The sequence below is a fragment of the Corylus avellana genome, chromosome ca2, assembly GCF_901000735.1.
Source record: "Corylus avellana chromosome ca2, CavTom2PMs-1.0".
Taxonomy (NCBI): Eukaryota; Viridiplantae; Streptophyta; class Magnoliopsida; order Fagales; family Betulaceae; genus Corylus; species Corylus avellana.
Genome location: NC_081542.1, coordinates 15,180,815 through 15,250,886, shown reverse-complemented (window position 1 = coordinate 15,250,886; position 70,072 = coordinate 15,180,815). Strand labels below are relative to the sequence as shown.

Genomic DNA, 70,072 nt, shown 5'->3' with positions numbered 1-70,072 from the left:
GACATGTAATGATCGTGATGAGTGGACAAAAGCAAAAGCCAAAGCAAAACCAACCGATTCCTAAGTACTTGACTTGTAATTTGTTTACACTTGTTTTAGAAGAATGACATTATATATATATACATATATATGTATTGTGTTTTTATAGTGTAAGAACCATAAATGCTTGGTGTTCTCTTAGTATTCTCTTAATAGTCTTAATTATGATGTGGCTTTTAAAATCACCAATAGAATTCAATAATGATAATTTCAGTAATTTTAAAAGTTACATCACAGTTGGAAGGACATCAAGAAAACATTAGAAGAACGTCTAATTTTTTTTTTTTATATATAATTTGTTGACATATGTTATAATATAATTAAAGCCATATTAGACGCTAACAAAATTTAACATTCTTTAAACGTGTTAATAAATTGTAAAAAATGTGTACATCAATTGTCAGTAGACAGTAGCATTATTTTCAGTTCGAATTACCTCAAACAATGAAACCCACCAAGAGGCTCCCATTTTACCAACATTTATCTGGTTTTAAACATGGTATTAATTGAAGACATAGGTGAAAGAACAAAACTTTCTTGCAATCTAGTATTTAAAAATGTCGTACGACCCTTTTACATATTCAATTTGTGGTATTCTTACGACTCAATTGGTAGAAATTTTTTATCTCAGGTGAAAATATATAGGATTCATGCGATCTTATATTTTTCCATCGTTTTGTTAAATTAATAGACATCAAGAATCCACGGTTAGTCTTTATGTAGTGGAATTTTTACAGGTTTGCCACACGATGATATATTCCTCTGAGGTATATATGATTTAGATCAATTTTATATAGGCTTTTCAATATTTCTTAACACATATAATATACTTAAGGCTTTTCAATATTGCATTTTTAATAAGATTAACAAAATATGAGAAAGTAATTTTCTTCAACCTAGTTTGAAGCAAAACTTGTTATGCATAAATTCGTCCAACTCAATTCATTAAACTAACATACATCCTTAAAATCATGTGATCACACTTTATGAAGTGGAGGTCACTAGTTCGAATCTCATTCTTCTCTCTTGTGCGGACATGTAAAAAAAAAAAAAAAAAATCATGTGATCACGTGTTTTATTTAAAATACATGTACGCGTTAAAAATAGAAAATGCTAAGTGTTCTACTCGTGTCTTTCAAATCTTAGGTAGATATTATTTTATAAAAACAAAGTGAGAAAAATAAGAACCACTTTCTTTTTTGTTTTCTTAGAAAATAATATTTATCTAAGATTAAGAAAACACCATGAGAGCACATAACATTTCATTTAAAAATACTTGTGAAAACTTAAAATTTATGTATAAATCACATGCTCTAAGGACTAACGTTAATTTAACTAACTATTTAAAAAAAAAATAATAATAATAATAATCTAACCTTATTGAGAATAAAACTTTGTCCTCAAAGGTTTGAGAAGACCAAAAACGTTTTGGATGGATGGGAGTTAACAGAATAAATTACGTTAATTTTTTTTTTTTTTTTTTTTTGGTACACTTGAGATTTTGGGATTAAAAACCTCTTAAAGAATCCCGGCTCTCAAACCAAGCTAGATATGTGGTAGTTTGGTTTACCGCATGGAAGCCAAGTCTTAGCTCAACATGTTTAAGTATGTTTTAATTGAGGATTTGTCTAATTAAAAGTTATTAGTATAACCACTAAGTCATTATTATCAATTAGTAATATAAATACAACATTTGGATAAAAAGAAATTCCCTAATTATCATTCTTAAATGGGATTTGGATAAATAAATAAAATTGGGCTTGGACAACCCGACCCGTTTCCATTTTGCATCCAAAAGTTTGCAGTAACCAAAGCCATTATGGTAATTTCAACGCATCAATAACCAGGTAGAAGGCCACCACAAATCACATTGAGAGAGAGCAAAGCGAGAATGGCGTCAGGGTGGGGAATCACAGGGAACAAAGGCCGATGCTACGACTTCTGGGTGGACTTCAGCGAGTGCATGTCTCGCTGCCGCGAGCCAAAGGACTGCACTCTCCTCCGCGAGGACTATCTCGAGTGCCTCCACCACTCCAAAGAGGTCCCCTCTCCCTTTCATTATTTCTATTCCTACCATTAATTTGTCAAATATTATTCATCTTGATTCTCATTTGCGAATTTGGATCAGAATGTAGAGCTCTAGAGTCTTAGATCATTGGGCTGGATTTGCTTGTTGAGTATGAATTTGTTCCTGTTTGATTTGGTATGTGAACCCTAAATGCTAAATCCTGTGCGTTTTATTCAAATTATGTATTGGGTGCCCAGCTAAGGGTTTGTGTGCTTTTAATAAAGATGCAAAACCAATTTTTGTTTGAAATCATTATATGGGTAATTTTGCTAATCATTTGTTGTTGTCGTTTTACTATGATTTTAGCTGAGATTGTCTGTTTAAGCATAGAGTACGTTTAGCATCATAAGCGATTTTGTCACAAATTGTGTGGGTAAGGTGCTTTTTCTGAATGTAATGGGGAGAAACTTGTTTTTATTAGTGGCATTCACATCGTTTCTGAAATTTGAGAAGCGTGTTCTGGAAAGACTGGTGTTGCGTAGACCTTTTCTTTGTGAGATAATGACTTTGTTTGGGGGCTAGGTATTGCACATGCTACTATAGCTGGTCAATTGAAGAAGTGAAAAGCTAACTAAAGTTTGTATGATTTGACGGATTGGGATCTCCAACAATTTGCTATCCAAATTGCTAGCAAATGTTGGGCTACCTAGCCACCTACCCGGGCAGGTGAGTTCTATATGGCTATTTCACAACTAAATTGCTAGTGATTTGGATTGTTAGGGATCTCAATCCTGATTTGACATGCCTTTATCTGGTTGGCTACCCATGATCTGCGCCTGCGATTGTTTTTGGCTATAAATAAAACGAATATCTGACAAACCTTTGTTAGATTTATTTTAACGAGAAAACTATCTTATAGGGGAATGGGAAAGAGAACAATGTTTCTTACATTATGCTGCCACTGATCCAAATCTTTTGTTAGGCATCCTATTAGCTAAAGAGCGAGTTATATTATTTCATCAACCGAATCTAATTGATGTTTCATTATTTGGTTGTTGCTCATCCTCTAGGATTTATATTTTTCATAAATTTGTTCAGTCTTGTCAGAGTGATACCTTAAATTTGACATGTATATGGCTAATAAATGCTTATGTTTTTCTCTATTTTCCTTTTTTTTTGTTTGGGGGGGGGGGGAGAATAAATATTATTTTCTTAGTTGCTTGACATTCTGTAGTTCGATATATGATACGACACGGATATACATGTGAAGCTTAACATATGCCTATGTCAATTGCTCCACATGGAAATCTAAGCTCAGTACTGATGAGGGTCACTTGGAGGTATCCTCGACCATACAGAAATCAATTTTTCTGCTTCTGCTTCTTTTCTTCCTTTCTCTTTCTCCAATACTTTGTTAAATTTTAAATTCCGATGAATTGAATAGTAACTATTTTGGCTTTTCATATACGGATTTGACGTACATGCTGTTATTTTAATAATAACATGTATGTTGTAGTTTAATCAATGGTCAAGATTGAATTTCTCAAAATCTCTCTTCATTTTCTCTCTTCTATTAAAAGCTTCTAAATCCTTCAAACAAACAAAAAAAAAAACTTCTAAAAATAAGTCAACTTTAAAATTCAATCTTGACCGTTGATTAAACTACAGCATACATGCTGTTATTTTAATAACAGCATATAAGCCGGATCCTTCATATACACCATCTCTGGCCCTATCAGCTTAAAACAACATGATTTGCTGTTTGTAGGAATATTCTTATTTTAGCTAGTGATTTCACTTCACTTGCATGCTAGCTTTTATAATGCAAGTACTTTGGCCATTTCACTTCATTTTGAGGAGTATCTCAGGAAAATGAGTGCAATGTCAACATCTGAATGTGAAAAACGATGTCGACTTTCTTCTTTGTCTTTTCTTTTTCTTCGCCAAATATACTATTAAATTATAGGGTTTGTTCGACGAGTAGTATATTATGGCTGGTTAAGGAGTTCTATTGCTTTTTTCCTGATGATTACAGCAAATGCAGTGCGAAAATGTCATACACCGTGAGAAACTACACTTTGCTTCACATGGATTGTTAAGAAAATAATTTGATCCATTGGCCCTCTTCTTGTTAACGCATGTCTCATGGCATCTCATATTTTGTTAATGTTTAATGCTTTGTTGGTTTGCTATATGACCTTAACATCTGGTATGACAAAAGAAAACATGATCTTTACTTTCTCAGAGGAAATGCATGTGAATTGCGATGAAATAACAATTTTATTCATATGGTCACCTGTCATCTCGATCTGTATTGTTTGTATTGAGTCTCATTATGTTTTATTTTGAACTTTACTGCAGTTCCAACGAAGAAATCGGATCTATAAGGAGGAGCAGCGTAAACTGCGAGCAGCTGCACGGAAGGGCAAAGAGGGTGGAGAGGGCATTGATACCCATCATCATTAGTCCATAATTGATCATCTTCTTAGACTTTGAGAATAAAGATTGTTCGGACATGTTGTATTCATAACTTGTTCATGTTATTCTGCTTTTGTTTCTCCTGGAATGTTGTGCACTTCTTTGGCATGTGCAACGATACGAAGATCAACTTGTTTTTCGCTGGATGCATATTGGACACTGATTTTCTTGGTGAATCTGGAATATCCTGTTAAATTGGAGTGAGTAGTAAGTGCACTCACTATGTATGCTCTAAGGGTATTATATATGATTTCAATGATGACACATTTTTTTAAATTTTAAATAATGTGATAACATGTATACCGATAGATATATGAACTTTAAATTTTGACCATAAAATAAATGCTATCAATTTCACTTTAAATGGTGAGAATCCTTGTCTTGCAAGCTTGTGATATATATATATATATATATATATATTATTTTTTATTTTTTATCATTGGTGATTAGGTGAAGTCAATCCTGAATCTTAGCATATATATGAATTGACTCTTAGCATATATATATATATTGGTGGAATATTTCATTGATCATAGAGGTTTTTACTGAGGAAGAACTCGCGCGCATATGAAGTTTGACCATAAGTCCCATCAGACAAAAAGATCAACTAGTGTGGATTAGAAGCGTGAGAGAAATTTTCAGTGAAAGTGCTTGCTACTTTGAAAAAGAAACAAATATGCAGTGTAAAGGGGGAAGTTCAAAAGCTCCAATTCATTGTAGTTTATGGCAGAGGATTTGGAAGTGTAGTGTCATGAGGATTGAGGCTAGTAGAGACGTTTTGGTGGAGGGTGTGTAATAATTTGTTGCCAGCAAAAGAAAACCTTTTCAAACAACAAATAGTGCCTTGTGGGTTGGAGGTGGAGACTATTAGCCATATTTTGTGGAGGTGTTCGTCCTCAAAAGATGTTTGAGCTGACAACAATAGAAAAATCCATAAACATTTCAGTGGTAGAGATGATTTTTCAAGCATATTAATTGGAGAACCAATGGAGAAAGTAGATGATGAAGATTTCCAGTTGGTGGCTACAATTGCAAAAAGATTATGGTTCCATATATATATATATAGTAGTATTCGGGGGCAAATGATAAGGAGTGCAAGAAAATCAGTGAAGGATTTTTAAAAGGCTTCACACCGCTTAAGGGTTCATGATGCACACGGACACCCAGTAGAAAAGCCAAGGTGGATAGTACCTCTAATAGGAAAAATGATCTTCTCCATTTCATTAAGTGTGATAAAAGAAAACTAGGATGCTGCTATAAAGTACAAACAAAACAAAAATGAAGATGGGTGTAGGTGTGATTGTCAGAGACCATAAGGGGGATGTATTAACATATTTGTGTTCTATGAAGCCCTATATCTTAAATTCAACCGTGGCATAAGATTTCGCAGTATGAAAATGTTGTGAAATTTGGTAGAGACTTGAGAGATTAAAACATGTCGAACTAGATGCCCTGGAAATAGTATATACTTTGCAAAAAGAATGCTAAATAGTTTACAATCATAATATGAAATGTATACTATGTGTTCTATGAGACTGACTTAAAGTCTTACTCTTGATGACCTCAATGGTAGTTTAATTAATTTGGATCACGTTTCATGAAGTGAAAGTCATTAATTTGAATTGTCCTGGTTGGTCATATCGTAAATAAATAAATAAGAAGTCTTACTCCTAAATATTTATCCATGGAGAAAACCTTTTATCATGATTATCCTAATAACACCCATTTTACAGCCCCTAATCAATAACCGACACATAAGCAAAAACGTAAAAAGTGCACAAATATAAGTTGGACCAAAATACCCCAGATTTTAGGGTGATAAAATCCCTAAAGGGTTAACCTTCTATCTCTAAGTTTTAATTTTGAATTCAAAAACGGGTTTTGAGGCATTAGAAATGGGTTTTGATGCATTGGAAACGGGTTTTGAAGCATTAAAAACAGGTTTTGGGGCATTAGAAATAGAGGTGTGAATACGGTTTCGGTTAGCGGTTATTGGCAATAACCGTTAACCGTAACCGCCTTAGCGGTTAGTAGAACCGGTGGTTAGTGAAATAAGTAACCGCCCGCTAACCGTTTTTTCAAAATTTGGTTTTTTTTTTTTTTTTTTTAATTACTGTAGCATTTTTTATCCTCATTTGTTTTTTGTATTTTTAGTGTCTTCTTGGGCCCAATTGCTATAAAAAGAGCTCATATTGAAAAATCAAAAATATTTGACCCTAAATTTACATTTGTACTTTAAAACAAAATTCCTTAAATATTAAATCATAACCGGTTAACTTAAATTTTTTTTTTAAAAAAAAAACATATAAAAAAAAAATCAACACAACATATAAAAAAAGAAGTTCAAATAAAACATTAAATGATACAAATAATGGGATCAAAATAAAACAACTCTAAAAAGTTTTGATCCTAAACAAAAAAACCCTAGCCGTCTCTTTTCTCTTTAGCCACCAGAGAGAAAAGCGAAACCCTTCAGCCACATAGTGGAGGAGGGTTGGCCGTTTGGCTGCCTCCCTCCTCCCCTCGTCCTCTTCGCTCCGGTACTAGTTATTTACCTGATGCCCTAACCCCAGTGCCTCCTCTCTTCCCCTTCCTTGCCGCTCCTCTCCCCCTCTGTTTTTCTCCATTTTTGCCCTTTCCCTACCGCTTTTCTTCCCCCGCCTTCATTTTCTGCAGCAGGATCCTTGGCCTTGTTTTGGCTCTTTGTAGATTCGGATTTTGTATGTGGTCGCCACCGACCTGTGTCACCGCTTCACTGCCCGCTATTAGGGTTTTCTTTCATGCGTCCCCACCGCGTCGAGCTCCCACTCCCCTTACGCGGCAATTTCCGCCTTGCACGGGTCCGACTCCCTTCCGGCTACCGTTTTTCCACTTTGTGCTCATTTTCCTTGTTTTTTTTTTTTTTTTTTTCCTATTTTGGTGGTTCTTTGTTGTTTTTTCCCTTTTTTTCTTGTGGTTGTTTTCGGGTCCTGCTTTGCCGGTATTCTCTGCGCTTGTTCGCCACCCACTGTCCACTGTTAGGCCTTTCGGCGAGTCCCCGCTGCGATGAGCTTCTAACGCCCCTTCGGTTTTCGGTTCCTGGCATGTGTGTGATCGGAGTGTGCTGTTTATTTTCTTGTTTTATTTCCCTGTTCTATTGCTTCTTTAAGATGTATTTGTGTTTTGGCGTGTGTTTTTTTTCCCTATATTGTTTTTTTTCCCTGTTTTGTTAGGCTTGTAATAAGGCTATTTCCTCTCTCACTCGATCTATGTCGCCTTCGGGTTAATTAGTTTTGGTCAAGACCTTTGGGTTGTGGATGTGATCATTATCCTGGCCTTCGGGTCGAGGATGAAGAGTTTTGACATGAGAGTCTTTCCGCTCTTAGGGTCGAGGAATAATTGTTATCCATACATTTGGTTGAGTCTGTCTGTCATAGATCTAGTATTAAATCTGATTTTAGTCATGGGTTAGCGGATTGGTCTCGAATCTTGTACTAAACCTGGTAATCTTGTAGTTTTATGCTATGGTTGTTTCAGAGTTTTGCTCTTTGATGTAAGAGCGTTATGTTTGTGGTATTATTGAATGAAATGCTATGTTTTTCTCAAATAAAATAAAATAAATAAATGATACAAATAAAACATTAAAACTTCATCAATTCTCTCATTTGATTATCTAGCAAATCCTGTGGACATAAAAAGAAGAAAAATTATAAACTTAAACATAATAATATTAAGGCACAAACATGTACACATATCAAAACGTGCTTAATATAATTGTATTGTAATTAAAATACTATTAAACAAAAGCCCCATCAATCAAACATTGATCAACGAGTAAATAACCCCAAAAATAAAAACGAAAAAGCAAACCTCAACTAAATTTGTTCCCGATGAGCATTAAAGCATCAAGAAATTCAACAAATTTCCCTGCATTTTTTTTTTTCTCAGGAACCAAACAGAACCCATCAAGTGGTAAAAAGAAAAGCACAATTGCTGAAAGTAAAGCAATTGTTAAGTATGAAACCAAACAAGTATCAAACTGAACAGAACCCATCAAGTGCTAATGCCTAAAAGCTTTTCATTTGGTACAAAACTAAGAAAGTGAAGCACAAAACTTAGACTAATGAGAGATGGTGGAGATTACCAGTGGGTTTACGGCCGAGATCCACCAAATCGACGAGAGACTGAGTGAGAGGTGTGACCGTGAGCTTGAGAGTTGAGACGGTGAGAGAGGCTGTTGAGTGATTTTCATTGAGGTTTAAGGTTGGGAAGAAGAGATGAATATATAGAAGTGCAAAACGACGTAATGTTGCCTTTAATTAATTAATTATTTTTTAAAAAAAAGGTTTAAGGGTAAAACTATCAATGATTCAGTTTTAAAAAAATTGTTACAAATGGTTTAAAAAATTCAAAATTGTTCAAAAAATGGTTAACCTTTTTTTTTTTTTTTAAATGGTTAAATTTCTTTTTCCAAAAAATGGTGAAAACATTGTTCGAAAATACATTAATACTTCAATTGTGGTTATAAGTAACACATTATTGAATCTAATGCCAATTACTTGATTTGATATTATACGAATTACATTATCATTGTACATTAATAATATGATTAACTTGAATAAAGTATTTAAATTATCATTGAATCATATGACTAAGTATTGATCTTATACATTTACATTATTCATATGCGTATATGTATAATTATAATTTATAACATATATAGACTTATAAGTTTATAACATACATTGAAACTAAGTCTCTAAATACTTAATTGTTGTATTAGTATGAATTGGTATGCTTATGAATTATGTCATATTATATATGTATAATTTGTTATTATATAATCAAATGATTTAATAATCAATTGATCATGTGATATAATCATATAAGTTATAGTAATAATATATTAATACTCAAATTATGATTTAATTATCTAAAAAAAAATTGTGATTGAATGATGATTATGTTATATGTATAAATATTATTATAATTATAATTATAAAAATATATTATATAAAAAGGCGGTTAGCGGTTACAGTTAATAAATCCAATAACCTCTAACTATTAGCCGTTAGGCGGTTAACAGTTATACCGGTTAGCGACCGCCCGCATTGACACTCTTAATTAGAAACAGGTTTTGAGGCATTAGAAACAAGGTTTAAGGCATTAGAAATGGATTTTAGAGTATTAGAAACAGGTTTTGAGATATTAGAAATGAGTTTTGAGGTGAGTCACAGCCGACAGGGTTTGAGGCGTTCACCATCGGCTAGACCCATGGGTCTGGCAAGACCCACGGTTTTTTTTTTTTTTTTTTTTCTAATTTAGTGTTATTGTTCTCACTTTTATTTTTATTTTTTATTTTTTCTTAAATTGATGATATATCACATAATAATTAAAGGCTACAAAATGAATGTTATAAGGATGGACATAATAACAGGGGCTCTCTTATCCATGATAAAGATAAAGCACTCATGGATAATTTTAAGTTGTTTCATCTTTGATTATTTTTAATGAAAGCCTAAACCTTATTTTATTTTTTACTTTTTTTTTTTTTTTAAAAAAAAAAACCCGCACAACATATAAGCGGACATTCGGGTAACACGTTATCTTTACCTAACCATAGTTTATTTCCATACCACCTCGTACCTTCCATCCATTCTCAAAGAGTCAAAACCCTAATCGGATCGCACGTCGCCTCTGCACTTCCAAGGTAAAGCTCTCTCATCCGCCATCTTGGAACCCTAGCAACCCCGTTTTTCGGTCACATTCTGCTATCTGGTGGCCGAGAATGGTCAGAAAAATAGAAAAAGAAAAGCCAAATTTTGAATCTTGAATCTCGAACTTTATGTTTACCGATGCTTTGGTTTAGTTTTTGCCCGGCGAGTTTTCTGAGCTGTTTACCGTTATATTAGGTTTACTTTAGTAGGTCTTTTGTACCTTCTGGGTCCGAAATGATGAGGAATCTGAGATTTGTGGTTTTTTGTGCTGTTTTCTTCTCCTGCATTTTTCTAAGCTACCAAACAGAGCTGTTTGGTTATTTATTGCTATTGCTTTTTGCTTGGTTTAGGCGTAATTTTTAGGGCTCATGGTTTTCGATGGAATTATTTGTCTTAGGAAAATGAGTAGCCGTGCGAGCCGAACTCTCTATGTCGGCAATCTTCCCGCGGATATTCGTGAGCGAGAAGTGGAGGATTTGTTTTACAAGGTAACCAGTGTTCGAATTTGCACGCCCTTGCGATTTTCGGATTATTCGGTCGTGTAGATATGTAACTGTAATGTGTGCGTATTTGTTTCATGTTTAACGAACATGAATTTAAAACCCTAAGGTTTATAGGAAAAGCAAGGATTATATAGCGTATTTTCAGTTGAGGTCTTAATTAATGCTTCAATTGGGTCCTGTTTTATGTAGTTTCTTTTCTTTATTATTCTCCTTTTTTATTTTGGGTAATGGATGCGAGTTGCAGATGGTTTTGAATAAGTTGTATGTGATGCTTTGATTAATAAGAATGGTTGATCTTTGTTATCTGCAGTATGGACGCATAGCCCACATTGATCTGAAGGTCCCACCAAGGCCTCCGGGTTATGCATTTGTTGAGGTGAGTTTAGAGCAAAAAAATTTGCTTTTCCTTCCCCCCCCATCTTCTTTTCATTTATTGTGGTTTTTGAGATTTGTTTGTTACAGTTTGAAGATGCTCAAGATGCTGAAGATGCCATTCGGGGTCGTGATGGTTATGATTTTGATGGGCATCGGCTACGGGTTAGTCATTCTTTTACTTGCATATATGTTGCTTGCATTGACTCAATGACAGTAAGCTTATCTCATATGTTCTCTCATCTTCTGTAGGTGGAACTTGCACATGGTGGCCGTGGACATTCATCATCAAGAGATCGTTATAGTACTCATAGCAGTGGTGGTCGGAGTGGACGTGGTGGAGTATCCAGGCGCTCTGAATTCCGTGGTGTGTATTTTATTGAACGCACACCTACTTTGATATGTATTGGAAATATTATGTCTTATGAATTTGTTATTGTTTCACCATGCAGTGCTTGTCACTGGATTGCCTCCTTCTGCTTCATGGCAAGACCTTAAGGTGAGCATTAGTGTTGATCAATTGCTAACTGCTCCTGATTATAACTCTTCCTGTGTGTGCATGTGTGTGAGGGGTGAAAGGATATTGTGGAATAAGAATTTTTGAAAATTATTGTTTTACATAAATCTGGTTGTCTTGTATCAGGATCACATGCGACAAGCTGGGGATGTTTGTTTTTCACAAGTTTTCCGTGATGGTAGTGGTAAGATACAATTAACTTTAATGGCCTTGGCTTGAAGTTTTGTAAAACATGGCGGAGATGTCAGAATTTGAGATGGCTTTTGTTTTCTATTGACCTTCATTATCTCATGTTTTTTTCTATATGGGGAAAGGATCTGAAAGAAAGTTAACATGAAGTTAGAATTTTTAGTTCCAATGGGAGCTGTGCCAAATTCCCTGCTTTTGACTTGTTATTTATAACTAGATTTATGCCAGAGAGTGATGGACATTTGAGATTGTGTTGTATGTCCTTTTATAATTTTTATTTATAAAAATGTTTGGCATTTATTTCGTTGTGATTGTTATGTTGTTTTGGGCTTGTCCTTTCAGGACTGGTTTCGGCCAAGAGCTGAGAAGAAATGCATGAGATTTATCTTTTTGTTTTAAATCTTTGTTTGATTCTTTTGTAGGCACGACGGGGATCGTGGATTACACAAACTACGAAGACATGAAGTATGCAGTAAGTTAAATATCTCCTTTATTGCTGATGAACGATGTGAATGACCTTCCCTGAACTTTGAGTTCAGGCAGCTTTAAGTAGTATCTAGATGTGTCTGAATTTTTATACAATTATTCTCTGCAGGTAAAAAAGCTTGATGACTCTGAGTTTCGGAATGCATTTTCTCGGTCCTATGTCCGTGTATGTAATAACTTAGATGCTTTGAGTATTGCACTTTTCCTCTCTGTGGATGTTGTCTTTGTTTATTATTGCATTTGTTTATAGGTTAGGGAATATGATTCAAAGAGGGATGCCTCTAGAAGCCCTAGTCGCGGTCGATCCTATTCGAAAGGCAGAAGCTATAGCCGCAGCCGTAGTCGTAGCCGAAGTGTCAGTCGGGGCAGGAGCAAGAGGTTTGAGTAGTTATATAAAGTTGTAGATATCTTAGTATGTTTTGGAGTCTTTATTGTTTGTAAAATTTATAATTGCAATAATGCAGCAAGTCTCCCAAGGCCAAATCTTCGCGCCGCTCACCTGCTAAATTGCGGTCAAGGTCTGCTGAGAGATCTCGCTCTCGCTCTGCTTCAAAGTCTCGTTCTATGTCAGGGTATGTATTTTTCTCTCTCCATTAATTGTGTTTTTGATTCCTGATAGTGAAATCATCCTTGATGCTATATATAAGGTCTCATTTTTCCTTGAAAGATGGAGGATATACATGAAACACTGTCATCTTGTTGGCTGCTTTTTTGATCTATCCGAGGTTTTTTGGGTACCCTTCAGGGATGAGAGCTTCTGTGTTAGTTTGCACAGGCTGTCTTTTAGAATTTTTCCGAAGTAGGGAAAGAACTTAGGGGTTACATAATTAAGTCATTGAGTTGCAGGTTATTGACTCTGAAGGTATCTTTTATGGGAGAACCTTTTTCTCTGTTGCACCTGATTCAGCTTTAGATTTAAATCAGTTAATATTTGTAACTGTACAATTCTTGACCCTTCATTATCATTACTGAAGTATGTTATGTGATTTTAATTTAGTTATGTGCTAATGCACATGCCATCTATAAAGTCCTGTTGAGGTATTGTAACTCTGTAAAATTTTAAGGTTTAATATAAAGATGATTAGGGGGAAGAAATACTTGCGCACTTCAGATTAACATGGCATTATGCTGGAAAACTTGATTAATGATTAAAATATTTTCTTGGGTTGTCATACATATTTGTTATTATTTTACCATCAATATCTTCTCTATTTGTGCCGTCAAAGGTTGGGGTGATGGAGAAAACATACCGGATTGTCAAAGTTCTTTTTTTCCTCTTTCCTTTGTTTGTGTGAAAATTGCCTTTTTTCTGTTTTTTAGATATGGATACATGCAGCGAAGTGGGGATTGGATATTAGGATCTTGGTGGGATATGGTTCAGTTGCCTGCAACTCTTTTGGTTGTGGAGGTATGCTGTTTTTTAGATGGGCAGCTTTGGAAACCTTGATGGTGCCTCTGTTCTAATTCTTTTAGCATTGCAAATGTCCATGGGTGCTAGATTGGGAACAAAGGAGATCATGGTTGCAATAGTAAAGCTGGATATCTGGGAACTAAGTGCCATTGGGATTTGGATATCACCATCAATGAGCAGTAGAGACGATTTCATTATCATTTTCTGCTCCAACATTTGCCAAGCTAGTAGGGAGCACTATCTGGCCTTTCTGGATTTTTGTGGTACAGTAGGGAAAAATTCTCTTACCCGTCCACTAGTGTCTCAAAAATACCTTGTGATGCTTTCATTAAGATTTTCTCTTTATGAATTTAGGTCATGTTCATAAGCTTGAATTATATAAATTGCTTGATAATTTTTCTCTGTTGAACTGCTTAATATTTATGGTTTTTCCTTGTATCCTTTTTGGATATGGTAACTCTGACGTGGAAGAGGCATCACGGCTCTTGGATCAAATTTGGTAAAAGGAACGTGTGGATTTTAAAATGAGTTATTTCTGAAACTTTTTGCAGATCTCGATCAAGATCCAGATCTCCATTGCCTTCGGTACGTTCTATATTTGTCTTTTTAACTAATGCTCTTGTGACCCTAAATCTAAAATGGCCACACTAACTGTAACATGCCGCATTCAATGGGTGGGCCAGACCCTCCTGAGAGATGTGTAAAGACAAAATCCTGGGATAGTTGACATACTAAAGTCTCATCTAGTTTCTTAATAAACCTTGTATAATCTGTTCTGGAAGTATCATAAAATCTGGTTCACATCTGGGTTGCCTGCTGCACTTTAACGGACCTGTTCTCCTTTGTGAGTCAAGAGTCTAGTCATATAGATTCTTGATATTGGATTTAGGTAGACCTGCCATTACTTAAAAAAAAAAAAAACACTTAATTCAAGTTCTCTTCAGCGTCCGAAAAGGAAGAGTAAAAGCCCAAAGAGGCGCAGTGCTAGCAGGAGCCCAAGCAGGAGCAGGAGCAGGAGCAAGAGTTTGTCCAGGTCTTCTTCTTGGCACTAATTTCCTTTTTCTAGGCTCATGGTCAGGAACCATATTATTTCTTATTTCAACATGCTGCTCTCATTGTTCCTTGTGACTCTCATATCTTTCGTAGCTTCTATCTGAATCCTGATTGCAAACTTGTTTTGGTAGGTGAGATCTGATTGCAGCTGATAAGTTAATTCCTGAAGCTTTTATGAGGGTGAGGTTTTTCAACTTTTGCCAGTAAAAATTATCACTGCTAAGCAGTAGTGTAGACCTATCATGAACAGACTTGCAGACTGGAGTTTGTAGTTGGATTTAAAATAGTCAACGTGTTTTCTGAATCTTTGCAAATCATTGTTGGATTGAAACTTGGAACATTTACCGTATTTGTATTGCACGTGATTTGCTAAATTCCATATTTCCTTATTTTTAGGGTGGTTGATGTTGATACTTGTGTTCTGTTTCTTTGTAGAACCATTATGGTATTGTGAGAGTAATTATAGAAGTTTCTCTCGTGCTTCTCTAAAATGAGGTGGTTTTTAAAATCGCTATTTGATCAAAATTTAATAGTGATCAATTATAACAATTGTGATTTTAAAAGTCACATCATTCTTGGAGGGACACAAGAGAGACTTTTAACATTATTCGGTGTTTTGGTGGTTATTTTCTTTAAATTGTCTATATTTTTAATTGCGTGGAATTTATTTGCTTCGTAGTGACATTTTTGTCCGAAACATTTCATTGGACCATTTGACATTTTGTTGGTCTGTTCTTTTGGACAGTTGAAGGAAAGATAATGCTCAGGAAATAAAGTATAGAATAATATTTTAAAAAATAAATATCTGTGGAGTTCTTGTCGTCTCTTTTTGTTGAAGGTTTGGAGTTGATCTAACTTTTTTTTCCCCCTAGACTTTGTTTAAGACTTTTTTTGTTTTTAGTATTTTTATTAAAACCTATATGATATATTGAACAGTTTTTTATTTTTTGATCAACATTAAAGTTTGGAGGACTGATGGAAGGGCTCATTGGTCTGCATTGACTGGTGCTATCAGTTCTAGAAATGCTCGAAAGAGGGTTGAAATCCAAAACTAGTGCCTACCCACTGCCTCCTCCACCCCTCCCCAAATTTTTTGGGGGTGGCTAAGGCTGATTTATATGTCGTTAAATGCTGTGAAATCTAATCTAAGGGCACTCAAGAAAAAAAGCTTATCTAATCTTCAGGTACTTGTAATTTTAGCATGGTGTATGTCCTTGTTTTTTAGTTGAGATATGGCCCATTCAGAATTCTGAGAGCCGTTATCACTATTCACTAGTCTATGATTGGTTTTTTTCTTTAATTGGTCTATAGTTGGTGTTATGAGGCAAAGATGGTGATGAATATGAAATCAAGTCCCAAGAGAAAACTTTTTTGACTAATGATGAGCAAAAGGGACCAAATATACAAAGAGAAACAAATTCTATGCGAAGAACTCTTCCAAAAAAATAAAATAAAAAATGACATGGTTCTAATTGCTGATTTAGAGCTAGCAATTGATTATAGATTTTGTGCAAGTAAACTTAATTGTCCATAAAAATATAATTAACAAAACTCTGGACACAAGGTAAACGGGCTCAAAGAATTAAGTCGAGAAAATGAATTCTGACAGAAGATACCAGCCAAAGTTAATCTAAACTTTATTCATCTCCATAATAACAGCCAAAGTTAATCTAAATAAATAAATGGATTCACATGGATGCAATTCCCAAAGATAAAACACATTTAGAAATGCTATATTTCTCAAAAAGTTTGTTTTTAGCCACCGATAACACATTTCTCAAAATAATAAATTTCATGGGACGGTGACACATTATTTTAAAATTAATTTTTGAAAAAAAAAATTTGTAGGAGTCTTTTATTTTAGAAAAATACTAAATGGTCAATATTTTCTTCATATTTAACCCATCTCATCTTACAAATCAACTATTAAATTTGTAAACTTATATAGATCCCATATAAATTAATTGTGAATCCCACAAATCTAATCGCTGATCTATTGAATTTTTCTTGTATTTTAAACTACAAAAACTCCATATGAGCATAATTAAACGCTATCCGCTATGGTCAAAATTTAGCTTAAACAAATCTCTTTCACAAACCAAATTCAAGATGGCCGGAAAGCCCATGTGCCTTGAATCCTTGATCCGTGCAATACATGAGTAGTTCATGCACTCATGCATTGTTCATTTAACACGTACACCCATGAGTAACTCATGCACATTTCATGTTAATAGCATACATGGTTCAACAAATAGCCATTCAAATTTGTCTATAAATAAGTTTATTATTCATGTTAAACTAACTCTCTTCCTCCCCTACATCCACAACTTGTTTATGGTCATCCAAACACCATAGTTTCTATTATAAAACCAGCCCCCTTCTTCCTCACTCCCTTAGGCAAATGAAACTTTTGTATTCAATATTTCTAATGTATTCCATGAATGCTTGGAACAAAACAAACAAATTTTTCTTATTATTTTTTCCGGAGTCTGCGAATTGTGATGGACGCCCCTGATTCTCTCATTCTCAACAGCGAATGAAGCCCTCCATTTGAACACCTCCACCTTTCTCTCCCCCTGAAGAGCCTCTCCAGTGCTTTCACACCAAACCACAGCTCACATCTTCATGGCCATTTTTCTTTTCATTCGTGAGTTCCATTTTAGTCATGTTTATTTTTACTTTGAATAAATATTGTAAATGTCTTGTAATTAAGATCTATCGAGGCATTCACCAACTTGTCTTAAATAATAAATTTGTCATGCTTACTTTTCATTGTTAGAAATTAGCAATACGATGTTCTTAATTTTTAGTAAATGAAATGCCTTAAATCATAAATATAAATTAAATTGATCACTTTCAATTACAAGCTATTAGATGGTTCAGCTTATCATAATTACTACTTTTGTTGTTTGTACCATTTAAGAAAAATGTGGGAGCTTACTATGACAAGAAAAAAAGTATGGAAATTTCATGTATCAAATGGATATATATATATGAAATAAAATTTGAAGGTAGGATGAAATTTCCAAGTTTTCTCATATGTTATTCATATGAGATCATGGTTGGATCGATCATATATACGTTATTCATATGTTCTTCATAAATTTAACGTGTATAAAAACTTCACATTGATCTTATGCCATTTATTATTAAATTTAAAATCTTTGTACACAATATATTCTCTTAATTACAAAAGGGGAAATTGTCCCATAAGGGCTCGGGTTTTATCCTTGAGACAAATCAAGAAAAATCCCGAGTTTTCATTTTGTGAAAAATAAATTCTGCCATCAATCTCTTTAGGAACACATGTCCAACGTCATTTTGTCCATGTTATACTAATAAAAACATTCAATGTGTATCTAGATATCTTTTTCTTTGTCCACAAGAGGTAGCTCAATCGGCTGGGACCACACATAATGAAGCGGAGGTCACTAGTTCGAATCCTCCCCCCCCTCCCCCCTCCTCTTGTGCGGACATGTAAAAAAAAAAAAAAAAAGAAGATATATTTTCCTTTAAGCTAATTACTTAATTGATACAAGCGACACATAAAAATGTTCATTATATAAAAAATGAGTGATACTATAAACTACAGTTTTATTCCTCAACTACCTAAGAGTGGGTAGAATAACCAACTGCCGCCTATTGACATTTGATAGTTGGTAATCGGAATTAAAAAACTGTTTTGACGTTGGTTCGGTAGGCGGTAGAATTTTTATTTTGTCAGTTAACCGAAACCGACTTAACCAGTTTTGGCCTTCAATAGTTTTTTACATTACTTGTTTAGCCAAAAACATGTTCAATAAACACATGTTTAGCCTAAAAACAATCATTTGGGCCTAAAAATAAACCATTTTTAGCCCATAAAAATAGGCTTGGCCCAATATAAAAAGCCCATGACTAATCGACTTAACCGATTTAATCAAAATTGTCAAAATTTATTCCCATCAGTATGAAGTTGGTTATAATGAATTGACCAATTTACCATACATATCTTTACCTACCCAAATTTTATTATAAATATATAAGAGCATAATTTTGTCTTAGTGAACTCTTCTCAACATGTGGAATTAGGTGTCTAACACTCGCAACTTCTCCATTTTTTTTTTCCTGCTATTTTCTTTATTTTCCATTTCCTTATGAAATTCTTCAATGAATACCTCTAGCGATTGACAACCGCCAATTTAATTTATATTTATGAATTAAGACATTGTATTTACAAGACCATTCCAATGCATAGCGGATGACATGACAATTGAATACCTCGATAAATCTTATAAAACATTCTATCTTCTACAATATTTATTAGCAGTAAATACAAACATTAGCAAAATTGAGCAAAATCAAGTTAAACGATTCTATATGATGATTCAAAAGTCACAATAATATGTGGGACAGATTCAAAGAACTATACATTCTCTCAAAGATACATTTTTATAATATTTTCATATGAACATTCACTACAATTCTTGATCTGGCAATGTAGATCCTTTTAAATAATGAAAGCTCTCCAACATTTCCGCATTCTCGAAAAAATACTTCTTTAGAGTCTCTTCTTCTATGGATCCACTAAGATTTTCAATATTGATAGTCTTTAAGCAATGTCGCCAACAGAGAACTGGAAGAAGATTGCAACAACTGGGACTTTTCAATTTGTAGATAGGATTTTCGTATGTGAACTGAAGTATGAGCACACAGTTAGGAACATTATCAGAAATGCTAGAAAGAAAGCATTAATCCACTTTGGGCCCAAAAGAAAAAAAAAAGGTGTTGAAACTGAATTTAGAAATGTGAAAACATGATAGCAATGGCAATAATTTTTAGTTAATGAAAATTTCGTTAATGCAATAGTATTGTAATACACCATTATAACTTCTAGCATCTAATATCAGTGCCACAATGAACCAAAAATTCCAAATAACAGCTTTTATAAAATAATTATTACCATAGTACTAGAATTACTCACAACAACGATTTGTATCAAAATAGGAGAAAAATACGACATGGTTTATGGTTACAACATTACAAATAAAAATAATAATTCAAGTTTCCCTAAAAAAATGATTATTTCTTAATGATATAGTCAACCCTTAAACGATATAAGACTCAACTAAATGACTTTTTACTTTAGTATTTTTGTTTGAAGGACTAAATAACTATTAACTAGTGCATCCTAAAAAATAAAAAATAAAAGTATTAAGAGCAACTTTTTAAATTCTAAGAGCAATACCTTGAAAGATATATTGTCAATTGTCCCCTGGTACTGCCATTCTATAAAGAGAATATCCATGAGAGGACAAATCCACAACAGGACATCCACAAGTTCGTGGATTTGTCTTGTAGGTATAGAACATGCTTCTAGCTTCAATTGCTTAACATTATACAATGGGGATGGTAGGATTTCTCTCAATTCTTTTGCAGTAATCACACTCTTCACAAAGTACACAAAAACACACGTAAGATTTTTATAATATATGCTAATAATTGATGTATAAAGTAACATAGAAGAGGAAACAAATAAAAAGAATAAACTAGAATACCTCGGCATCAAAACCACTCCAAGTCAATAATTTCGGCTGACTTAACTTTGCAAGGGATTCAATCATTCCAGCATCCAAAGCGTCGAATAAGGTGAGACTAACTTCTGATAGACTTGAAGAATTTAAAGAAAAGGATATTGCATCACCAATATACTCGAATCTATGTAAGTTAGGAGCAACAATGTCAACTTCAACTAGGTTGCAACAAACAACAAAGGTCAAACTCTTCATGCGACGGCTAGAAATTTTAATCATTTTCAACATATCGCAAAGTCGTAGGTCTAAGCAGTCAATGAGTGGATGTTTAGAAAGAACATCATACAACCATTTGTCAGTTATGTTGCATGAAGTCAATGATAACTTCTTTAGATTTTCACACTTGCCTAGGTTGATTTGGCATGGTCTCGTAAGCCTGAAAACTAAAGATTCAAGATTTGATGCTTCAATGTCAACACTCTCAAGTTCAGAATTTTGTAGTAGCTCAATGGCCTTAAGTTTAGAATGACCCGACACCCGTATACTTTTCAACCCATCACAAGATGTAAATGTCATCTCTTCCATATCACGACAACCATCGATTAGAGACTGGACAACTTGGTTCTCCACAGTTATTTCCAAAACCAACTTGTTCAAAGAGGATAAGTTAATATCGCTGTAAAATGACTTCAACTTACACCTGGACAATTGCAGTTTAGTTATTGATTTTGCTGCGAGAACACTCTCAGGCAACTCATACTTCTTCTTAGGCAACTCATACCTCTTTTGATTGATCCATACGTAAAGATTCAACTCCTTTACGTTGCATTCAATTGCATAGCCAATCCAACGGTTCACAAGAGCACAATCTGATTCATCCAACAACATCATGTGAAGTCTAAAATTGTCTATAGTTAGCCTTCGCCTATAGCGGCATAGTAAACACCTCTCCACGAAATTTTTGAACTCTTGTTTCTTTCTTTGGATTTCCACTTCTTCTTTCTCGTTGGGTAGAACCTTGCGCGTATGAACCTTGAGCGTAAAGAGGTGTTGCTTAAATTCTGGAATGGGGAATAAACTCCACACTTTTTCCCATGTCTTGGACAATATACTAAATTGAATTATTTGTTTCATGGGAATGAAGGATAGAATATGCTCTAGAATAGGGTCCGGCAATTCGGATAACCGGTCGATTTTGTGCTCCATAATGTTGAGAAGTTTTTAACAAAAACTAGCAGATCTGCGAACTAGGAAGGCCAATTACCTTCAGCGTATACCACGTTGGACAGTTGCACGTGTTGCTTTCAATTATCGAGCGTTGAGGCAGAGCTTGTAGGGGCGACGGCAACGCAGATTGTGAAGCTGTTTTTATAGAGGATGGATTGGTGAAGGATTCCTAATAGAATTGGGTCTCTTAGGAATCCCTCTCAAGGGCGCTGGTGAAGTGAATTAGGATTCCTAGTCATACGCCAAATAGGAGTCCTGCACCCAGAAATTTCCTTTGACTCAGCTAATAAATTCCCATGTCTTCTATCACCACACATAACAAATCTAATAGTTAATTTATTAAATTTATAAATAAATATGTATCAAATATAAAAAACTTTATAATCCTTACATTTCTCGAGATTGCTGGGTTGTTGCTGTTAATAATAGGAAAGTTGTGTACGTTAAAGTGAGAAGGCTTTCCAAAAACTATTGGTCCCTAAAAAGCTCTCTGATTTTTTTTTATCGATTTGTTGTTTGTGAATGAAATTTCTCATGGGTTTTCTTAGTCATGTCATTAAGAATATCGAAACCGAGTAAAAATTCTTTGATGCGGTAGATATTTATCCCACACGTAGAAAGTGGCATAATTTTTCTGGTGTTTGTTTGATTGAGAAGGAATTTTACACTTTTTAGAAGAGATGGAATTGACGGAACAGTAAGTTATAATAAAAAATGAGAAATGCTAAGAGTCATATTTGAATTTTTTTATTTATTTACAAATTAATTATTAAATTTGTAAATTTATGTGAATTTTACATAAGTCAATGACACATCCCACAAATCTAATAATTGATCTATTAAACTTGTAAAAAAATATACGCTAAATATCAAAAACTTATTAACTCCTGATATTTCTCAATAAAAAATCATGTGCCTTTCATGATAGGTGACACAATTGTTTATTAAATTGGATTGAAAAAAATTTATATCTGCCTGCATTTTAATTTTATAGTAAATTGCTTAATAATTAAATAATAATAATATATCATCCCGATTGACGCTTTTGCCTAATTATGTAGGCGTATTTACAATTTCAACCTTCTTGACATCAGCCAAATCTAATGGTGAATTTTTGAAAAAAGATGAACATGAGATTTGTAAGGAAATGACATCACAATAGCAGTTATCAAGCATCAGTCTACGCTTTGCTCCATCATTGAGCTTTGAAATATAAAGCGTGTATTTTGACTTTGATAAGTGAAAAGAAAAAATATGTACTTTTAAGAACCAGGATAGATCATGCCCTCCTTAGAATTTTTTTTTATTACCGTTCTGGTGATAGAGATCAATTTGAAGAGCATGCAATGATTTATTATGCCTCGCCATCAACAAAATAAATTGAAAGTTACATTTATATATTTTTGACAGATGTGAAACTGGAGTCTTACATTTTATATATATAATAAACCGCTTAATTAACCATCTTTAAACTTTTAAAGCCATTTGGAATGGTCGCAACTATCTTGACATGGAATTTGATAGGTGTAGGTAGGGGTGTCAACCCGGTTCGATTTCCCTGTTTTTGGCTAAAATCGGGAACCGGAACTAGGGTATCTCGGTTCTCGGGGTCCCGGTTACTGGCCGGTTCCGATTTAAAAAAAAATTAGTTTTTGGGCTTATTTTAGGTTAAATACCTAAAATAAGCCCCCCCCCCCCCCTTTTTCTTTTTTCCTTTCATAAGTTGGCCCATTTTTTAAAAATTTATTAGTCACTTTGTCTAAATTAAAAGGGCTTTGTTGTGATTGTTCCAAATAATTAAAAAATGAACTTAAAAAAGTCCAAAAATCCTAAAAAATCAATGTTGTTGCCTATTTGGGTCTTAGAAATAAAAATTTAATTTTTTAAAATACCTTAAACCTAAACCTAAGTATATATATATATATTATTAAATAAAATGGAAACTCGGTTTCGGTATTCCAGGTAAAAACCGGGTACCAAAAACTGGTACTGGAACCGGGGTACCTAATTTTTGAATTTTTTAAACCGAGACCCCGGTTTTCCGATTTTCCGATAATTTTTGACACCCCTAAGTGTGGGCACCAAATTTCCAAAATAAAACTTCCTTTTTGTAATGAAGTATGTCCCGTTTGGCCATGGACCAGCCAAAGTCTAAATTTTTATTAGCGAAACTGCCATCGGAGGTCTGCAGGGTAAAAGTTGAAAAATAAAGATAATGTGGCTTCTTGTTGGATCTTGTCTTATTTCTTTACCAAGCTATGCTCCACTTCTTCATTTTAAATCACAATTTTATCCAACCAAATAATAGTCAATATCTATCTACAAATATATATATATATATATATATACACCATATCTCAATTCTTGCACAAAAGTATTGGCATCATCTCCCAGACAAATAAATAATGGGTGTCGACGTGTCGTTGTCCACTTCGTGACAAGATATGCCCATGGTGCAATCTGACATCTTTGGGTGTGGCCCAGGATGTGTGTCGTGGCATCCTTTCGGCGCCAAGTGTGTCTGTCTCTGGTGGCCCCGACGTAATTCCCCACAATCGTTCCCTCATTTCTGGCCTCACAATTTCTACCAATAATTAATTATTTAATAATGTTTGCCCGTTTCTGGCTCGGAGCTCCTCTTCATTTTTACTCTTTTTGGGTTAGAGGGAAAAAGAGAAAAGGGGCATGTTTTCTAATTATGGATATAATTAAGGTTTCTTTTTGATGAGATCGGCCTTTAAAGTAAAAAATAAAATAGCTTAACAACAACATCATTTAATGTGTCAATTACGTGTCTTTAAGAGGTAGTTCAATCAGTTGGAAATCATACTTTATAAAATAGAAGTTTCTAATTGGAATCCCACTCTCTTCTTGTTTAAACATGTAAAAACAAAAGAATAAGTGTCAATTACATGTAAAAATAAGCCTTGAGATATAGAAAATATCAATATTAAAAGCATTCTCCATAAGTTTTATCCCATTAGGTCAAATGACTGTAGTTGTGATTTTTTAAAAACTAAATTAATTATTTAATAAACAATGTGATCAATACCGTGTAAATGTATAAATTAATTACAAATTTACAATTAAATTTAATTATTTTATAGTTTACATCTTATTTTAGAAAATGATCCTCTTCATTTTAAATTCTTTTTATTTTTTTTTGTTAGTGTATTTAGAAGAGTAATTTTGTCCAAAAATTTTAATTTTAAAAAATTTAAATAATTTTATCCTTTTAAATGAACTAATTAAAAAAAATAGAGAAAATTTGAAATAACAATCATCATTTTTCGGAAATTTTAGTTACTGGTTTTCTGTTATTTATTTCTTATTTTGTTTTTAGCAATAATTACAAGCCGGTCTCTCACCGTCACCATTTTCGCATACAAACCACCCCACCCTCTCATCTCTCTCTCTCTCTTTCCAAAACCCAACTCATACCTCTCTCAGAAACCACCGAAAATCTCAACGACAGGGAAAAGCAATCCATACCCATCTCACGAATTCACTAGAAACCCATACCCATTTCGCAAAATCTACCCGAATCCAGAGTGAAAACTCGATAATAATCGATCAAAACAATGACGAACACGGCGTTCTCGAAGCTCTCCGACGACGTGGTGCTCAACATCTTCTTCAAGCTCGAGGAAGACCCGCGCAACTGGGCCAGGCTCGCCTGCGTGTCCACCAAGTTCTCGTCCCTGATCCGTACCGTCTGCTGGCGCCATAAGTGCTCCACCACCATCCCGTCCGTTGTCTCTGATCTCATTTCCGGCACAGCCAACTCCTCCTCTCCTCTCGGAGGCTGGGCCGCGCTCCACAAGCTCGCCGTCTGCTGTCCGGGTCTGCTCCACGCCGGCGTCCTCCTCGAGCACTCCGATTTCGGCCTCGAACGCGAACTCGGCCCCGACGAGAATTTCCGCAACACCATACCGTCTCCGATTCCGATTCCGATTCAGATTCTGCCATCCACTACCGAGCCATGCCCAAGCCACCATATAGACGATGCTAATTCCGTAGCTGAACCTTCCTGGTCGCTCTTCGACGACCTATACTATGATACTGTTTACAATAATTCAGATTCCCAAGATGGTGCCCAGGTTGCAGGCGAAGAGGTTGTTGCTGAGAACAACGGTATTGGCGTTGCTGAGGTGGAACACGAACTTCCGGTGTCGAAGAGGAGGAAGATTAATCGGCAGATGCGGTCCCATTTGGCTTCTGGGGTTTGGAATTTAAGCCGAGAGCAAGGTAGCAAGCTGCTCGCAAGGCAGTTCCGCGACGATTGTTTGTATATTTGCGATTGGCCTGGGTGCGTTCACATCGAGGAGAAGCGGAACTACATGCTCTTTAGAGGAATTTTCAAGAACTTCAAGAGGACCCGGGTGTGGAGGACGATAAACGATGGGAATAGGAGCAAGGTCGATGTGAATTGCGCTTTCTGCGCGTCCAAAGAGACTTGGGATTTGCATTCTGCGTTCTGTTTGAGGCGGGTTTTTGGGTACCACGACGACGGTGAGCCGGTTGTTCGAGCTTATGTCTGTGAGAACGGACATGTCTCCGGAGCGTGGACCGATTTGCCATTGTACACCTAATGATCATGTCAAGCATTTTTTTTCTAATTAAGTTCGTTGTTTTTTTCTTGTTATGGTTTCTTGGTTCTTTCATTTCTCATTCATGTCTCCAATGATTAGAGCTGTGTTGTTATGTTTGCTATTGTTGTTTTCATATGTATTAGCCGTTTCTCTAATTGGATTGGAGATTTAATAAGAGAATGTGTGGTTTGAAGTTGCAAATTAGTTTGTATGTGGTTGTGAGATTTGTTAAGAAAAGTTTTATGCAGATGGTTCAAATTGATTTAGTGAAGATTCAATTTGAACTTTGGGATTTGAGTACTGTTTTAGTTATCAGCAATGGTTCATATTTTTGATGAACTAATTAGATTATGTTAACACAATGGTAGAGATATTATGTGTGTTTGTCGTTATGTCATACATAAAACTTGTGAAATAACATTTCTTTATTTCCATTTATACCAATTTCACTGTTCCTTTTCTGTGCTAAATCTGCAATGCATTTATTTTCTTTTGTAATTGCCAAGATATGTGAAGAGGATCATAGAAATGTTGACACCGAGGATGAGAAGTTCATTTATTGTCTGAGGTAGTACAAATTAGTAATGCTACCTCGTCGTGATTTTTAAAGTCTCTACTAAATTTTGATTCAATTGTGACTTTAAAAGCTAGCCATATCTGGGAGTGTGAAAGTGAAAGTGTGTGTAGCATTACTCATTAAAAATTGGTTCCCGACTAGTTTAGGAAAATGAGATTTCATTCCACATAAAGGCAAGGTACTTTGCAACCTCAGGCTCAAATGATTGTCACCCAAATTTGGGAATCTCAAGTGATTATATCTGAATTCAAGAGTAAACTATGCGGTGGCTTCAAACGAGCTTCTCTCCTCATGTGGAGAATGTGGTGAGCAGAGATATCTATGTGAAGCAGGTAATGGCTATATTTACTCTGCTTGTGCTTTCATGATTCTGCTGCCAAAGCAGAAAGCTCTATTGCATCAGTCTGTCTTTCCCTGCTCCATACAGGGGTGGTTTTCATAATTTATGTGAGTTGCAGCTGTGATGGCACTCCCTTCATGGTTAATCTAATACGGGCAAAGCGGATTATATTTGCTTGTCCCTTTGCAGGTTCTTACTGCTATTGAAAGAAGTTAAACTAGCCTTCATTTTTGGGAATTTTCATGGAGGCATTTTTTCGCATTGGAAAGAGATGCAGATAGAACCACTTCAGAGTCTTATTAGCCCAATCTAGCTTCTGCCGAACTACTTTTGTATAACTTGGGAAGTTATACTGCTAAAGAGCCTCTCTTTATACATGTATGGACACTGCTGGTGTTATACAGTTGTTGATCTCCTTAATCTGTATAGGCATGATGCTTCTGCTAGGTTCACAATGAATTGGCTGTGAATTGAACTGGGAGTATGTTCTATACTCTGAATCCCGTGTCTAGTCTTGTCTCATCTCATGTGTTAAAAATATTGGACAACCATATGGTATACAGAGGATTATTTTGGGATTGGAAGATGGCTTTTGGGTTCCTCCATGCTCTTGGCTCTTGGCCTCTAAATGAGTTACTCTTTTTGTTTTTGGTTCTCAAAACAAAAATATTAACAAACGATTCAAAACATAAAACGCTTAAAACTATTTTTACCCTTTACGTCTCTTTCTCTCTCTCATAATAATAACTCTCATTAAAGTTTCATGCTTATTAGCTTCAATAGAAATGAATATTCTAAACTTCTCTTTTCTAAACTCGTTTTATAGGATTCCATATCAATTACCTCAAATAAAATAAAAATCCCAACAATGATCCAAACTTCAAAAAAAAAAAAAAAAAAAAAAAACTCTCAAAGGGGCAAGTGATATGATTTTTAGGTCCAGGGTCTAAAAGTTTTCTTGAGACTTAAACTGCCAAGCTTGCTGTCTTACCATTTAACCGTTTCCTTTTATTTTATAGAAATATATTTTTTAGCTGAAGAAACAGTTTTCCTGATAAATTTTGTTTTGTTTTTTCCTATGGTAAATGTTGTTTAATCTGGGAACTGGGAAGGCAAATAAAACGACGCTCATTCACTTATATTTTTATGTCGTATTGTTTTGTTCGCCCGAGTTCTATCAACCACACGTGGCCAGTGTTCCTACATTAAAGACTTAGAGTGACAACTTTGTATGGATGCAAATAAATTATCATCAATGAGAAGCGCCAAATGAAGAGTTTTGCTTTGCGTCTCTGTGTGTGTGTGTGTGAGAAAAAACTAAAAAAGAAAAGAAACAAAGAACTTCTCTGCGTGAGTAGTGAGAGAGAAAAGTGCAATAAGCTGGAACATGCCGAGGCTCTCTTTCTTGCTAATTTGTCTGCTGAGTTTAGCAGTGGGAGTCTCCAGCTCACATAAATTTAGCAGGGATGACTTCCCACCTGGCTTTGTTTTCGGTTCTGGCTCCTCTGCTTATCAGGTTACTTAATCTATTCCCTTTTGCATGGCTTCTAACTTTGTGTGTTTCTCAATCTTTTTATTGGGTATTGAGTCCATATTGTGTGAGCTACAATAGCAACATTGATCCAGAAGATCATCAAGAATAAAGCAAAGGCAAAAAAGAAAAAGAAAATTTATGTTGATGAATGATCCATGCATGTGTCATTTATGATAGGTGGAGGGAGCAGCAAACGAAGATGGGAGGACTCCTAGCATTTGGGACACCTTTGCTCAGGCCGGTCAGTCTTTTTTTTTTTTTGGTTTTTGGTTTTGCTAGCTGCATATTAATTTTCAGAGTTTTTTGGTGATTTATTTGGATGCCGGATTTATTTTAGCATTTAGATCAGCACCCAGTACTTTCCTTCCCAGAACAATTTATAATCTATATACTTGTATTTACTTCTATGGTTTGAAAGTCGTTTAATTCGATCAGACAGTATTGTAATAAATGTTCTTGATGAGTACCATTGCTCTTTTTCCCCTTTTGAATATTTTTACAATAATAAACTTTCCTTGAAATTTTAATCTTTTGCCAAACTTCCACATCAGGACATTTTATATATTAATGCTTATATTTATTGTTACATCTGGGTGTGTATAATTCAGTAGTCTTCTAACCCTCTGTTCCTATCATGGGACTGCTAAATTACATCTGGGTGTGTTGTTATTTGACTAGGAAAAAGAAAAAGAAAAAAAATACCATTGAAGTGTCCTTACTGTGGGTATTGGAAAAAGAATAAAAGGAAAAATTAAGGCACCCTAAGGTCAAAGAACATTGAGTTCTTGTATCAGAATCCAGACCTGGTGTGGTTTAATAAAATCATCAATTATGAATGTGAGATATTGTTAGACTTATGAATGTGAGATATAGTTATATTGGTAAGAAAATGACACAATTTAAAATTTTCCTTCTCAAACTTACAGGGAATGCACACGGAGCAACTGGAGATGTAGCATGTGATGAATATCATAAATATAAGGTGTATACTATATGCCTTGATCAACAATCCTTTATTACAATTAATTAAGATCATTTCATTGTTATAAAAGAAAGAAATTGTTCCTATCATGTTATATTTACTGCAAGGAATACCATCTTCATTTGGTTTGAATCACATCACTGTTTACATCTTATTGGAGTAAGGTTCACATATGTTCGGGTTCCTGTATCTCTTGCAGGAAGATGTGCAACTAATGGCGGACACAGGCCTTGAAGCCTATAGATTTTCCATCTCATGGTCAAGACTTATCCCAAGTATGATCACCAAACTATCATTCGATAACTAAACAGGAACCATTGAATTTCTAGTAATTCCTTTTCAAATATTATTGTTCATACAAAAGTGTTTGTGTTTTCTTTTCAGATGGAAGAGGGCCTATCAATCCAAAGGGTTTACAATATTACAACAATCTCATCAATGAACTAGTTAGCCATGGTTAAAGCCCAACTTCCATCACAAATGATGCCGATTAGCAATCTCGAGTTGCTAAGATAACCATGCCTGGGAACATTTTGTTTCTAAATGTTGCTTTCTCCCTTGATTGCACAGGAATCCAACCACATGTTACTCTGCAGAATTATGACCTTCCTCAGGCACTTGAAGATGAGTACGGAGGATGGGTTAGCCGAAAGATTGTGTATTGTTCTTAACTCTTGTTCCTTACGTGCTTGGGGTAAATTCCCGTCACATTGCATGGGGTGATCACTATGATTGAATTATCTATATCTGGATGCAGGAAAGATTTCACAGCATATGCGGACGTGTGCTTCAGAGAGTTTGGAGACAGGGTTTCATATTGGAGTACTGTTAACGAGCCTAATGTGTTTGTCCTAGGAGGTTATGACTCGGGCTTTGTGCCACCTCAACGATGTTCTCCTCCATTTGGTTTGAGTTACTGCTCTAGGGGAAATTCTTCAACTGAGCCATACCTAGCAATGCATCATATTGTGTTGGCTCATGCTTCGGCTGCAAGATTGTACAAGAGAAAGTATCAGGTATCTAGCTAAGCTTTTCCATATGAGGAATTTCAATTAATGGTATACCAATCGGTCAGTATTGTCCGTATATTTTACGTTAATCAAATTAAGAGAATTCTGGTCCAGCAGTAATAGCTATGTCCTTGTGTTTAAACTTTAAGCTTTGTGTCTGATTACAAATTCTTTAGATATAAGTACGATCTTTCCATTCTAATGCTACATATATAAATAAATTTATTCGCAATGCACACATTTTTGGCTTTTAGAACACACATTTTGATGCAGGAAAAACAACATGGATTCATAGGGATCAGCATCTATGGGTGGTGGTTTGTTCCTCTAACAGACACAAAAGAAGATGCAATTGCAACTCAGAGAGCCTTTGAGTTCTTCATTGGTTGGTAAATAACATATCCTAGAAGTGGCACCATCTTTCCTTAATTTTTTTCTTTTAACCTTTTTATCTTTTCCTCTTCTCGTTTCTTGTTTGTATATTGGTATCTCTAACATTCTGCTTCTATTGATTGTACTTTCAATTCCATGTGTGCCAAAAAACTAGTAATAGTTCGGGGAAGGTAAGAATTCCTCTAATCAAGTTTTATGTTGGGTTTTGAGACTTTATTTAAAACCTTTGGCTGTATTGCCCTGCTTTTTCCTGCAGGATTCTAGATCCCTTGGTGTTTGGGGACTATCCCAAAACGATGAAGGAAATTGTGGGCTCTAGACTTCCAGCTTTTACAAATCATGAATCCAAACAGGTGAAGGGTTCAGTTGACTTCATAGGGGTAATACATTACTTCAATATATATGCCAAAGACAACTCCAACAGCCTGAAGATGGAATATCGAGATTACAACATGGATGCAGGAGTAGAGCTCATCCGTAAGTTTTCTTTACTTATATTATTACAAATTAAGGACTGTTTTCGGTCAATGATTGGTCAAGTTCGCTGAGACAATTTTTCTCACTGGTTTGACTTTTATTCTAGTTCCACATAGCGGCCCTTTTAACAAATTCTTCATGTACTATACTGTCTCTTATACATAACTTTTTAACTAGATGAATTAAGACTAGGCCAATGCACTCCACTAAGAGTTGGTCATCTTCTGCTAAACACAAGTGCTAGTTTCATGCTGTATAAAGGATGGACAGAAATAACTTCCTGATTTTCTGGTTGTGGCAGCAATGCAGGATAGTTCGTCATTTGAGGTAAGAGTGAACAAATAAAGTCAGAAGTAGGAATTCTCAGCTTGAAAGTGGGACTGAGTTGGTTTATATAGTTCACTATTCAGTAACCAGCTTTATTTTACTCAGTTTCCTATTGCACCCTGGGGTCTGCAAGGACTGCTGGAGTATGTCAAGCAAGTTTATGGCAACCCTCCAATCTACATTTATGAAAATGGTATCTCTCTCTCTCTCTCTCATACACACGTGCGGACACCCACACAAGCTCTCTAGGTAGTTGCTCCATGAGAATCCTTCTTGTTTCTTTGTTTTTTGTTTTTTTTTTTTTTTTTTTTTTTAGCTTCTTCTTTTTGTTTCTTTCTGGATTGAAGAGTATGTTAAGCAGTAAAAAGGTGTATTTCATGTACAAATATTTTTCCAACGTTCATGAAATGCTGGTTTTCAAGTTGTATGAAATTTTAGGGTAAGTCATATGATTATACACATTGCATCTTATATGAATCATGGAGGAAACCTTCACCCTGGGACTGTAGAAATCATTGCAAGTGAAATGACCATGAACAAATCTGTTTTGAAAATTTCAAATGAAGTCTCAATAGAGTAATCATGTCAAACAACCAAGTGGCTAAAGTTTTTAATCATGCCAATTTTGTTGGTCTCTTAAACCCACTAGATAGTTGGCCATCTTGCATTGAGCATGGGATTGGGCTAGATTGTGATTAATCGCCACAACCGCATGTTTTCTACCTCCAGGATAGCTGTGGTCTTGCATGAAATGAACAAGAACCACTCAACCATCTTATTATAAGTATTTTCATGGTGAGGCAGTGCCTCCTACATTGTAAGATTTGTCATTTTGGTGCAGCACTTGGTGGGTTGGGCAGGGTTGTGTTGTGTTGTAACACTCCTTATGTAACCTATTTCATCGTGTTCTATATCTAATTGGTCATAGTTGGTATGGCATGTCTTATTAGGTCAGAGGATGCAACGGAATTTAACATTGGATGACATTCCAAGGGTGAAATATATGCATGGATACATTGGAGGTGTTCTAGATGCATTGAGGTATGCATACTTTACGCAAAGCTTACGTGGCTAACTAGCATCGGCTACAAATATTCTTTCTACCTCATTATGGGAGCTAAATCTGACAATTATTGGGCTTACAGAAGGTCATACCTTTAACGGAAAACATCCAACTTATATTCATAATGATTTTTCTTTCTAACCATTGGCCATCTAAGAGCATTTGGCTTAAGAATAATTTATAGTTTTATGTTTTCTGTGGACACATTGTTCTCTCATCCCCACCCGTTTGTGAGGGGGAAGGTAAGGCTTTTTAAGATGCAAAGCACCAATGGCAAATGGCAGTACACTATAAAAACAAGATATTAATTTGCAAGACCAATTAAGCATCCCCCCACCCCACCCTCACGTTTTTTCTTTCAAAATGGACACGCGTGCGAGCACACACAGAATCCCAACGAAAAGTAGAAGATTCTAGACTTGGTCACCATAACTTGGGATGAAAGCTTCCCACCTTAATCCCACATTGGAAAGATGAGTAGTCCATATAAAGTGAATGGATTATAAAGGCATTTATGGGTGCTAAATCTTATATTGATTCCTTATTAGGTGAGATTAAGCTTTATAAGCGGATCTAGAGAGCTCCAGTACAACCTGACTAATTCTTTTGGAGTGATAGCATAGACGTGACTAGCTCTTTTCTTTGGTTGTTATAGATGCAACCTTAATGAATTGGGCTCAAATGCCTAAGTCATAGTTTTAGAACCGTTCAAATAGTTCTGCAAAAAATTTAGGCTGAACTTGAAATCAATATGGCCTTCTGACCAATTATTAGCTTGCATTTCTGGAGAACTATTACTTCCAATATTAGCATGTGACCATGGCTTGAAGTCATTGCTCACTTGTTTAGTATTTGTAAAACTCCAGTGTACACAATCATAATTGGGTATATGTATACATAATCATAACCCCAATTTTATGAGGTTACTTTTTGCTTCTCTTATATGTGAAACAGAACCATGATATGTTGTGTTACTTGGTTGGTTATAATTGTTTATCTGATATGATACAACTGTTTGTCTTTTCTTTTTTCTTTTCTGCATCTACTCTAATTGTTTTTCTGTTTTCTTGTCCTCATTTCATTCTTAAAATTTTGGAAGGAATGGATCAAACACAAGAGGGTATTTCACATGGGCTTTCCTGGATGTGTTCGAGTTATTGGATGGCTATGGCTCAAGCTATGGCCTATACTATGTAGATTTGGATGACCCTGATTTGAAAAGGTACACCAAGCTCTCTGCAAAATGGTACTCGCAGTTTTTGAAGGGAAAGAGCATCATCTCAGATGGAATTATTGAACTTGAGAATAGTCCATCAGCTCTCTCTCATGCTCACTTTCAGTAGGTTCATTTCCTTCATTTCCAAAAAACCATGTAATTTACTTGAAAGATACTGCTTGACAGGGCTCAACTAGAATTAGCCTAAGCAGCTCTTATGTAGTGGCTATACTTGTGTATGTAGTCTACATGCTTCTACTAATTTGTACACGTGCAGAGATTTGGTCCCAGACATCTAAACTTTTCCTCTCATATCTCAAATATACATATCTCAAACATCTAAACTTTTCCTCTCATATCTCAAATTTTTGCAATTTACCCTTACAAAGTTCCAATTTTTTTTTTTCAATTCGACCAATATCATCCCAAAATTCTCATATTGCCCATGATTTTTATTTTTTTATTTTTTATGAAAACGAAAATAAATTTGGGGCTGCAAAAATGACCAGATGACCAAAGGGGTGGCTACGAGCCACGGCCACCCCGAATTTTTTTTTTTTTTTTTTTTTTTTTTTTTCATTTTTTATAAAAAATAAAAAAAATAAAAATTAAGGGCAATATGTGAAATTTTGGATAAAATTGGTCAAATTGCAAAAATTTGGAACTTTGGAGGGGTGGATTGCAAAAATTGAAACTTTGGTGTTCGAATTGAAAAACTCTGTCAACTTTGAGGGGGTAAACTGTAATTTATATATATATATATATATATATATATAGAGAGAGAGAGAGAGAGAGAGAGAGGTATCACTGTTTGTCTTTTTTCATAACAACTGTTTCTTGTAACTAATAGGCTTAAAAAAATCCACATTTCTTTTAAAGGATTTGTAAAGGCATTTTCGAGTTGGGAAGGTGACATGAATTAATTTAGGACCCGTTTGAGATTGCGTTAGAAATCTTAAAAAGCTGTGCGAAACAGAAGCTAGCATGTTTGGTAAAAAAAAAATTTAAAAGTGTTTTTTTTAATTTTTTTTTTTTTTACTTTTTTACTTTAAAAATGGTCAAAACGTATTTTTGGTAAAAACTTTAGCACTTAAAAGTTCTGTTTCTTAAATGCAATCTCAAATACTCATAGGGCTTGTTTGAGTGTGCGTTTGATGGGTCTAAAAGTGCGTTTAACACTCAAAAAGTTCGTTTGAATTTAAAAAGTACATGTTTGGTAAAAAAAATTGAAAGTGCTTTTAAGAGTTCAAAAAGCCCAAAAAATGACCAAAACGCACTTTTGGTAAAAGCTTAAAAATGAAACTTTTGTCAAAAAATGTTTTTTGACTTAAAAACTCTATTCTCTTAATATGTTGGCAATTACTTGTTATCAAAAGCACTTATTAAGACGACAATGGTTGAAAGGACGATCTAAGTGTCACAAAATAATATTCCAGAATCTTTGTGTTTTTTTTTTTTTTTTTTTTTTTTTTTTTCTTCCTTCTTCTGCAAATTTTACCTTTTAGATCCCAGTTTTCAATTTTACTTCAATTTTATGCACGGTTTGATAATTTTATGCATGGTTTCAGATAATTTTTCTTTCCTAAATTTCATGTAACCTGTTCAGGTCTAAATTAGATAAAAGTGAGTTTTGAGGAGCTATTTTGTATAAAAATTTGGCTCATCCATTGTGAATGATAGCTTATTTATTAAAAAAATAAAATAATTAATTAATAAAAATATAACAAATATCAATGAACGAGCTACACATCAATTTATTAAAACTCTGTTAGTAAAATAAAATTAATACCCTTATTATTTCTCCTCATTTTATTCTACTTTATTAACGTGTTTGCAGTGCATTGTTAATAAAATAGTATAAAAATATGATTTTGGTCTTTCTAGGGGAAAAAAAAAAAAAACGAGAGAGAAGGAAATTGCCAAAATTCAATTAGTGCCCCCATGACTGACTTGATGGTCCCCGTTTGTAAAAAACGTGATAGGACTTGTTTGCATTTGAAAATAAAAATGGAAGGACTTCTATGCAATATGCATTAGTCATCTTTTTGACCATCCTGAATTCAAATTTGTAGAAAAGCCAAAAAGAAATAATGCGCTGTATCTTATTTAAATCTTGACTTCTCTATTCATGTCCTGCATTCAGTCATTAGAAAGTCAATGGAAGCCTTTCCCTATCTCTTTGTCTACTCGTTATGTTTCTCCTCCCTCTTAAGAACCTCCAGCACTACACAAGACACTATTACTCCAACTCAATCTCTCAGAGACGGTGGCACTTTAGTTTCAACTGGCCGATCATTTCAATTGGGATTCTTCGGCCCAGGTAATTCCAATAGTCGATATGTGGGAATATAGTATACAATTTCTTCCTCCACAGTTGTATGGGTAGCCAACAGAGACACTCCGCTTAGCTATCACTTGGGAGTTTTAAATGTCATTGGCCCCGTTTGCAAGTAACGTGATAGGACTTCCATGCAGTAGAAAATCCACGGAGGCGTTTATTGACACTCCTGAATTCAATTTTGTTGAAAAGCAAAATAGATTGCAAGGGACTTGTAGGAGTGTTAAGTGAGTAAGCCGCTCGCTCGGGATCGGCTTGTATAAGCTCTGCTCGTGTTTGATTCGATTATTAAATGAAATGCTTCGTGAACAGAAATACTGGTTCGAATATTAAACGAAGCAAACTCGACTCGATTCGATTCGGTTAGGTTCGTGAGCAAGTTCATATAAGCTCGTGTGTGTATATATATACACACATATATAAACTAAGTAACACATAATTAATTATAAATCTCATAATTATTAAAATCTTAAAATTGTATTTATATTTAAGCGTTAGAAAATGAAAAATTCTAGACCCTTCGTGATCAAAGAGAGAGAACAATTATTAAAAAGACCACGATTCAATTAAAGCAGACACAAACGAAAGGAAGAAGAATCGAGCAAAAACTATTGAGAGAGATTGTGAAAGACAGAAACTATTGAAGAATCAAATAGACTCAAACACTATCACTGCCTGTCTGGTGAGCGAGACTGAGAGAGTGGGAAATGAGAGTTCAGGTGAAAGATGTGCCATGACTAGTGAGGAAGATTGAGAGAGACGTTGAAAAAATATTTTTTTGTAGGGGGCGTTGTTCCAATGCAGTTTAAATACAATCTGTTAACTTGTTCCACATTGCTAAGAAAACACTAATTTCCAAGTTTACTTATCTATAAAAATATGCATATCCTCTCTCTTTGAAACCAAGCGCCTTGCTATATTGACTCAGGCTCCATACTAGACTAATCATCTATTTTCTTCTCTCACTCTATAACACATTTTCTTCTATTCACTTGTTTTTGACTCTCCAAAAAAATCACTAAGAAGAAAACAGTCAAGCAGCTCCTCCTCAAGCTATGTAGCTTGCTGCCCTTGTACACCCACCTTTTGATTTTTCTCTCATGCGGCAAAGTCACCCTTGTACAACAACCCACCTTCTTTTGGTGCGTTTTGGGCACACGTTCAAAGGCTCATGCTACAAGCCTTTTATAAGGCATTAAACACTGAAACAATCACATTCCAACTTTGAGAAATAAACCTAGTAAGTGTCTGGCAATGAATTCTTCTCCTACTCCACGTAGGATACGTAAGATCAAAGAAAGTAAGAGGAAAAAGCAGCGGGGCCCACTCTAAATTCAAGTCACACTCAACATCATGGACCACTCGAATATAAGGACTGTGTTCGGCAAAAGAGTGGGCCGAATCAGACTCAAAAATTTAAAAAATTACTCTTAAAATCAATCCCAACATTTTTACTTTTTACATCACATCAATAACTTTTTATTATTATTCAAATAAAAAATCACTACAAAACAATTTTTTTTTTTTACTTTTTTATACAAAATATTCTTACTTTTTTCTCTCATATCAATTAAATCTGCTACAGTTTTAGTCTACTTCATTTTTCAAGCCCTTTGCCAAACACACCCAAGATGACCAATGCGACTACCATAAAAGGCTTTGATAGCATTGCATCGAAGTCTTGACTTATATACATATATTACTTTCTCCGAATAAGAAAAAGTAAACAATTAGAAAAGACAAAAGACAAATGTACAAACTCTTTTTTTGTTAGAATAGATGACGGCTGATATCTATTTTCTTCTCTCATTCTGCAGCACATTTTCTTCTAATAACTTGTTTTTGGCTCTTCCAAAAAACCACCAAGAAGAAAACACCCAAACAGCTCCTCCTCAAGCTATTCGGCTTGCTGCCCTCCCACCTTTTGATTTTTCTCTCATGCGGCACACTCACCCTTGCACAACAACCCACCTTCTTTTGGTGCTTCACTGATTCACGTTTTAGGCACACCTTCAAAGGCTCATGCTACAAGCCTTTTATAAGGCGCTAAAGACTCTGAAACAATCACATTCCAAGGCAACGAATTCTTCTCCTACTCCAAGTAGGATATGTAAGACCAAAGAAAGTAAGAGGAAAAAGCAACGGGGCCCACTCCAAATTCAAGTCACACTCAACATGAAGGACCACTCGAATACAAGATGACCAATGCGACTACCGATAAAAGGCTTTGATAGCAGTGCATCGAAGTCTTGACTTATATGCATATATTACTTTCTCCGAGTAAGAAAAGGTGAACCATTAGAAAATCAATGGACGCCATTACCCATCTTTTCGTCTACTCAGTCTTCTTCTCTCTATTTAGAATCTCCTATGTATTTACACAACACACTATTACTCCAACTCAATCAATCAGAGACAGTGGCACTTCTTTAGTTTCAGCTGGGGGATCATTCCAATTGGGATTCTTCACACTAGATAATTCCAATCGTCGCTATGTCGGAATTTGGTACACAGTATCTTCGGAGACAGTTGTATGGGTAGCCAACAGAGAAGCTCCGCTTAGCGATCACTCGGGAGTTTTAAAGGTCACTGATGATGGAATTCTTGTGCTTCTTAATAGCACAAGTGGTGTTGTTTGGTCATCTAATACATCAAGAACCGTAGAAAATCCAGTTGCGCAGCTCTTGGACACCGGAAATCTTGTTGTGAAAGATAGAAACGATGATGACCCAGAGAAGTTTTTGTGGCAGAGTTTTGACTATCCTTGTGACACGCTCCTACCAGAAATGAAACTTGGATGGAACTTTGTAACTGGTCTAGAGAGGTTTTTATCATCTTGGAAGAGCACGGATGATCCTGCTCAAGGTGCATTTTCAATGCGGTTAGATCCTCGTGGGCTTCCGCAACTGGTTAAAATAGAGGGAGATTCAATAAAGACTAGAATAGGGTCATGGAATGGCCTTCGTTTTACGGGATATCCTCAATTCAAACCGAATCCAGTATTTGAGGCTGAATTTGTGTTGAATGAGAATGAGGTCTATTACAAGTCCAAACTCCTTAACACTTCTGTTTTCTCAAGATATTTGGCAATCCCATCAGGCGTTTGTCAGCGATTCACATGGATAGGCCGGACACATACTTGGGAGCTCTTCTCTACTTCCTAGGCAGATCAATGCGAAAATTATGGTTTATGCGGTGTATATGCTACCTGCAACATCAATACGTCTCCTGTATGTTCATGCTTGGAAGGATTCTTTCCGAAGTCTCAAAAATATTGGGATTCAGCAGATTGGTCTGATGGGTGTGTTCGAAGGACTCCTTTGGAATGCAATGGCGGAGATGGATTCCTGAAGCTCACGGGGGTGAAATTGCCTGACACATCTTCTTCCTGGTATAACAAGAGCATGAGCCTCAAAGAATGCGAAGGAATGTGTTTGAAAAACTGCAACTGCACAGCATATTCAAGTTTAGATGTCAGGGGAAGAGGAAGCGGATGCGTGCTTTGGTTTGGTAGCCTAATTGATATAAGAGAATACTCCGAGGGTGGGCAAGACCTCTATATAAGGATGGCCATTTCAGAACTTGGTACCATTTCACTTTTTCTCTTTGGATTTTTCTGAATTTTTTTTTCTTATATTTTAAATTAAGACATGGAAAACTATGTCGTCGGCTTTCTACCGGCGAAAGGACACTTTTTACATGTTTGTTCATAAAATTGTTCATTTTATGAGGTGGAAAGGACGATATACTATTAAATGATTAAGTTTATAATTTTTTACATGTTAAGTTTTTGGATAAATTGTAATTTAAGGTGATATCAAAGCAAACTCATGAATTGAAAATTTGAAATCCTGACTATAGAGTTTATAAAACTTGCTTAAGAAGCTGATCATACAACAACTAGACAAATTGTAATGCTTGGAAAACTAGGAAGTGGGGTGTTGAGATCAACTGCTTCATCCACTTTATTCACGCCCATTTCCCCGTCTAGATACCTGACTCTGTTTTGGTCTTTCAGAGCATCTTGAGAAAAAGAGGCGTTCCGGTGAGAAGAAACTAGTAGCAATTATAGTCAACTCAGCATTACTATTCATGGGAATGATAATAGTTGCACTAGTCTCATACATATGGAAGAAGAAACTCAAAATCCCAGGTAGAAACTCAAAACCCAAATATGCTTTTCATCAAGAGCATATTTTGGGGTAAGTATTTCGCTTTGGATAAAATAACTATCAAAGATTTTTTCATGCCCATGCATCTCTTATTATTTTAGGAACAACAAAGATAAGTCATGGGAAGGAAGATATGGAGTTACCAATGTTTGATCTAGCAACCATAGCTAATGCAACAGATAATTTTTCAGACAACAAGAAACTGGGACAAGGTGGCTTTGGACCTGTGTACAAGGTAAATGACAACATAAATCGAAGAGCTATATTTTTCATTTTCCGGGCAACATCATGCATTACTATTGAAACGACATTGGCGTCGTTTCGACAGTGGTTGATGTCACAGGGGTGACGTCGTTCCACTATTGAAACGTCACCTCTCAAAAAGAGGTGTCGTTTGCACAGTAACGACACATCTTTTTGAGAGGTGTCATTTGCAACGTGAAGGAATGCACGACACTAAGCGAGGCATCACCATCCTTAGTGTTTTTTGTATTGTCCAAGTTATATAGACTCTTTCACTTTCAGGGTAAATTGCCAGACGAAAGAGATATAGCTGTGAAGAGACTCTCAAAGAATTCTAAACAAGGATTGAACGAGTTGAAAAATGAAGTTATTTTGATTGCAAAACTTCAACATCGTAATCTTGTGAAGCTTCTTGGTTGTTGCATTCAAGAGAATGAGAACATGTTAATCTATGAATATATGCCCAACAAAAGCTTGGACTTCTTTATTTTTGGTTTGAACCTTGACCTTGACTTGATTTAGAGCATTGAAGTTTAGACTTATCCTCTTTAATTAATGAAATTGATTGTACTAACATGAGTGTGAAATTGCACAGATCAAGCAAAGAGTAAATTACTAGATTGGCATAAGCGCATTAACATTATTTGTGGTGTTGCTAAAGGGCTCCTCTATCTTCATGAAGATTCTAGATTGCGAATTATTCATAGAGATCTCAAAGCTAGCAATATCCTTCTTGATGACAATATGAATCCAAAAATTTCAGACTTTGGCCTTGCTAAATCATTCGGGGGAGATCAAATTGATTCCAAGACCAATAGGATTATTGGAACATAGTAAGTATGCTTAAACTTCTTTTATAGGTTAAGTTCAACTATTTTTTTAACTTCTTTTCTTTACAATGATATTTGGCAGTGGATATATGTCTCCGGAGTATGCAGTGCATGGACAGTATTCAATTAAATCTGATGTATTTAGCTTTGGAGTTTTAGTATTAGAAATATTGAGTGGAAAGAAGAACAGCAGATTTTGTCACCCAAACCACCACCTTAATCTTCTTGGACATGTAAGCTCAAAAGAGTAACATATCCTACTAATTTACTTTCTCTCTTTTAGGGAAAATTCTTATTAATAATGTGGTTCTTGACAGTACAGAGGATCTTATTATGCCATGTTATTATGATGCTTTTTTAATAGTTATAGGCAATTTGAAGGCATGCAGCCTGACCCATTAAAATTTGGCTTTTATTTCTTTCAGGCATGGAAACTATGGATTGAAGACAAGCCAATGGAACTGATCGATGAATTGGCCGTAGGTAACTCTTGCACCCTATCTAGTGTATTACGACACATTCATGTGGGTTTGTTATGTGTGCAACAAAGATCGGAAGATAGACCAAACATGTCGTCTGTTGTTCAAATGTTGACCAGTGAGAGTTTATTGCCTAAGCCGAAACAGCCGGGTTTCTTTACGGATTCTCCTATAGCAGATTTTTCTAGCAAGCATGGCACTTGTTCAGCTAACGAAATCTCCAATACAGTGTTTGAAGCACGATAATGTCGTCTCTTGGCTTTCGTTTACCGACTGATGCCTTGTCTTCTACATATCTTTCTAGTATTCAATTAAAAACTCTGTAGCCACTTTGTAACTCTTCTGTACTGAAAGTTAAATGCCTAAAACATTTAGTGTTTTTACTGTTGTTTATTACAGGCAATAGCAATGAAAGTAATTATTAAAGCACTAGAGTAGACGTATAAAGAAATTTAAAATAATTTTTTTCTTGTCTTTACGCATATACTCTAACGAGCCTTAAGCAATGTAACGGTTAGTCCATTGTTTGAAATTCTAACTTGCTTGCTTGATGAAGAATCTATTTCTGGCAGAAAGCTTTGGGTGAAGTACATTGCTGGTTTTCTTTTTTCTTTCCTTTATTTATTTATTTATTTTATTGTTCGGTGCATTTGTTGTTCCTGCTAGTTCTATATTTGGTTGCTTAGAAAATTTGGGAGAAGGGAATGAAACTATAGAGTAGCTTTCTGTCTTAAGGGATAATTACCTGGAAAGAAGTAGCTGTGTCTAGATCAAGTGTTGTTGGAGCGGATATCACAATAAACAACACCCATTACAGTGATGTGGGAGACTGGATTTGTTGGTTGAGCAATGAGGGAAAGTGGACGAGTGTAGAGATAAGCAAGAACAAGGAAAATTATAGAATCCATGGGAGCTAAATTTGGAGAAGTGGGAAGAATCTTCTACAAAAGCATCCATAGTTATAGCTATTGATTGCACAATGCGTAATCTATTCACCAACTGTAATCAGAGAGTTAAAATGCTTAATCTGTTCACTACAAACAAAGACATGTGAGGAGCCTTTTTGGCAGATTGCACAATGCTGGATAGATGAGAGATCATTGCTCTGTAGCAGATTGAAATGGGGTTCGATTTGGTGGTTCTGTGATTTCTCACGTAGGAAAACAGAAAGTTTTCTTGCTTTCCGTTTTCTTTGATTACTTTGATTGAATCATGCGGTGTGGAGTCCCACCACATTCATTGGACCAACTGAATCCAAAGCTCACCCACTGAAAAAAGTTAAAAAACAAATAAAGAAGACTTTGAAAAAGAATATTTAAATTAAATAGTAGAAGTTGATACTTAAAATAGTAAGATTCTTGCTTTGAATGCTTTAAAACAGTGGGTAGTTTAAATAGTGAAAATTGTACTTTTGGTTATTTTGGTAGTAAAATTTGGTGAGGCCGGTAAGAATGCTCTTAGACCATTTCCATTTGCTAAAGTTACGAATGACCAAAAGTGCTGTTAAAGCTATGAAGACTCTAGATTGAGAATTATCCATAGAGATCTCAAAGCTAGCAATATTCATCTAGATAACAATATGAATCCAAAAATTTCCAACTTTGGCCTTGCTTGATCATTCGGGGGAGATCAAACTCATTCTGAGACCAATAGGATTATTGGAACATGGTAAGTATGCTTAAACTTTTTTATAAGTTAAGTTTAGTAGTTTTTAATTTCTTTTTCATTGCAATGGTATTTGGCAGTGGTTATACGTCTCTTGAGTATGCGGTGCATCGATAGTACTCAACAAAATCTGATGTATTTATAAATGATTGGGAAGAAGAACAGAGAATTTTGCCACCCTGATCACAATCTTAATCTTCTTGGACATGTAAGCATAAAGAGTGGCAAATCCTAATAATTTACTTGTTTTTTTTTTTTTTTTTTTTTTAAAAAAAAAAAATGCAAACCACTTACTAACAATGCAGTTCTTGACCATATAGAGGGTCACATGATCCCCCTGTAATCCGATGTCTTTTAATGGGCATGGGCCAATTTGAAGGCATTCTGTTTGACCCACAAAAAATTGGTTTTTATTTCTTTTAGGCATGGAAATTATGGATCGAAGACAAGCCAATGGAGCTGATCTATGAATTGGTAGGTGACTTGTGCACTCTATCTAATGTATTACGACAAATTCATATGGGTCTGTTATGTGTGCAACAAAAACCAGAAAATAGACTAAACATGTCGTCTGTGGTTCAAATGTTAAGCAGTGAGAGTTTATTGCCTCAACCAAGGCAACTGGGTTTCTTTACATATTCACATCAAGCAGATCCTTCGTCTAGCAAGCATGCAACTAGTTCAGGAAACGGAGTCACCATTACATTCTTGGAAGCACGGTAAATATCATCAAATTGAGAGCAAAACTGGAGTTTTTGTTTTTATGAATTCATGTAATGATGGGTTCAGCTTATTTAGCTGAATAAAAAGTCTGGAAGCTGCATGCTACTCTTTAGGACAGAAGGGGCAAAAAGACAAATAGCTTTGGCTTAGTGCAAGGCTGCTCCTATTGTATTCATGTTGTTTATTCATCTAGTAGTGGATTAGTCCTTACACATTGGACTATATCACGTGTTTCAGAGTGTTTGTTCTTCTTTTAATAGTTTTATAATAATTTCCTTTTATAATGCATACTATAAATTTATAACTAATTTTTCACCAAAAATGCTTAAAAGATTGCAATTGAAAGTTTTGATTTAGCATATGCTAAAACATACTCTCAAGAAACGTCTTGGCTTTCTTTTACCGACTTATGTGTGTCTTCTACCTATCTTACTAGTATTCAATGAAAAACTCAGTAGCCACTTTATAAGTCTTTTGTACTGGAAGTTAAATACCTAAAACATTTAGGATTAGTTTGGCAAAGGCCTTCGACCTTTTCATTGTAGTAAAAATTGATTGATATGAGAAAAAGTAAGCATGTTTGGTATGAAAAAAAAAAAAATTGTAGTGATTTTTTTATTTAAATAATAATAAAAATTAATTGATGTGATATAAAAAGTAAAAATGTTAAGAAGTTGAATTTTTTGAGGAATAGTATTCTGGCCTTTGCCAACATAGCCTTAGCCTTAGCCTTTTTTTTTTTTTTTTTTTTTTTTTTTTTTTGAGGAAGTGTTTTTAAGAGTTCAAAAAGCCTAAAAATAACCAAAACACACTTTTGGCAAAAGCTTAAAAATGAAACTTTTGTCAAAAAATGTTTTTTTGACTTAAAAACTCTATGCTCTTAATATGTTGGCAATTACTTGTTATCAAAAGCACTTATTAAGACGACGATAGTTGAAGGACGATATCAAACAACTCAGTGTCACAAAATAATATTCCAGAATCTGTGTTTTTTTTTTCAATTTTACCTTTTAGATCCCAGTTTTAATTTTACTAAAATTTTATGCACGGTGTAATAATTTTATGCATGGTTCAGGTAATTTTTTTTTCCTGAATTTCATGTAACCTTTTCAGGTCTATGAATAACAAAATAATGATAAAGAGTTAAAAGGAGAAACAGAAAAAGAAATATACTTGTAAGAAATAGAAGTGTCATTCATGGACCATGACTAGTTGAGTCATTCGCTATTCTACGTGTCAATCGGGGATTAGTTGTAACGTGGATCATCAAATGAATGGCAAGTTCGGATAGATAGTTTACCATAATGATCTCAAGATCTGTTCGGTATAACTGTAAAAATCCTAGAGACCAAATAATTAATTTTTTTCTTTTTTCTTTTTTCTTTTTAAATCTCACTTTCAAAAATCTACTTGATGGCAAGCTGTGAAGACTTCTGCAGGCTTTAAAATTCAAAAAACAAGAAAATAAAAGACAAAGAGATATGTAGCTCCAATAATATCGATATCACTTGCAAATAACATTTCTCCATACGTTGTTATCTTCTCAAAACAAAAACATTAACAAGTAACCCAAAAACAAAACACTCTTAACAAGACAAACACAGTTTTCATCTTTATATTTTACCAAAACACAATTTTCAAACAGAAAATTAAAACCACCTTCAGAAACACATTAAAAAGAGTCAGAAGCTATCAAGCATCACCAGATGAACATAGCAGAAAGTTCTGAACACAGTACAAAAGTTGCAAATACACCATATATTAAAACAACCTCTGGTTTAACAAAGCTAGTTCCAATACATACATACATATAAAGTTGAGTGTAAACAATCGTAAAAAGAAACTGATGCTATAGCACCACTAGATAGCCAAAAGAGAATTTACAGGTTTAGTGGTTACATAAAAAAACAAGTTTGAAAAAATGTACAAAAATGGACCCATGCTTATGAATGAATACCCACAGCAATGTTTGCTTCCCGACATAATTTAGATGAAATTCGATTGAAAGTTTCAAATGGATAAATTAGGTAATATACTTTTGCAACCACAGTAGGGGGGAGATGTTCTAGGACCGATGTCGAGGCCATAAGCTGCTAGACCTGTTGACAGAATCAGAGTCACCAGCAGCATGATGATATGAAGCATGTGCTGAGTCCCTGCTGGAAAATACAGGTGGAAAACGAGAAAAGAACTCTCTTTCCCACCCATTATATGGATGTGGCAAAGGATTTTCTACTTCAAGGTCCCGGACTGAAGGAGTTCGATGAAAGATAGGAAAACCGCCATTGCGATCAGGTTGTAGGGGTGCTGCCACTACTAGTGGCAAACCCCCAGGAACGTCGATTCTCCTGACCGCGGGAATGTTAGATGAGGGCATGCCTGGTGAATTTGTAGGTCGTTGCTGAAGATGGAAGGGGTGGGAAGCCGGGATCATCTCATGGGCGCGAGCATTGGATCCTGGATAACGAGGAACAGCCGAGGAGACAAATGAGCTCCCAGCTCTAGGACCAGACCTACAAAAAGTAGGGCAAAGAACATTTAGTACATACCTCAAATAAAGCAATTTCGGCATTTCACTGTCATTTTTATGATAGAATATGCTTTTTTCAGACATAACGATATACAAAAGAAATGGATAAATTTCTATAGAATCTTTGAAAAAGATTTCTTTCACATGAAAAACAAACTGTTGCATTTTAGGATATGACAATAACAAAAAAGCCATAAACAACTTTTACTATGGGAAATATCCTTGGCTTTGTTAGCAAAGAGAAGACATTTCTCACAACCGTCAAGCACTAAAAGCATTTCTTAAGACTTATAAATATATTATATTAGAGGTTCATCCCACAACCAATTAATTGCAAAACCCTAGTGCAACTATAACCGCTTTTCCGTTCGGCATAATAAGGAGAGTAGAAATAATTTGCACTGTATAGAAAACCTTTGGCTTTTTTAACAAAGAGAAAACATGTTTCTCGCAACTCCTAGCATTAGAAGCATTTCTAGGCACTTTTAAAGAACTGCCCAGACCAAAAAAGAAGAAAAAAAAAAAAAAACCTTTAAAGAACTAATGCCACTATAATCAATTTCCATTCCGGAGTCAGCAAAATGAGGAGATTAGAAAGGAGTTTCTACGCTTATCTAGATTCATCATTCAAAAAAAAAAGTAAAAAATAAAAACATAGGTGTTCATCCTTCTCTGAGCTTAACATCCCCCCCACACCCTCCTTCCCAAGAAACAGGAACCATAGCGTAGAAATCTTACCCATGAGCAAAGACAAGCGGAGATGGAAACATTCTGGACCTTGTAATAGCATCAGAATCACTGTGACTAGATCCCCGTGTCGCTGGTGGAACAGAAGCTGGATCAGCACCATTGATATGGTTACCAAATTGGGAGAAGGGAGGGGAATGATGGCCCCAACTATGGTATTGAATGCCATTGGCAGAAAAGGTATGGGGATTTAATATCTCATTATGTCCAGATAGACCATTCCACGGATAATTGAAGTGAGGATCATCAACGCTATCACTTGATCTTGAGGATGCATGTGGAATTGGTCCAAAGTATGCAACATATGAATGAGCCACAGATGATGCATCAGTGCTTTCAGTAGGCATGCCATGGTGTTCCCGCACGTCGTGATCTATACAGAGAAGTTGCTTTCTCATGTTATATAGTAAATATGGCAATGAAGAAACTTACTCTGGAAATCAATAAATAACTGGAAACTTACATGCGTTCAATGAAGATTCCACTTCCCTGAAGGATAGTATCAACATGTCAGAGACAACAATTAATGAAAATGTTGGGCAAGGGGGAGACCAAGTTTTTTAAGCAGAAAATAGATTGAAATTACTCAGAAAAGTAAATGCCATAGAAGCAGAGTAATGTACAGTATTACAACCATATTACAACCATAGAAGCTCCCTGGCAGGAGTGATTCACAGAAAAAGTGTACTGCATCAGGAAATAAAAAAGATAAGTAAATCAAATGTAAAACCACAAAAGGGAGATCAAGCTTACTCAATTGGTGTAGCGATTTGGGCCAATTCACCAATTGGACACCAGTGAACTCTAAATGGCTGCAAAGGATATAAAGAAAAACACAAAAGCAAAATTAGAAATGTGGTAAGAAAACACAACCATGTATATCATGAGCAGATATGGTAGGAAATTTCTCTACCAGTATTACATTTTAAAAATGAGAAACTTCACTTTCTCCCAAACTACCACGACTTTTTTAATGTACCTCCTAAGCTTCAAAAGTTTGTAATGTGGGATTCTGATTTATCAGCCCATTTCAATTACCCCCTCCGGTTAGGATTTTTTGTTAAGTTAGACGGCTAGCACGTAAAATGTTTGTTCTACCCCAATAGAATTTCTAAAAATACAATTATGTCCTTAATTTAAAATAAAATAAAATAAAGAATAAAAAACTGAGATAAAAAAATTAAGCCCATGGCGGGTCAACAAAATCCAACTTTTTGCTTAAGGGGTCTTTTGGTCATTTTTGTTTCCTACGTTAAGATTTGACGAAAAATCCTAATTGAAGGGTGATTAAAAGGAACTGATAAATCAGCCCCCCACCCCCTGCAAAATTTTGAAGTTTAGAGGAGACATTAAAAAATGTGTGGTAATTTAAGGGGTAAGTGAAGTTTCTCTATTTTAAAAAGGGTTTGGAGAGAGCATATTCAAATTTTATCTTGGAGAAGAAGAGAAGTATGTCCCCAGTGGTTTTGGCATTAGCCGTTTGTGGGGTGAAGGGTTTTTAAATAGTTTTGGCTCTCCAAAGAAATAATTTGTTGAAAAGGATATGTTTTCAAGGGTTTCTATATGTTTTAGGGATTTCCATAGCTGTAAATAGCACTTATTTTTTGGACACATGCACACACACACACACACACACAAACAATGAGAGGGAGCAAGAAAGAGATGAGTCCAAAATCTATGTTAACACACACACACATTTTAGCTGTGTCTTTGCAACATGCTGAAGAGAAGACAATGTTGTTTCAGAGTCACTGCATTTCCTGTGCAGAACTCAGCAAATTGAGAAATGTGTGTTTTACAATGTTGAACCATATAATACTAAAGGAGAAATTAGTAGTGATTTACCATTTCAGAATAACTTGGGTCGTAGGGATCCTCATCATGATTCCAGTCATCCATGCTAAACTCAGGAAATGAACGAGTACAGCCATTGGCATACAACCATTGGCCTTTCTCGACCTTTCGGCAATTTGGGCATTGCATCTCTCCCTTCGTATTAAATGCTGAGCCAATGCAATCTGCAAAACAGATTAGAAAGGAGCACAAAACATGTAAATGCATGCATGGCACAAAAAAGGGAGAATTGTCAACAGTCTTACTTTCCTAGTCAAAACATAAATAATTGAGAGGTGGGAAAACCATACCCAGTAGTATTAAAAAGGAAAAATTACATAGACCTTCTTCAAGGCTTCGCAGAATTACACTGCATTCTTCCCCGATGTTTAAATTAGACTCTAAACCTCCCTCAGATTAAAAAATATTATACAGACCAATCACACTTAAGACATTAACACCACTAAAAATGAATATTAACTTAAAATTGTTAAAATGTGTAAAATACTATTTTGCCTTTAAAAGTGCAGCGGCCACTAAATTTATGCTATGCTTACTAACTGTTGGGGTTTGAATAATTTTAAGGAGCTTACTCTGAACTACTTAACCTATTGCAGCTTATATCTTCACAGTCCTATTGCTCTTTATTCAGTTTAAAAACTAGGTTATTTTTTTAATTTGTTTAAGCAAACCCAAATTTCAAAGAAATTTTGCTTCCTGTGAGGGTGAAAATAATTTTTGAAATTAGGACAGAAAAGTTAGCATCAGAAATCAAGGGTCCAATAACAATTTGCCAGTGAAAAATGTTTTCTTTCCTCTCTTTTTGTTGTTGCGTGAATTAGTAAAAAAGTTGAAAACCTTTGATTTTAGTGACTTGAAGGTGATGAGTAATTCTAGAAGTCATTTTTATGTCCCTCTTGTGTCACTCCAAGAATGATGTGGCTTTTAAAATTACCGTTTGATCAAAATTTAATAATAATCAATCACAAGCCCAATGATGATTTTAATAGCCACATCATTTTTGAAATGGCACAAGGGAGACACAAGAGTGATTTCTAGCATTACCCGAAGGTGATTGCTATATAATATTTTATAAGTAAGGGAGATTACTACCTAATTTGAAACAATGAAGGAATGCAATGTAATCCACAAAAACTCGAGGGAGGTTAATGTAATTGTTCCTATTAAAATTGGCATCACTATAAATATATACATTTATTTATATTGTGAGTGTCTATTTGTGTGTGCATGCTATATGAGTGAAATCCAAAGTAAACCGATTTCAAACCATATTAGCATATGATTCATAACTTTTCACTAAAATTGACAATATGCCATGTGTATTCATATTTTTTCCAAAACGGAATTGTGCCTTTTTTCAAACAATTACTGTATAACCATTTATATTCATCTCTTGATAAGTGTATATACCCATTTATATTCATACTCGAATTTATTTCCTGATTCACTCAATAATTCCGAATGACACCAAGAAAGAATAAATTCCAAAGTGTAATTTTTCTACTGCATGAGATGAAAAACAAAAAAACCAGATCATATTAAACGAAATAATTAATAGGCAGCACATCCACTGACAAGCAAGAACCAAAATGGTAACAGCACTAGATGAAGAAGGTAAAATGATCATAAAGGATTGGCAGTGTCAAAAAAGTAGCTTCCAGACCCAACCCATTCTGCTTTTACTTATTAACAAAAAAAAAAAAAAAAAGGATTGGCAGTGCAGCAGCAAAATTTAAGCCCATTCATTGGCATCACAGCAGCCACATGTAAGCCCATTCAATAACTTTACATAACTAGTTGCCATCAGGATAGTCTGCAAACTTTCTCAATAAATAATAGATGTTACAGCATGTCAAATGTGTAAAGCGTCATGGAACAATACTTACGAGAAACTGCATTGAACATGCAACCAATGAGGTCTATGCAGTTGGTGATATCACCAACTTGACATTTCAACAAGTTGGTAGGTCTCATCATAATCTTATCAAAAGAAGTAAGGTTATTGGATGCGAAGGCACATATTGCTACTTAATATTTTTTTTTATGACGAGAAACCCCTCCAAGGCAAGGCTATTTTGTGTACTCACCTATGTCGAGTAAACCTCGAACCCGTGTAAAGCACCCCCTCCACACGGACCGGGAAATAAATTGTTTGCACCCAAGGGAATTTAAACTTAGACCTGATAGAACGCCACCAAGACCAAGGTTCTTACCACTTGAGCCAACTCTTTGGGGTTTATTGCTACTTAATATTTAATTGTGCATGTCTCTACGAATTGAAATCTGTACAATCCATGAAAAAAATGAACAATTCCAGTATGTTCTTTAGGTTTTAAAATAATTTCACCATGTTATTAGTACTTGTTTTGAACCAGGCCACACAACTGCAACCTCCTTTGAGAAGTTCACAATATGAACTAGAGCACAATAGTTGTCTCCGATTGAACTCAATCCCCTTGAACCTTTATCTACCAACAACTTTAGAACTGTGTCACCTTTTCTTTTTATCTCTTTACCTGAAGTACCAATGGAGATTGATATACTTGACCTTATGATAGATGGTAAAAGAAACGGGAAAGGACCATCCGAAGCATGAGAATTTGAGAGGAAAAAGATTGCTTCGGGTAATTCTTGAGAAAAAAGAATTTGACAACTCTACATAAATGCAGCAACTCAAAATACACACACACATACATGTTTTTAATAATAACACCAAAATATCATTTTTCTTCCAGACAAGTTTACATGATCAATATCATGTTCCTAGATGTAGATCCAAACTTCAAGTGAAAATCATTGGGCAGAGACTTAGAGAGTACTTTTCCTTGCCTTGCTGTTCGTTCATTTCAACACCCTGAGTAAAACTCCAGTATCGTATGTACTAGTTTTTAGATGACTTGCAACATTTGTATCATTAAACAAGCCTAGTTTCATAGCCCTTGAAAGTTGAAACTAATAGTACAGTCACTCTACACCTAAAATGAAAAAAGGAAAGAAGTATCACATTACTGTGCCTTATGGAAAGTATCCGTTCCTAGAAAACAAATCTTTTGCCATTTTTGACTGCTACAAATTACTCCTACAATCAAAGTGTGAAATCAATTCGTGTTCTGCACTAACCCCAAGGGATTGGCCAAGTGGTTGAGGCTTGTGGTCTTAGGAGTATCACCCCCTAGATCCCAAGTTTGAGACTTGTTAGGTGCAAACTCCCCCTTGGGGCCACATCCCCTGGTGTAAAAAGCCAGCTATTTACCCTGATCCGTGTAGGAGAACTTTTGAGGGTGTAGTGCACAGGTCCGAGGTTTACTCTGCAGAGGTGAGTCCGAAGGCCATGGCTTGTCAAGGTTCCCGTCATAAAAAAAATTTCGTGTTCTACATTTATTTCTTCTAGTACAGTCAAATAATACCTTATATTGTCATCAGCAAGCATTGACAACAAATAGAGATCTCAGTTCAGACCATCTCCTACTGGGCATCAGAATCCTATTCAACTAAACTAAGCACACATTTCTCCACCAAGCTTTATTTTCAGTGAAATTCAACCAATGGTCTAGATGCAGTGAAATTTGACACCGCGAAATTATAAAATGCCCTTCCCCACACAAAGCACATTTCCACGCCCAAAAAGAATCTGTTAGAAGCATTCAAAATCCTACAACAGCAACTGCAAACAGTCACTAATTCTTAACTTACAACGATAAAATACCCTTCAGAAATTCAACTTCAGTTTCCAAAACCCTAGAGCTTTTTTCCTTTATACTTCTATTTCAACACAAACGCAGCAGCCAAATTTCTAAATATTTCAACAATTTCAATCAGCAAGAGAGTTTTCTTCAAACCACACAGACAAAAACAATATCGCTTACCGAGATGGAACTCATGCCCACATTGCAGCTTAGCCCTGGATCTTCCTCCATTATCCGACACCAAACCCGAGCAAATCGAGCAATGAACCCCAGAAACTTGAGGTTCCGCGCCCCTAGCACCACCAACACCCCCATCACCGTCCATTGGAAGATGATGGCGATGATCAAGCGATTCAAGTTTGTTGATTTGAACCCAAACCCACAACTTATATTTCACCGCAAAATCTTCTCTCTCTCTCTCGGCGTTCTTCTCTCTCCGAGCTGTCAGATTACGTGGTTTGGACCTTACATGGACTTTCCAGGAATCTTATTTATACGGGAAGACTAACTAACACGCACCCGAAAAACCGGTCCGGGTTTATCGATTTCAAGGAACGACGTCGCATCCGTTTCACTCTGTTTCTACACTAGTTGTGGTGGCGACATTTTAGGTTGTAAAGGCGACAGAGTTTCGTATTAAATACTAGTGGACTTTATAATTTAGGAAAAATGAAATTTAGTCCCTAAGTTTTTAATTTTGACAATTACATATTTAGGTTTTCCTCCGATTTCAAATTAGTTATTGTCTAATTAATTAACCGCTACATCAAACTAATTAGTTAATATCATGCGACTCTTGTTTAAAAGTGACAGAGTTTTGTGTTTTTTTTTTAAATCTCTCTCAAAGTTGGTTTACAAATGATGTGTCATTATTCTATGAGTTTATAGCATATTTGTCAAAATAATAAATCTCACGGGATGGTGACACATCATTTTGGAATCAACTTAAAAAAAAAAAAAAAAAAAATTGAAAAGTGTAACACTTCTCCTCAAGCTCATGTTGAGCTTGTTCCGAAGAGAAGCAAACCAAGAAGAATAAACTTCATATATAACCTTTTGAAGTTTGCAAACATAATTTTGAGACATGTAAACATCTTCAGATAAATTTTCACGAAGGGATGCATTATTATGTCTATTAATTTGATGAACATGCCATTCATGCAGCCATATCATATGAAATTGATATTGACGAACACAACTGATGCTCAACTCTTTCATAACAATCCTTTGAAACTTACCAAATCAAAATCTTTAATAAGAAAGATTAACACATACATATATCTTTTACACAAACATGCATATCTTGAAGCAACAGCCTTAATTCAAAAAAGACAAAACAATATTGCATTAACTCTTCACACATTTATTGGACCTAAACTTGGTTGATGCAACCGCAGTAGGTATATATATATACTGTTTACATATTTGAAGCAGGATTATGGCTTAGTGTTTGGTTTTGGGCCTCTTGACAATCATCACAGAGCAGTGAGCATGATGAGCACAGCAGTCACTTACACTTCCTAAAACCGCCCTGCATGCGTGCACAGATTGTAGATTTTCATTGATGAGCAATGACATAATGCTGATGATGATGCTGCACTAAAAGTTCAAATTTAGGTTAGAGCATGCAATACCTTTTTATAGCTCCATAGCCATGACTACCCACAACCAACACAGAAGCCTGGTGTTTCTCCACAGCATCACAAAGAACATTCCTAGGATCTCCTTGCATCACCTCCACTACTGCTTCATTCTCCTGCACACATGTATATATAGAGCATCTGAAACATTCAGAATATCTGCATTGGCAAATCAAATGCAAGTACACACTAGCTAGGATACCTAAACTTCATTCTTTCATCAAAGCATCAACCATATCACTGCAAGTAGAATAGTGACACTTTTCACACAAAATACCACCACAAGCCAATCGGGTATCCGAAAAATAAAGATAAAACAGAAAATGAAATGCTCGTAGATTGGTTGCGTTTTGCACAAAACAAAATCAAATCAAAACAGACTCAAATTTTAAAACTACATAAGGGTTTGAAAGAACAAAAGAAAACAAAGTGCCAAAGTGTGCCATTAAGGCGCCACTAGTGCCCACCACCACGCATATGGGTGTGTTGCTTCGCAACATACTAGAGTGTACACACCGGTACATACGCCAAACATTGCTTTAAAGCAATAACTTGGTCTGAATTGAGCCTTATAAGTGCCAACTATCTCTTTTTCTCATGTGAGACTATCCAGTTTCAACGCTCTTTTGATACGTTCAATTTAAAACATTCCCAAACAACAAAGTAGCTATATATACATACTAATATTGAAAATTCTTTAACACCGAGATCAATTACAATCATTAGATCATCAGTAATGTACTGAATGGAAAAACTCAGTTCAAACAGTAATATTTGTGTGGAATCTTACCAATTGATTGTGGCAAATTTCCTCAACGTTTTCAGCAACTCGGGCAGCTATCCTTTTCAAGTCTGCCTCTGTATATCGTAAAATTTCGGAGGCTTCTACAAAATTGATCAAAACACCAATAACATTGCAGCTAATTATCAACTCCACAAAATGAAACCAACCCATTTATATATGCATACACATATATACATATAATACATGCATAATCAAAAGAACATGAATTAATGGATGTTTTGAGAGAGTTGGAGGTACCAGGAATAGGAATAGAGGGGGGGGGGAGGGTCTGGCATGGACGATGACAAGCTGGAAATGAAGGTTTGAAGCAAAGGGAGTGTTGATGCACAATTTCTCCAAATGGTGTCGTGACACGCCTGCTTCATTTTAGTTGACCAATACACGAACTATTTGACTGCACAACAAAGAAGAAAGAAGGATTGAAGTGACCGGGGGTGAGCCGGCGGGAACACTCCGATGCCTACGTCAGGATGAGAACAAAAGAGGATATTGTCAACAACTATAGAGCTCAGATAATGAGAGTTGTGATTACCTTTGCTTCGATAATATGACTTGTATTTATAGGCAATGAGAAGATTTGATTTTCCACATATTCAGGAATCTTATCCCTTGATATTAGCTGAACAAACATTTGAATGACAGATAATGTTTGTTAGTCATTCCGCGATTTTAGTGGCTCGAGATCAAGGGACCGAGTGGGACTCGGTTACTGGCATATCTTTATTGATATATAGAGGATTTGAATCGTAGATTGGTCTGGTGCCTTTGTAAACAACAAGATTATTTATTTACCAACAGCAATAGTTTCTAAGACACTTGAGTTATCCCTTAAGCTGAGATTTACATGTCCTGAGTTAATCTCGGACTTCATGGTCTCGGCTTTGAGAGTCTCGGCATTAATAGCCTCGGATGCGAGAGACTTAGCTTACTGGGCCTCGGACATAGGTCTCGGATTCATGAGTCTCGTATTTAGGTCTTGGGCTTTCTCAAACTAGGCCTAGAGGTTATTGAATATTGTATGGGCTAATCCATGACCCAACAGTTACCCCCCAATTTCGATGCTTTGCAAAATCATGGAAATTTCATGTCTAAGTGGAATGGGTCTACCCCCCGAGACCTGCTCTTCGGGAGGAATTTCGAGACGACCAATAATCCTCCGAGCCTCGTCTCGGACAACCAAGGCGGAAATTTTGAAATTCAAATTTTGGAAAGTTTGAATTTCAAAATTCGGAGGGAAAATTTGAATTTTAAATTTTCAGGCGGCGTCGGTTGGTATTCCGAGACACTGTCACTCGTCAACTGTAGATGTCGATTGGTATTCCGAGACTCTGTCAGTGCATTGAACTTGGTCAAGAGGTACGTCCACGTGTCACTTGCCGAGACCTGCTCCTTGTAGCGCATTTAATGCGCAGGTTACTGAGGCAATGCTATTAAAACGCGGTGGTCTTCTTCATTCTTCCTATCTTCTAGTCGAGCTCTAACTTTTTGTTTCTTCTCTGTTTCTTGAAAACCTTCTTTCTTCTTTTTCTCATATCATGTCTGGAGATGAGGGATCAGGCTCTAACGGTCTCGGAGGAAACACCTATCCAGCCTGCTGGCGGCCATTATTGACTAAAGCCGATGAAGCAAGAATCCGGGAGGAATGTTTTATTCCCAAATCTGTGAAGTTGCGATTCGATGACGAACGGGTAGGTGCTATAGTGCGTTCCGACGCTCATGAAGTTTGTCTGTACGAGACTATGTTTCGTGCCGGTTTCCGACTACCCTTCCCACCAATAATACAAGAGCTGCTGAGCTATTTGAACCTGGCCCCGCATCAGATCGTGCCCAACGCCTGGAGGCTTATTTATGCCTGCGTGCTACTGTGGCCTTTGGCGCTCGGACCGAGACATCACCTCACTGCCCGAGAATTTTTATGGGTATATCGGCTCCAGAAGAACCCAAAGTGCGATGGCTTATACAACTTTCAGTCACGACGGGGAAAATTCATCCATGTAGACGGAAAGTATTCCAGCAACCACGCGTGGAAGGGAAAATACTTTTTTGCAACGGGCCAATGGGAATTTCATCCTACTAAAGTTGCCCAAGGTCCAAGAGTACCTCGGGAAACCAGTGTTCCTGCTGGGAACGCTTCTAAAGAGCCAACCCTCACCGACAACGAACAGCAACATGTGAACGATGTTTTACGGTGGACTCAAAAACATGAGAGTCTGCTGAGTTACTCGCTGCTAATGAGTACGGCCTCGGAGGGGAAAGGCCTCGTTGCAGTAGATGGAGGTGTTGGCGGAGGCAAAAAGAGACTTGCTTCTGTGATCACCCGAGACCCAAAGCTTGTCATTTCAGATCCTCCGGCTGCTAATACCCGGGGGGCTACCCCGAAGAAGGCCACACTCGACAAAGGTAAAGGCAAACTAATCGAGTCACCTAAGCAGAAGAATCTACCACTCCGAACAGGTGGGGCCCTGAGGATCAGTGGGAGAGTGAACCCACCTGCTGCTCCGCAATTCCGAACCACGGGGTCGTTGAAAATGGACACGAGGGCCAAAAAACTCAACCCTCCTCATTGGGCAGCTAGGGCTCTGTGCTTGTTCGATGAGCCCGTGGAATCTGACAAACCCGAGGCTCCTCAACCTAAGAAGAGGAAGCTCGTAAAAACGGCAGAAATGAAGGTGTAGGATCAGTTTGCCAGCTTATTGGCTGCTAGGCGAAAGGCTGCTCCTGGGCCTGTGGTGAAACCAGTTGCAGAAGTTGAGGCTTTTCTGGCAAACGAACCTGTCCTAGCACGCCCATTAAATGCCACTCCCTTGGCCTCGGATGGTGTTGAGGCCAGGACTGCAATCCCCATCGAATCTCTTTCGCTCCAACCCTTGGGCTCCAATATCCAACATATTTTGGATGATATAGAGTTGGTGGAGCATTCAGATAGCTCCGTAGAGATGGTGTGTGAGAGGACCGAGGGGCCTACTGCAGCTGTCGAAGGATCTCGACCTCTTTCCCCTATTGACGAGGCCGAACCGGAAGCCCATGATCCTATATCTACTAAGGCTCGGACGCCGACTCCTACGACTGTCGGGAAGGTTGCCGAGAAGGACTCGGCTAAAGAGAGGGAGTCTGCTGCCGAGACCTCATCCTCTTCCGTCTCGCCAATAAGACCTCAGGGAGTCGATTGGACTGTCGGCGGACGTCTGGCAGACTTTAGTGGTAACCTGAAGGGTAACCCTTTCTTAGCATTGGTGGATTTAATTCCGCATGAGAGCCTTATAATGGAGCGTGATATCTCTGCTCAAGGCATGACAGAACAGATGATTTTTTTTCAACTTACTGTAAATGTATCATCTTTCTCTTCTTTTTTTTTTTTTTTTTTTTTACATACATGTACTGACAAAATCCTTTTCTTAGGCTATTATGAGGTCATTGGTTTTGTATTGCTACTTCCGGAAGGTAGCTAATGACTCGGCCACTAAGACTAACACCCTCCAAGGCTTAGTTACTGATCTGGAAGCTGAAAATGCTAGGCTAAAGGAGGTAGTGGCTAAGCAAGACGAAGAGCTGCTGCTCTCGGGCCGACAGCAGTCAATAATGGAGGCTGAGACTTCCGAGGCGGCCGCGGCTCGCGCAAGGGCTGAATCCAAGGCCACAGAGTTGGCGGCTGAGATTGAGGGTCTTCGAGCGGAAATAAACCGACTCCAGGAGGACAATTCCATTATAAAAGAAGACCTGAACCAGCTGGGAGAAGCGCACACGGGGGTCTCGGATCAGCTAGAATTAGCTCAAGCTGAAATCTTGGACCAGAAAAAATTGGTGGTGAAAACGAATGAAGCTAAGGTGATTGCCGAGGAGAAACTAAAGTTCTTCAAAGGCAAATATATTCAGGTGAGGGCTCAGCTGAAGGAGGCTAAAAGCCGTGCTGCAAATTATTTGCGTCAGTTATCTTTTGCCTCATGGGTTCGAAATTCTGCCTGGGCCGACGGGCTCATTCTCGATTTTGAAACCTTTCGAGCATAGGCTAAGGACTCAACCTGGAAAATAGATCTCGACAGAGTGAAGATCGAGGATATCCCTTGTTCGGACGCAGCTATGGCTCAACTGGTAAACCTAGGCCAAGAACTATTACCTGATGCAGCAGGGATAAAAGAATTTTTCTTCGATCCCTTTTCAGATCAACATTGCCAAGGTGCCGAGTCTGATCCTGATGACACCCGATCCGAGGCCGATTCTGCCGAGTCCGTATCTGCCAAGGCTCCCGATGTTAATCCTGCTTCTGCCCCTAAGGCAACATAATGTAATACCATTTGACAGCTCTTTGTATATACCTCAAGTTCCTTAATGAAACGAGTTTTTTGTTTTTATATGAATCTTGAAGTAACAACTTTCTGATATTTGTTTGTTGCCTAAGTTAAAAGAAGCTTATAACTATATTTCTCCGAGTTATATCTTGGAGACTTTAGTTTAGCCTTAGTTATGCTACCACGAGTTAAGCCTCGTGGAGCTTGATCAAGTCTCGGAGAGTCAGATTTCTACTCCGAGTAAAATCTCGGAGAGTTTAATTCCTACTCCGAGTTAAATCTCGGAGAGTTGAATTAGGGTTTTTTTTTTCTTCAGACTTACTCATAGTTATGCTACTCCGAGCTAGGTCTCGGAGAGTTCTTTGAGGTTTCTGAGTTTGGGTTACGTTAAGAGAATGCTCATTTTGGTTGCATCATGCTCGGAAGCGCCTTTTCAGCCGTCTTCTCCGAGATTAATAAAATCATTTAACTTGTACATATGAACCTTATATACTGCATAACTCCGAGATACTTTTATTCATTGAAATAAAGTAGTGAAATGACAAACAAACTACATATCACAGCATTTAGACATAGTATTTTTTAAGGTGCTCAGCATTCCAAGGCCTCGGAAGAACCTTACCTTTGGAATCTTTCAGGTGGTATGCTCCTGCTCTTTTGCACTCAATCACTCTATAAGGCACTTCCCAATTAGGAGCCAGCTTTCCCTCAACTGGGTCCTTAGTCACCAAAGTAGCTTTACGTAGAACTACATCTCCAACTTTGAAGCTCCGAGGCTTGACCTTTTTATTGAAATATCGAGTCACTCTTGCCTGATATGCTGCCATAGCCACCTAGGCTTGATCCCGCTTCTCTTATAGTAAGTCCAAGTGCAGCTGCAACCCTTCATTATTAGCTTCGGATTGGAAAGTTTCTATGCGATAGCTGCCTAAGCCTACCTCGGCTGGAAGACTGCCTCAGTTCCGAATGCTAAGGCATATGGTGTCTCTTCGGTTGGAATTCTTTTGGTCGTTCAGTATGCCCATAATACTTCTGGAAGATCTTCTGCCTAGTTTCCTTTCCGATCATCCAGCTTCTTCTTCAAGATTTTGAAAATTGTTTTGTTGGTGGCTTCTACCTGCCAATTTGCCTGGGGGTGCCCTGGAGACGAGTAATAGTTCCTTATTCGCAACTGGGCACACCAGGCTCGGAATGAGTCGCAGTCAAACTGCTTGCCATTGTTTGTGATAAAAGCATGGGGAATGTCATATCGGCATATGATGTTCTTCCATAAGAATCGTTCTATTGCTTTGGCTGTGATATTCACTAAGGCTTCAACCTCTGCCCACTTAGTGAAATAGTCTACAGCAACAACCGCGAACGGTACACCTCCCCTGCTCCGAGGTAATGGTCCTACTATATCTACCCCCCATTGGGAGAAGGGCCAAGGTGAAGAGATTGCACTCAGGTCTTCAGGAGGTTGATGAGTGACATTAGCGAATCGCTGGCACTTATTACAATTCCTGAAAATATCTGCCGAGTCCCGATTCATGTTGGGCCAATAGAAACCCGCTCGGACTGCTTTATGTGCCAGTATTCTGGCCCCAGAATGGCTTCCACAGATCCTTTCATGGATTTCTCTAAGGATATAATCTCCTTCTTCCTTCGAAACACACTTTAAAAGTGGCAACATGAAGCCCCTTTTGTAAAGGACTTCATTTATTATTGTAAACCTTTCTGCTCTTACCTTCAATCGATAGCCAGTTTTTTATCTGAAGGAAGTACTCCTATTTCCAGGTATTTTACTATTTCCAGTTGCCAATCAGGTATGGTCTCGGTTGTCAAAACCGACACCGTCTCGGTAACGGATGATTGTAGAAGAGTTTGGACAGGGGTTTCGGCTTCCATCTCCCCGTTAGCTGTTGAAGCTATTCGGGCCAATTGGTCTGCTCTCTCATTTTCCGGCCTCGGAACTTTCACAATACTGAATTTATTGAATAGACTTCGCAAGTCTTGTACTTTAGATAAGTATAACTTCATCTTGTCTCCCTTGGCTTCAAATTCACCCTGGATGTGCCCTACGACGACCTGAGAATCACTCCGTATTTTCACAAATTTGGCTCTCATTTCAAGAGCTAGACTGAGTCCTGCCAAGACAGCCTCGTACTCGGCCTCGTTATTTGTGGTTTTGAATTTCAATGAACTACACAATTCTTCCCCATCGGGTGTGATCATTACTACCCTAACTCCACCGTGCTTCTTTGTAGATGATCCATCTACATAAATTACCCAGGTCTCATCACTTGGCTAGCTGGTGACATCTGGCAAACCAGTGAATTCTGCCAGAAAATCAGCCAGTGCCTGGCCCTTGAGAGAATTCCGAGGGAGAAACTCAATGTCGAATTCTCCCAATTCAATAGCCCAATTAGCCAATATTCCCGGCAGATCTAGCTTTCTTAGTACTTTCTTTAAAGGGTATTCAGTCAATACCCTGATAGTATGAGCTTGGAAGTAGGGTCGGAGCTTCCTGGATGCTATAACCAAGGCGAAAGCCAATTTTTCCATCTGAGGATATCTTTCTTTAGCGCCTCTCAAAGCTCTACTTATGAAGTATACAGGCTTTTGAATTCCTTCTTCTTCTCGGATTAATGCAGCACTGACAGCCGTTTGAGACATGGCTAAATATAAATAAAGTACCTCCCCAGGTATTGTCTGGCTCAGCAAAGGTGGGCTCATCAGATACTCTTTTAGCTGTCCGAAGGCTTCTTCACATTCGTCTGTCCATTCAAAGGCCTTTCGCAAGACTTTGAAAAACGGAAGACACTTATCGTTGATCATAAAATGAATCGATTTAGTGCCGCTACCCTTCCTGTCAACTGCTGGAGCTGCTTCAAGTTTCTCGGAGACTGCATATCTAAGACAGCTTGTATCTTTTCAGGATTGGCTTCTATTCCTCGGCTGGACACCATGTAACCGAGGAACTTTCCTGATGAAACTCCGAATGCACACTTTGAGGGATTCAACTTCATCTCGTACTTCTTCAAGGTTGCAAACGTCTCTTGCAAGTCGAGTACATGGTCCTGTGGCAACACACTCTTGACTAGCATATCATCAACGTATACTTTCATATTACGTCCGATCTGGTCTCGAAACATCTTGTTTACCAGCCTCTGGTATGTTGCCCTTGCGTTCTTCAAACCGAAGGGCATGACTTTATAACAGTACAGGCTTCGGTTAGTTATGAATGCAGTTTTCTCACAGTCTTCTGGATGCATGTATATCTGGTTGTAACCAGAGAAGGCGTCCATGAAGCTGAGTAAGCCATATCCAGCTGTTGAGTCCACCAATGCATCAATGCGAGGTAATGGAAAACTGTCTTTTGGGCAAGCTTTATTGAGGTCAGTGAAATCTACGCACATCCTCCACTTCCCATTGAACTTTTTGACCAATACTACATTGGCCAACCAATCGGGATAATATACTTCTTCAATGAAACGAGCCTTGAGAAGCTTCTCCACTTCTTCAGCTATGGCCACATTCCGCTCAGGAGCGAACTTTCTTCTTTTTTGCTTCACCGATTTCACACTTGGATCCACATTTAGCTGGTGGAGGATGTCTTCAGGGTCAATTCCTGGCATATCTTCATGAGTCCATGCAAAAACTTCTAAATTCCCTCTTAGGAAGATGATGAGGTCGTCTCGGATTCTGGGACTGAGCTGTGTCCCAATCTTCAAAGTCTTGTCTCCACTTACTACCACATCCTCCAGTGGCTCAGCTGGCTCTCCCTTTGGGTCACTCCTGTTATTACCTCATACTGTACCAATTACAATGGGGGTCGGATCCGAGACCCTCTTGAGGGACGTATTGTAACATCTTCTTGCCTGGGTCTGATCCCCCTTTACTTCTCCGACTCCTTCTTCCGTCGGGAACTTTATCATCAAATGGTATGTTGAAGTTACGGTCTTCAACTTATTTAAAGCAGGTCTACCGATAATGGCATTGTAGGCACCTAGTCGGTCAATAACCAGGAAATCTACCATTACAGTTTTCTGCTTAGGTGCTGTCCCTGCCGTCACAGGGCGTGAAATAAGACCAATCGGTTGGACTTGCTCTCCTGCAAATCCAACCAGGGGAGAGCTAAATGGTGTGATCCTATCACGATCAATACCCATTAGCTTAAAAACTTGCCAGTACAGCACATCGGCCAAGCTTCCATTGTCCACCAAAATTATGTGGATCATATGGTTGGCTACTGTCACTGTTACGATTAGTGGGTCATCATACGGCTGCATTACCCCCCTGGCATCTTCTTCAGAGAAAGAAAGGGTCATTGAATCCTTTCTTGCAACTTTGGACGGTCTCTGTACTGTAAAGACTTCCTCGGCCTGTGTCTTCCTGGCATGGGCTTTCCTGGCCAAATTAGCCTGTCCTCCACCAGCTATTCCTCCAGCGATGGTGTGGATCTCGCCTACCACTCCTTGATCCCGAGGGGGTCTCGGATCTTCTCTAGGACCATCATCCCGATCACGTCTCGGCTCTCGTCCCCCTTCAGCTCGGTTTGCATCCAACAGGAGGGGCTGCTGGTGCATCGCATCTCGATTCCTTTCTCCTGCTAGGAATCTTACCAACCTTCCATTTCTAATGAAAGTTTCGATTTCCTGTCGCAAGGTTATACAGTCTTCCGTCAAATGCCCGTGATCATTATGGTACTCGCAGAATTTCATCCGATCTCACTTCCATGGATCACCCCGTAACTTACTCGGCCACCTGAAAGTCAGGTCTCTTCTAATCTCCATAAACACTTCGTTGACCTTGGTATTCAAAGGTGTGAACCTTCGATCTTCACGCCGACAGGGTTCTGTCTTTGGGACTGATGGTACAGCCTTCTTTACTACTCTCTTCTGGAACCTTTCTTCCTTCGGAGCAGATGCTATAGGTTTCTCCTTTTTGGCGTCCTCCTTCTCCTGGTCTTCTTCCTCCTGACCTTTCGTGAGAGCCTTAATCATTTCCTCCTGATTAATATACTCCTCTGTCTTGGCGACAAACTCTGGAAGAGTTATTTCTGTCGAACTCTTTGATACTTCAGCCATTAGAGGCCTATTTGGCCTGACTCCAAGCCATAACGCGAATAATACCGTCTGATCCCCTGGGTTATCCACTAACAATTTTTCTTTATTGAACCTATGCATGAAATCTTTTAGGCTTTCCTCATTTCCTTGACGCAATGACAGTAAGCAAGCCGAGTGCTTCCTCCTCTTCTTGGTAGCCAGGAATTGGCTTAAAAAGAGACTTCCAAGTTATTTGAAACTGTCTATTGACTTGGCAGGCAATCTATCAAACCAATCATGAGCAACTCCTTCCAAAGTAAGAGGAAAGATTCTGCATGCTATTTCATCTGGAAACCTATGAAGGGAAAAGTGAACACGAACACTTTCCATATGTTCTGAAGGGTCGCCACTACCGTTAAACTCCTTGACACGAGGCATTTTGAAGTTTTCAGGTAAAGGGAAACTTAACACCCGATCAGTGAAAGGCAAATTGGTGTTATCCATGAACCCTGCAGCGGGGGTTTTTTCATCCTTTGCAGCCAACTTGCGAGTTAGCTCTTCGTACTTCTTCTTTAAATCTTCCATGTCAGCACTCATCTGGGTCTCATTTCGCCCTTGAAATTGCTCCCTTCGAGGCCTAGTATGCTGAGACCTCTCTGGGTTCTGCTACTCACGATGCTCCTCATTCTAGACAGTAGTATGATGGCTAGCTTGGACTGAACTTGCTTCCTCCTCGCGATGTGAACCTGCAGTTCGCTTCCCATCGCGAATTTCCCTTCGTCTTTCCCTCTCACGCCGTTCTTCACGCCTTCTTGCTCGCTCTTGGTCCTTCTGGCTATTACGGCCCTCAGCTGCTGTGAGCCTTACAGCCAGGTCTTCATTCTGCTTTTTCAGAGCCTTCATGGATTCAGACATCTGCTTCATGAATTCGGCTAGATCGGATGGTGGTGGTGGTGCGTTGGAGGCTGCAGCAGTGAAGCGAGTAGTCACCATTTTGGATTAATAGAGAACTGATGAAAATCTAAAGTTCCCACAGACGGCGCCAAACTGTTGATGCACAATTTCTCCAAATGGTGTCGTGACACGCCTGCTTCGTTTTAGTTGACCAATACATGAACTATTTGACTGCACAACAAAGAAGAAAGAAGGATCGAAGTGACCGGGGGTGAGCCCGCGGGAACACTCCGATGCCTAAGTCAGGATGAGAACAAAAGAGGATATTGTCAACAACTATAGAGCTCAGATAATGAGAGTTGTGATTACCTTTGCTTCGATAATATGACTTGTATTTATAGGCAATGAAAAGATTTGATTTTCCACATATTCAGGAATCTTATCCCTTGATATTAGCTGAACAAACATTTGAATGACAGATAATGTTTGTTAGTCATTCCGCGATTTTAGTGGCTCGAGATCAAGGGATCGAGTGGGACTCGGTTACTGGCGTATGTTTATTGATATATAGAGGATTTGAATCGTAGATTGGTCTGGTGCCTTAGTAAACAACAAGATTATTTATTTACCAACAGCAATAGTTTCTAAGACACTTGAGTTATCCCTTAAGCCGAGATTTACATGTCCTGAGTTAATCTCGGACTTCATGGTCTCGGCTTTGAGAGTCTCGGCATTAATAGCCTCGGATGCGAGAGACTCAGCTTACTGGGCCTCGGACATAGGTCTCGGATTCATGAGTCTCGTATTTAGGTCTTGGGCTTTCTCAAACTGGGCCTGGAGGTTATTGAATATTGTATGGGCTGATCCATGACCCAACAGGGAGTAAAGAAATGCTTCAGACTCCATTCCAAAGCGTATGCGTTGTGTTCATGATCGTCGAAGCCAACCACCATCACTTGCTTCTCTGATGTCGCCATTGATGGAATTCGAAATGCTTGTGGAACTTAATTGGGAAATGATATATAAGAGAAAATATAAAGATGAAATTGAAATTACAAAAACTTGATTATATAAGAATTTGTTACCTGTCCTTGTAGAGTCCAGCGTTGGATGCAATTGCATGCGTCCACTGAAATTACAAAAACAATGGGCTGCAATTAATCAACTTATTATAACTAATATCAAGTATTTTGTTTCATAAACAGTGGGTTTATGTGTTCAAGTTAATATATAACAGTATTTTGTTTCTTTATTACCCTTTGGTTTCATTCATTAAGTATTTGGCTTCCTTTATATTTATATATATTATTTTATAGAAGAATGTGAAATCCTTCTTTTTATCTTCTTAATTCTTAGAGTGTTACTTTTACTACAATTTTCTCACAAACTTACAGGACATACTATAATATTAATCACGTCAACCACTAAAATATAAACTATTACATTATATTCATTTTCATAAAATGTAGGTTACAATGAGTTCGTAAAAAAATTAAAAAAGAAAAAGAAATAGAGAGTAATATCTTTTAGGGTTCGTTTAGGAGTGCATTTTTAAATCAAATCGCAATTTTTGAGTGTTTTGGATTGCGATTTTAAAAACGAAAATTTTAAAATCATGAAAAAATCTGCGATTTCTATAAGTTGACTAGGAGATGCTTATTTGAAAAAATGTGAATTTAAACCAAAATCATGATTTCACTTAAAACAATATTTGGCGCAATATTTACCTATTTGGCCATGAAACCGCAATTATATGCTAATGTTATCCAAACACTCAATTGATAAAAAAAAGTACTTATTAACTTGTTTTACCAAACGTCTGTGTGATTTTAAAAAGTAGCAATTTAAAAAACGCAGTTTTTAAAATCGCACTTATTGAAATCGCACTTCCAAATGAGCACTTTGATGATTGTTATACCACTATTATACAATTTGATGATGTGGTAATGAAAATTAACCTAAATTTTTTTTAAAAAAATAATAATAAGGGATAATTTTGATTGTCATGCTATTTCAATTATATGTAAATTGTATAATAGTGTATTAAATAATATTTTTCTAAAACAAAATTTGTAGTTTGTAGTTTGGATAAATACATGATGCCATTTGTCAAAATTTTAAGACCCTTTACATGCAGCTTTAGTCAAGACTCAAGAGACAGAGACCCATCTATTTGATATACTATATATAAATTTTAAAAGAAAACTGTGAAAATTACCCTTGTTTGCCCCTATTGTCTATGAACCGTCACGCATGATAACATTTCAAGGTACGCGTGTTGAACGAAAACTTCATTTTTTTCTAATGATTATTGGTGGATTAGGGTTAGATTTATAAAAATTCGTGAGCCTAATCATCTCATAAAATCGGTTCTATAGGAGAGGATTGCCCGCTCCTCTTAAACATGTCCAAGGTCTTATCCATAGGCAATGTGAGATTATTCCTCAACACCCTTCCTCACGTGCAAGCCAGTATTTTTCTAAGTCCTTGTCATGGGATAAGTAGTGTGAGCCTCATTCATCATGTGGTAGACTCTGATACCATAAAGAAATTTGTAGGCCTAACTCATTTTATAAAATCGGTTCTTTTGGAAAGGATTGCCCACTCCTTATAAACATGCCCAAAGTCTTTGTCCAGAGCCGATGTGAGATTATTCCTCAGCAAGAATATTAATTAAAATAATTGGAATTAATTTTTAGGGTGATTGATGATTTAAATGTATTAGAGTAATAATTAAGTAATTAAATTTACCACCTGTTCAAAAAGGTCACTCCAAATTTTTTTTCTCTCTCTAGGGCGCTGTTCTGAACCCTTGGAGGAGAAGGAGCTTTTTGGTCCTATCACTTTCTACATAGAGGGTGGTGGGATTGAACACAAAAACTCTCTTTCTTTAGAGATAGTGACTTTTTCTTGAATACAAATGGCTGATGAATTGATAAGGAGTTGGGGGAATTTCTCTTTGTCGGAAGAGGAGAGCGTTGGGGTGGAGGCCATTGGGAGTGTTGTTGAAATTTTGGAATCAAGGGGCCAGCCCTGGCTAGTGGGCAAACTCATTGTCGACAAGATTATCAGGAAGGATTACATTTGATCTACCCTTATTAAGGTGTGGAAGCCAACAGGATCACTACATTTCAAAGTTCTAGGGAAAAATCTATTTCTCTTAGATTTTGAACATTATTGGGACATTATTGAAAGGGCATCCATGGATCTTTAAAGGCCTATTGTTCACGGTTGAAGAATTGGATGGGTTCACACCCCCTAGTAAGATGACTTTTAACTCATCTATATTCTGGGTCAGAATGTACGATCTTCCACTAGTTTGCATGGAAAGGGAGATGGGATTCAAACTTGGATCCACAGTGGGAAAAGTGGAAGAGATTGATACTGACATAGATAGAACGGGTTGGGTCGAATACTTGTGAGTTCGGGTGCATGTAAGTCTAACCAAGCCAATTCCGAGGGGACGCATACTGAAACTAAAGGACCAATCTTTCTAGGTGCCATTTCAATATCAAAATATCCCAAAGTTTTGCTTTAACTGTGGGGTGATCAGCGATGGCCCTGCGGGTTGTTTAAAATGTGGTGGAAAAGGCAAGTAGGGAGATGCTTCAGAAAATGAATACGGCCCGTGGCTCAGAGTTCCACCAAACTGAGCTTGGCTAGAAAAAAAAGGCGAATTCGGCTAAGAGACAGGGCTGCTGAAGACATGTCAGGGGTGGGCCGAGGAATTTTCAGATCACCGGTGATGGAAATGACGGAGACTAATGCTAATGATGGGGTCCAAATAAGGAATGAATCTGCTAGAGCCAATGACGGGCTATCAGACCATGCACGTTACGCGACAGTGAGGGATTTTCCTTATGGAGCATAGGATCCGTTAATGTCTGATGGCATTAATGGGTTGGACAACAGTTTTCATGGGGAGAATATGGGAAGAAAGGGTGGGAAACAAAACTATCCACATGCGAATGATATCATACAGGAAAGCTTTGAATTACATTCCAAAGCAGATATGGTAGTCAATGGAATGGAGAAAAGAATGAAAGATTTTGGCGAAATAAATCCACCATCAATGGAGGTGGATGGTAATCGGGAAATTCAGCAAAATATGCAGTTTCCAAACTTGGAAACTGCCGAAGGCGCAACTCTC

The 70,072-nt window shown here is 36.9% G+C and overlaps 7 protein-coding genes and 1 pseudogene across 7 annotated transcripts; 5 read left to right on the top strand and 3 right to left on the bottom strand.

Annotated features, from left to right (window-relative positions):
* Positions 1-1,888: 1,888 nt before the first annotated feature.
* LOC132168830 (NADH dehydrogenase [ubiquinone] iron-sulfur protein 5-B) lies at positions 1,889-4,701 on the top strand. Its single transcript, XM_059579886.1, has 2 exons — positions 1,889-2,080; positions 4,409-4,701. The coding sequence occupies exons 1-2, from the start codon at positions 1,931-1,933 to the stop codon at positions 4,511-4,513; spliced, it is 255 nt and encodes an 84-aa protein (XP_059435869.1). The 5' UTR covers positions 1,889-1,930; the 3' UTR covers positions 4,514-4,701.
* A 5,415-nt stretch (positions 4,702-10,116) lies between these two features.
* On the top strand, positions 10,117-14,699 carry LOC132168829 (serine/arginine-rich splicing factor SR34B). The gene is made up of 15 exons (XM_059579885.1): positions 10,117-10,214; positions 10,619-10,709; positions 11,035-11,100; positions 11,187-11,261; positions 11,349-11,463; positions 11,549-11,595; positions 11,740-11,797; positions 12,225-12,274; positions 12,398-12,454; positions 12,539-12,666; positions 12,753-12,860; positions 13,609-13,696; positions 13,787-13,962; positions 14,251-14,284; positions 14,644-14,699. The coding sequence occupies exons 2-13, from the start codon at positions 10,623-10,625 to the stop codon at positions 13,880-13,882; spliced, it is 975 nt and encodes a 324-aa protein (XP_059435868.1). The 5' UTR covers positions 10,117-10,214; positions 10,619-10,622; the 3' UTR covers positions 13,883-13,962; positions 14,251-14,284; positions 14,644-14,699.
* A 4,510-nt stretch (positions 14,700-19,209) lies between these two features.
* On the bottom strand, positions 19,210-21,471 carry LOC132169139 (uncharacterized). Its single transcript, XM_059580223.1, has 3 exons — positions 20,290-21,471; positions 19,980-20,180; positions 19,210-19,428 (listed from the first exon to the last, which is right to left on the bottom strand). Exons 1-3 carry the CDS (start codon positions 21,469-21,471, stop codon positions 19,210-19,212), a joined length of 1,602 nt encoding a protein of 533 aa, XP_059436206.1.
* Positions 21,472-24,882: 3,411 nt separating this feature from the next.
* On the top strand, positions 24,883-26,522 carry LOC132170258 (phytochrome A-associated F-box protein). The gene has a single exon (XM_059581169.1). The coding sequence runs from the start codon at positions 25,074-25,076 to the stop codon at positions 26,082-26,084; it is 1,011 nt and encodes a 336-aa protein (XP_059437152.1). The 5' UTR covers positions 24,883-25,073; the 3' UTR covers positions 26,085-26,522.
* Positions 26,523-28,311: 1,789 nt separating this feature from the next.
* On the top strand, positions 28,312-34,293 carry LOC132170257 (beta-glucosidase 11-like). Its single transcript, XM_059581168.1, has 13 exons — positions 28,312-28,517; positions 28,713-28,776; positions 29,462-29,517; positions 29,717-29,792; positions 29,902-29,973; positions 30,088-30,175; positions 30,275-30,533; positions 30,801-30,916; positions 31,177-31,397; positions 31,699-31,724; positions 31,830-31,917; positions 32,675-32,765; positions 33,887-34,293. Exons 1-13 carry the CDS (start codon positions 28,389-28,391, stop codon positions 34,128-34,130), a joined length of 1,530 nt encoding a protein of 509 aa, XP_059437151.1. The 5' UTR covers positions 28,312-28,388; the 3' UTR covers positions 34,131-34,293.
* Positions 34,294-38,650: 4,357 nt separating this feature from the next.
* On the top strand, positions 38,651-44,200 carry LOC132169138 (G-type lectin S-receptor-like serine/threonine-protein kinase At4g27290; annotated as a pseudogene).
* A 1,992-nt stretch (positions 44,201-46,192) lies between these two features.
* LOC132172616 (E3 ubiquitin-protein ligase RFI2) lies at positions 46,193-53,720 on the bottom strand. Its single transcript, XM_059584148.1, has 6 exons — positions 53,451-53,720; positions 49,576-49,748; positions 48,484-48,542; positions 48,194-48,219; positions 47,722-48,103; positions 46,193-46,966 (listed from the first exon to the last, which is right to left on the bottom strand). The coding sequence occupies exons 1-6, from the start codon at positions 53,593-53,595 to the stop codon at positions 46,519-46,521; spliced, it is 1,233 nt and encodes a 410-aa protein (XP_059440131.1). The 5' UTR covers positions 53,596-53,720; the 3' UTR covers positions 46,193-46,518.
* A 993-nt stretch (positions 53,721-54,713) lies between these two features.
* On the bottom strand, positions 54,714-66,899 carry LOC132169137 (universal stress protein A-like protein). Its single transcript, XM_059580221.1, has 5 exons — positions 66,805-66,899; positions 55,953-56,025; positions 55,701-55,841; positions 54,905-55,026; positions 54,714-54,801 (listed from the first exon to the last, which is right to left on the bottom strand). The coding sequence occupies exons 1-5, from the start codon at positions 66,897-66,899 to the stop codon at positions 54,714-54,716; spliced, it is 519 nt and encodes a 172-aa protein (XP_059436204.1).
* Between the last annotated feature and the right edge of the window lie 3,173 nt (positions 66,900-70,072).

Excerpts from the sequence above, each read along its gene's own strand:
- LOC132168830 (XM_059579886.1), top strand. The coding sequence starts at position 1,931 with ATGGCGTCAGGGTGGGGAATCACAGGGAACAAAGGCCGATGCTACGAC. Across the intron at positions 2,081-4,408 it reads GCCTCCACCACTCCAAAGAG|TTCCAACGAAGAAATCGGAT; the intron begins GTCCCCTCTCCC and ends ACTTTACTGCAG.
- LOC132168829 (XM_059579885.1), top strand. The coding sequence starts at position 10,623 with ATGAGTAGCCGTGCGAGCCGAACTCTCTATGTCGGCAATCTTCCCGCG. Across the intron at positions 12,667-12,752 it reads AGTCGGGGCAGGAGCAAGAG|CAAGTCTCCCAAGGCCAAAT; the intron begins GTTTGAGTAGTT and ends GCAATAATGCAG. Across the intron at positions 13,697-13,786 it reads CAACTCTTTTGGTTGTGGAG|ATTGGGAACAAAGGAGATCA; the intron begins GTATGCTGTTTT and ends CATGGGTGCTAG.
- LOC132169139 (XM_059580223.1), bottom strand. The coding sequence starts at position 21,471 with ATGGAGCACAAAATCGACCGGTTATCCGAATTGCCGGACCCTATTCTA. Across the intron at positions 20,181-20,289 it reads GGAGTGGTTTTGATGCCGAG|AGTGTGATTACTGCAAAAGA; the intron begins GTATTCTAGTTT and ends TACTTTGTGAAG. Across the intron at positions 19,429-19,979 it reads TTGACAATATATCTTTCAAG|TTCACATACGAAAATCCTAT; the intron begins GTATTGCTCTTA and ends CTCATACTTCAG.
- LOC132170258 (XM_059581169.1), top strand. The coding sequence starts at position 25,074 with ATGACGAACACGGCGTTCTCGAAGCTCTCCGACGACGTGGTGCTCAAC.
- LOC132170257 (XM_059581168.1), top strand. The coding sequence starts at position 28,389 with ATGCCGAGGCTCTCTTTCTTGCTAATTTGTCTGCTGAGTTTAGCAGTG. Across the intron at positions 29,793-29,901 it reads ATGGTCAAGACTTATCCCAA|ATGGAAGAGGGCCTATCAAT; the intron begins GTATGATCACCA and ends TTTTCTTTTCAG. Across the intron at positions 30,176-30,274 it reads TGGGTTAGCCGAAAGATTGT|GAAAGATTTCACAGCATATG; the intron begins GTATTGTTCTTA and ends ATCTGGATGCAG.
- LOC132172616 (XM_059584148.1), bottom strand. The coding sequence starts at position 53,595 with ATGGACGGTGATGGGGGTGTTGGTGGTGCTAGGGGCGCGGAACCTCAA. Across the intron at positions 49,749-53,450 it reads TGGGCATGAGTTCCATCTCG|ATTGCATTGGCTCAGCATTT; the intron begins GTAAGCGATATT and ends TCTGTTTTGCAG. Across the intron at positions 46,967-47,721 it reads CCGCTTGTCTTTGCTCATGG|GTCTGGTCCTAGAGCTGGGA; the intron begins GTAAGATTTCTA and ends TACTTTTTGTAG.
- LOC132169137 (XM_059580221.1), bottom strand. The coding sequence starts at position 66,899 with ATGGCGACATCAGAGAAGCAAGTGATGGTGGTTGGCTTCGACGATCAT. Across the intron at positions 55,842-55,952 it reads CCCCTCTATTCCTATTCCTG|TTGATAATTAGCTGCAATGT; the intron begins GTACCTCCAACT and ends CATTTTGTGGAG. Across the intron at positions 54,802-54,904 it reads GGCTATGGAGCTATAAAAAG|GGCGGTTTTAGGAAGTGTAA; the intron begins GTATTGCATGCT and ends GCACGCATGCAG.